This window comes from Calypte anna, chromosome 2 (assembly GCF_003957555.1).
Source record: "Calypte anna isolate BGI_N300 chromosome 2, bCalAnn1_v1.p, whole genome shotgun sequence".
Taxonomy (NCBI): domain Eukaryota; kingdom Metazoa; phylum Chordata; class Aves; order Apodiformes; family Trochilidae; genus Calypte; species Calypte anna.
In genome coordinates this window covers 144,023,971-144,096,059 of record NC_044245.1, presented here as the reverse complement: position 1 = coordinate 144,096,059, position 72,089 = coordinate 144,023,971, and the positions used below count along the sequence as shown (strand labels likewise).

At 42.0% G+C, this 72,089-nt stretch overlaps 1 long non-coding RNA gene across 2 annotated transcripts; it reads left to right on the top strand.

Moving 5' to 3' along the window:
* The first annotated feature begins 48,384 nt into the window (after positions 1 to 48,384).
* Positions 48,385 to 71,596, top strand: LOC115597795. 2 transcript variants are annotated; one of them, XR_003987169.1, is made up of 3 exons: positions 48,385 to 48,580; positions 64,666 to 64,842; positions 64,939 to 68,913. It is a non-coding gene; the product is annotated as an uncharacterized LOC115597795 (long non-coding RNA). The 2 variants fall into 2 exon arrangements; XR_003987168.1 differs by lacking the exon at positions 64,939 to 68,913 and adding an exon at positions 69,570 to 71,596 and having other exon boundaries at positions 48,387 to 48,580.
* Positions 71,597 to 72,089: the final 493 nt, after the last annotated feature.

Here is a 72,089-nt window from a genome sequence, read left to right as displayed (position 1 = left end):
TCATCATAGTTTTTGACAGCAGCGTCTGAGACTCATAGCTAGAAGTCTATTTCCATTTCTTCCTTGCTGTGAAAGTTAGGGATTTGTTTTATACCTTGCTCATTTTCCAGGTCTAAGCACTTCAGTTCTCTATCTCACTTCACTGGTGTAGTGCTATTCTCCTGAAAAGACCTAATCCCAGATTTATTTTAAAAATTCAAGCATCCTGTTGTTGTCTTTGCATTGCCTGTTCCTTTCCTCCAACAAACCATTCTTACTTCTTTAATACAGCCCTGTTTTGTCCCTGTTGCTCAAGGCAGAGCTTCATTTTTCTCTTACAGATCTGAACAACTTGCCACATAGTGAGAGTTTTGCTCTCTGATTAGGGCTAAGCATTGCTTTTATTCTTTTTAAAAATCCTTTAAGATTGCTTATTTAAAAAAAAACTAAACAACACAGTTATTTAATCACTCAGTACTCGGTTATTAATTCTCATACTCTGCTGAGACTGGAAAGTCTGACTGAAAACAGAAGAATAATTCTAAAAATGGGGATTTGGGATTTCAAGAATATCTTTAGCCTCCTACTCTTATCTGCTATTATATTGCCTCAGTTTCTCCTCAATCCTTTTCAGCCACATTATGCTCTCCCAGGTTTTATGTGCTCTGTCAATGAAGATGGATGTCTGCTCATCGATCCAAGCAGCCCTGTTTCTTAGGTTTTGATCATACTTTCTAATGTGCCATTTTTATAATAGCAAATCCTTCTCAGCTAAACATTGAAATGTGGAGAGTGAGAGGGTTCCTATTCTGAGTCTAAAACTCAGCTAGCAAAATCTCAGCACTGGAGCTGAGCCCACGTGCCACCAACCTTCAGCCACCCTTCAGCAGCAAGTAACACATGGCAGAAAGCTCTTCCCTCTTCTAAAGTATCTCAGCAAGAAAACATTGAGGAGTCTGTCCAAGAGTTGGTGACTGTGGCTGTTGTCTCTCTGTGTACATAACAACTGAGAAAGCATCCATCCAGAGAGGTATTATGCATGGTTTCAACAACTGTACCACTGGAATAATCTCCCCTTCTGTGTTCACAGAACTATGGGGGAGTGTTTGAGAAATCAGTAGATGAAATGCATTTTCGTTCTCTTTCTCTTGCCTCTTGATGAGGAAAAGTTAGAAAAACCCTTGTTGTGAAAGTAGAGCTTGTGAATCTGTGTCTTATAACTCCTTAGAGGACCAGAGTGGGTTATTTACAAATGTGAAATAAGGAGTCATTGACTCAACAACACAATAGTCCTACTCTCAGTCAGTTAATGATATAAGAAAGAATTCTTGGTGAAAAATCAATTTGCAGGGGGGCAGATCTGTTTCCATATGATGTTTAGATTCTGTTAAGTTCTTGCTTTTTTACAAAGAAGAAAAGATTTCCTGAGATTTCAAATTTACAGTATAGAAACAAGAATATTTTAAATCTCTCTGATCCAGAGACAAGGTAAAATTTATAGCTCTGCCCCTTTTCTCACTCTGGAGTTACCTGTAAGCAGTCTTGCAGAGAACAAAAAATGAAACATTGAGTGGTTTTGATAGATATTTGTATATAACAGGACCCAGCAGAAATGCTTACATTAACATCCTTGTCAAATTCTATGAATTCAGAAATCCTGCTAAATGCCTAGTATCACAATTAAAGACATGCCTTGATGTGCAAGCTGTCAGTTATTGATAAAAGGCCTCTTATCAAGACAAGCACTGACATATCTGCAAATGTTGAGGGGCTCTCAGCTCTCAAACAAGAAGTCATCCTCCAGCTGTGTGATAAGTGGAACTACCAGGTGCTAAGACTACAAAAAATACAAATAACAGCGACCACCAGGACACCAAGGGTGAGCCTGCCCAGAGAAAAAAATATTTGAGCAAAAGAGTAGGGTTATTGTTAAGCCTGATCCTGTTGTCATTACAGCCCCCACTGCTGACAGAATACCAGCAGATTACCTAAAGGTGTTAGCAGAATTTCTGCTATTTCTGTCTATAAATCATCAGACAGAATGGCCAGTTTTGATTGTGGTAGAACATGAGTAACTGCTTGTAGTCTTAAATGCTACCATTTCAGCTGACACTTTGACACAAATCATGATGGGTAGAAATGTTAGAATTATCAGCATGTGCATAATTTAAATGTACACCAGGATCCAAATTGTCTTCAGTCATGACTGACAGAAATGAGTACAGTAATCTGTATGAGGCCCTTGTCATCTGCAAAATCTCTAGACAGAAAGAAGTATTACAATATGTTTCATTAAACTGTCTTTATGCCTTCTAAAAACCCTGGAAACTTTTAGTAGCCACACTATCCTGTGAGAATGAGTTCCATGGTTTAGGATTTTCTTGACTTGTAAAGCAACTTCCTGAGGGAGGATACTTTTTTTTTCCTAACTGACAGAAGTGGAAGTCGTGTTCCACAGAACATACAAATGTAATGTACAACATCAGAAAAATGTTCTTCATTAGTGAGAACCCCTCTACTGGCTGACAGAAAAGTAGACATTTACTATCAGACCAACCTTTTGTACCCAAAGAGTGTAAATTAGAGCCAAAGTGTAAATTACACAGTAAATGACAAGATTTCCAGAACATTGGTTGCTCCAAGTCAGTCACTCAAGGAATTAATTCTTTCAAGAATGAAAAAACTTCTGGTCTTGATGACATCTGACAGCTGAGTAGATAAAATATCTTGGTAGAATGACAAATAACTGAATCCTCAACCATTTATTGTGGATTTCTGTCAGTGTGTTGGTTCATGTTTGCCATGGCACTCTAAAAATCAGAGAAGGATGCTTCAGAGCCAAAGAACAGGAGGCCTGTGTCCATATGCATCATCTTCACAAATGGCAATAGCATCTGATCTTAATTAAATTAGTTATCACCATTTGCTAAATGGCTCCTAAAACCATAGCAAGCTGGACAGTTCCCAGAAAGTCCCTGCTGTTTAAGTGCTTAACATCACTGAGCAGTTCCAAGAGAGCCTTGGGAGGGCATGGACAGAGACTTTGTGCCTGTATATCCATCAGCAGCTGCTCATGACACTGAAAAAAATCTAAAGTATGTAATTATTTGTGATTATTCAATTACATAAGGTGATCATCACCCCATAGGGATTGTGCACTATAAAGTTTACATAAAACTGTGTGAGAAATAGAACCAATGGTGCAGAGAGTAATGTGAACTATCAGAAAAAGGTACTTGCAGCAATATTTTTAGCATCTGGCAAAATAAGCAACCAATCTATAATCATAAAAAATCTTTTTTCCTGCAGGTGCCTTAGGCATCACTGTCCAAAACTGGTATTTCAGCTGTAGGGACTTTGTGCAAAATCCAAACCATGTAGACCCAAGTAGGTTTTCTGGATCTCTGACTAACACATCCAAAGGCAGCTCTATATGAATTCAGATGAAGTGTATCTGAGTCTCCTCCACCTTTAGGGTGATCCACCCACAGCTAGCACCTGGTCTATCTGGGTATCAGACTAAATTGCAAACTTTTCTGAAGGCCAGAGAAATCAAAATGCAAAGTGAGTGTCTGTAAGAGCTCACTTTCCAAATGGAGGTGAGGGAGAGATGAGGAGATGGATGGCAACCAAGTAATGCTGTTGAGTTGTTGAACTCACACAATACCTCTCAGCACAGGCATCCTATAAGTAGGGTATTTAAAACTAGCATAAAGTATGAAAAAACAAACAAACAAAAACCTTACCTAGTAACTTGAGATGGATTGGGTGACTTAGAGACCTTCTCACACAAGTCGGATGGGAGAAGAAGAACATGCAGAGATGTGATTATTTAAAAAAAACAAAACAAACACTGAGATGTTTAAACATAGAGACTGGTTGAACAGTCCAGTACATCATGGTCTGTGGGATCATTAAACAGTTGTAAAATACTAAGGATAAAGCCTGGGCAGCCTATTTGTCCACCCATCTCTTATGTTCAGTTTCTGAAACTGTACCCAAAGACATGAAAAGAACACCTAAGAGGAAAATGAAGCACAGAGAGAGCTGTGCAGGCAAGAAGGATACACAACTATTTTCTTCCCCTTCTGCAAATCAGAACAAAGGCAAAAGACTGAAAAGCCTTTTTCAAACCCTAACAGTCCTCGATAGGAAAGAGGAAATAATGCTGTAATCACCAAAAATGGCAAGGAGAGAGAAGAGGGCAGAATGTCATGGTTACAATTTGTTTCCAATTCATTCTCTCTCTCCAAGGTTCCTTCTGCCCTTTGAGAAATGTGTACTTAAAAAATAATGGGCTAGACAATTTCCAAACCAGGACCCTGGTATAATTCATTTTAATGCCACTCCAGTTGGCTGGGCAGTACAGTAGATCATCACATTGCCAGAGAACCCTTTGGTCCAGGCTATGTATCAGATTGAACTTCTAGATCTATAGCATATTTATAAGAACTCTGCTGTCACACAAGGTTATCATGCTGGCATGCAGTATTTCTCCATCTGTCCCTTGGTGATTTCAGTTCTTTTAGACACAATGGAGCTACTCAACATTAAAAAAACTTTTGCTGATTTTTACAGAGACAGACACTCTCAGTTAAACACCTACCATGACACACTCAGGGAAGGCATCAGCAGGCCTGTGGCTTCACATCATCTTCAAAAGTGTTTTTCTTAATATGAGGCAGTCTTAAGTCTTGAAAAGATGTGCTGCATTATACTTAAGTTTCCTCCACACCAAATATCCTTCAGTGATTTTCTGTTTAGAATGAGCTCCATGAATAAGAAGAGGATTTATTTTTTCTTAAATATATTTCTGTCAGCATGGAAAAAGAAGAAAATTCTGCATGGTTTTGGGCCACTTTTTTCCAGATTCAATGGCAAAATACTTGGAACATGCTTGGAGTCACTTACTCTTGCAATAAGTGGAACCAACCAAGCTGAAAGGCACCAGACATCACAAGAGACATGACAAAGACCCCGAGATCAGAAAAAATGTCACAACTAACACTTAGTTTTGGAAAACACTGAGTACTTGATATTTCTGCTTCTTCATGGGAAATCAGTGCTCTGAACTTCTGACAAATCAGGTCATTTATTAAAGTTCCTTCTAGTGAGCTAAGTCTCTAAACTTGGCTCTGGCTCCTACTGTGAACTTTGATCTAGGAAGCTAAAAATATATGAGGGTAACAGAAATAAAATCCACTTTTGCTCAACAGTCACTGTCAATATTGTTGAGTTTTTTTCTGGTCTTGTTTTGTCTTCCAGCATACATGTATTTTTGTCTATACCTGACAAGTTTGACCAGACCAATATTGATTAAACAAACTCACAGACTCACTCAATATTTCAATAATTGAGGATTGCTGGAGGAAAATAAATATTTATTTTTGCTTCACCTTCCATTTTCAGCTAGGAGTAAAGACAGCAGTGACAAAATCTGCTGTGCAAAGGTCTTTCTATGTTCTTTCCATCTGGAAAGCTTCATGAACCACCCAGGAAAGCCATGAGTGACCCACCTTGTTCTACTGAGCTTCTAAAGTCTGAAGATCTGAATAAGGTCCCTTCTGTCTGACTTCATTATTGCAAACACTTTGCTGCCCATTTTCCTTCTCTCCTTAACATTCAGAAGATTGCAGCTGAAGCTCCTTATTCATTACTGTTCAGACTGTTTATCTGTTTACTGAGAGTCCTCATTGTCCTTTTACTGACAGTCCTTTTCATTGTACCTCTACTCCTGGCTTTGTGTTGCTCCTTCCTGCCCATATTTATGCACTTTGTCCTTTTCCCCTTGTCCTTACACTTCCCTCAAGCTCATTTTTTCTTCTCATCCATCAGGACCATATCCCCCTCCTGTTCTTGCTTGGACTCCCCCACTTTCTATCCCCTCAATAGAGTTCTCCCTCCACTCTCTGCAAGAGTCACAGCCACAGTCTTGGAGTCCAGTCCCCCAGTTTCCATGAGTTATATTCTGGTAGAGCTTCTCAGCACATCAGCCTTATTGTGGTAACTGCTCACATCCATGCTCCCACCTCCCAACAGCTGTGGGGTGGTGTGTGCCTCTGAGAGAGAGTTACTCCAGAATTATATCCTGCTGGATCTCTAAGAATGTTTAGAAGTAGTAAAGAAAAAGTAGAAAAGAGGCAGGGAGAAATACTAGTTACATGGCTGGAAAAGTGCATGTTTTCTTGCTGTTACTGTGAATAAACAGTAACAGTATTAAGAGTGCTATGCTATTATTACTTTTTTTAAGAAGAAAAGTGATGATTGTAGCATGGAAGGAAAAGATTCTGTGGCCCCCAACATCTGCTTTCCCCATCTGGTGTAGCCCATCCAATCCTGCTGCAGCTTGGAGATCGGAAAATGGCATCAAGGTTGTCTGTCCTGGCACAGACTTACTGACACGATGGAAGAGCTCAAAAAGAGCTGGAAACAGGGAATAAGTCAGAGGTGGGACTTGGTAGCACTTTCACCTCTACATAGCAGGTGGCAGGGATGCTTCTTGCTGAACCATCCTCACGTCCAGCAAAGGAGAAAGATGGATTTATTTCACCTAAGTCTTTTTCCTGGGATACAGGCTGGAAGAATGTAAGCATGGAAAGAGCAAAGACATTGTATGTGGGGAAAGGTGGATGGGAAACTGTTGTCCCAGGGTACTCAAATACTATATTAATCATTGTTGCAAATTTCAGTTTTAGTTCAATGAGAGCAGACTTCAGACAAAGCAAAGCAAAGCCCTATTTCTTGGATTGCATTGATCTGTTCAGGATGAAAAGCCAGACACATCTTGCATGACACTTGCATTTGAAAAGTTCATCTAAGGCAGCATTTCTCTAGCAGAGGTTCCTTAAATGAGCAGCGGTCCCCAAGATTTTCCAGCTCTTGGCTATACCACACCCAGAAAGCCACAGACCAAGTACACAGACTGAAGCTCTTTGAAATTATTTGGCTACTGCAGATCACCCTGCAGGGTGCAGGAATGAGTAAAGTCTCAGGTCAGATGGTCACAGCAGGCAACTGGGATCCAAGAGTTCTTGTATTGGCATGTTATCCTCAAACACCAGCATGAAGCTTCTCCTGTACTTCACTCAACATAAGTATGGCCAGCAATACTTGAAATAATAAATGGTATATTTTCTGAGAAATGCTTTAAAGTTGTGAAAACATCCTCTATTGTAGCACAGTAGAAGATCCCCAGTCTGTTTAAATTGATAGATATAAAAATCAGGGCTCCTGCAGACTCACATTTTCAGGGCAATTGCTAAAAGAGAAAATGAGCTATTTGTCAAGTTGACTCATTAAACAAATTAAGACTTTGAACTACTTGATTTGCATGCAAAGTTAATCAGGGAGTGAAGGGGTGAATTGACATGGAACACACTTCCTATCTTCTGCCCTAGGGCCATTTTAGTTATTACTGTAAACCACTATTCTTACTGTTATTTTTTAAGAAATGCTGAAAATCAGCATGACTCTATGTGCTTCGTTTCCACAGTGAGCAGAGTAAGTGCTTATTCATACACCTGTAGTTAAAATTAATTTTAAAAAATAAACAGAGACTGGAAGGGGCTTAAATGTCTCTAATCTGGAGTAATTCTGGTGGTAGGAGGACCAGGAGCATGTTGCAGACTTGCTGATATAGTCACTCTGGGGCTCAGTACCCATCTGACTTTTAGATAAAGAGGCGAAAGTGGGAAGGACTGAGACCTCTCAGCTCCCTTCTCTCTTCCTGCTGCCATGGTTCATACTCCTGCACTGCCTGAAGTGGTCTTGGCTCCACAAGTGAACCCCAACAAACTTTCACCAGGCCTCTCAAGTTGAACCTTGAGCTTGTCCAAGGCTTCATTTCAGTATTGTGAACAAAATCAATCCTACTCGTTCCAATTAGGCAGCCAGTAAATAAATCTTGTGTCCTGTCATTGCAGGCTTTTCTGTCATGTTGCAGACTGCCTGGAAATTTTCTCAAAGCACCTGCAGTGCTCCAATTGTTTCTTTCTGACAGTTAAAACTTTTTTTAACTTTTGTGTAACCACGGCATGTTTGTTCATCTGTGCTGAGCAGAATCTGTGCTGTGTTTACAAAGTAAAAGCCAATACAAAGAGCTCTCACTGTAATGAACAGTGTTTGGAGCAAAGAAGTCTAATGAGTATAGATGCTCTCAAAGCTGTTCTCTTGCTCACAAGTGAATGTTAATGCCAATTACTCATGTTTCTTGATTAAACTCTCTCCGAACATTAAGTACTGCAGAATAAAAAATCCTCCATCATAAAATATGCACATTGCAGTTGAGTCAGAAGCTGGTACCAAGAAGCCAGGGGAAAAAAAAAGTAGATTTAGGTTGGGTATTAGGAAGAAATTCTTCACTTTGAGGGTGTTGGGACACTGGCACAGGTTGCCCAGAGAAGTTGCAGATGCCCCCTCCCTGGAAGTACTCAAGGTCAGGTTGGGCTGGGCTTTGAGAAACCTGGGGTTGGATCTACATGATCATTAAGGTCTCTTCCAACCCAAACCATTCTATGATTCCATAAAAGTGCAGTCTGTGTTGTGGTCCTGTAAGGGACACTACCATGACTGTGCCCTAGATGTGATTTATAAAAGATACCTGTGTGTAGTATTCCACTGTACTGAAAGCAAATAAATGGACACTTCCAGGGCAAGGAAAGTTCTTGCACGAGTATGTGACTGAATGACATTTTACATGGACAAATAGAAAGCTCCACTAAAGATGTGTCAGTTCTCAAGATGTGCAGCTGGGAATCATATAAATGAGGAGTCAGCTAAAGATCTCTCATAGTTGGAGTTCAGGCCACTCCCTCAGTTTGACTGGGCCCATGTCCACTACTCTGTGTGATAAACAGCTTTGGGGTATATCTGCAGCAATTTTTTCTGACAGTTTTTTGATATGATAGAAAAGGCACCCTGCTATATATATCTGTATACTTGAGCTCTAATAAACAAGAACTGTACCAAAAAGGAGGAAAAGTCAACATCAGATTTATTCTAGAAGGTGAAAAGGCCACCTTAAAAGGTGTCAGAGCTACAAGAATGTGTGATGGTTTCGTATCCATCAAATTAGAATTTAAAAGCAGATGGATTTTTAAATAGCCTGTTCCCCAGCCATCTTGTCTGTCTCAGGCCATTGGATTTCATGCATCTATCACTGCCTCGAGCCAGTTGTTTCCTAGACCTGTGACACAGTGACATCCAAACCCAGCCATGGCATAGAGAGCTACACAGCAGAAGTTATATTAGAAACAGATAATGACAGGAATGTTTTGAGTTGAAATAAAACTGAAGGGGGTCGGTGGAAGACCTGCTCTTCCTTTCCATCCCTGGATTCAGTCTGGGCTGAAATCTTCCAACTAAAGCCTCGAGGGCCTCATGACCATCCAGGACCCACTGTACCTTTCAGGCAGCACCTGTCAGAGCAGAGCTCACCAGAATAGTTCACAGATAAATAGACGTATTTTTTAAAAGCTGTAGGGATGGAGAAGTATCTTGTCTGGAGACAGGCAGGAAGCCATTAGCAAAGACAGAAAAGGCCACGGATGTCCAACTTCCAAAGACTTTGCTTTAAATATTTAACTATCCATTGTTTGTTCCAATTGTTCTTGATAGATCACAGCACCTGGCATAAGTAATGCCTCTCACTTTGAAAATATCACTTGATAAATCTTCATGGCAGGCATGTGGAGTGGGTGGGTAATCAGCATCATCCCCACTCCACCAGACTGGGACACTCAGACATCACCACAGGTAGAGGCAGAACTGCTGAAAGAGGCACCAGCAGCCATCAGGTTAGGGGGAGCCCAAAGGCCAACAAATGCCTGCAGAAATCTCACCAGGAAGCTTGAAAATAGGAGAACACAGGGATTTAAAGTTAAAGCTCAAGCTGCTTGAGGATCATTTGCAAGAAGCACAGGAGTGGCTCCGGCTGAAGGACTTCCAAGAGGAGGAGGTGACCCAGGTGGTTGGGCTGTTCTAAGGCTGGGAGAGCAAAGTCCCAGCACTCCATGGATGCTTGGCTGCCCAGCTTGCCCATGCCCAACTTGCCCATGCTCTGACCAGCACAATTGCTCCTGACAGCATGACAATTCCATACAAACCCAAGTAAGCAGGAGAAAAAAAAATGCATGGGAAGTAAAGGGGAGCATAGGAATCACATCTGCAAGTCTTTGGATTTGAAATTTAAGATTTAAACTAATGAATTCCTCAGTCAAAAGTTATTCTAACTTCTCTAGGCAGGTAGTAATAGAAAGAAATGTGATCTTTTTGATTAAGCCAGAACATTTACTGCCACTGGGAAGTGCTGCACATAATGTACCGTGGGGACATGGTGCTTTCTCCAATTTCTGCTACAACTGCAATATCTTACAGTAAACCTTCAAAAATACAGTGTATAGGAAGTCTCAAATCTTCCTCATTAATTGCATTTATACAACAGAGAACCTTTCTGTTAAGGTATTAGAAGTGCTTCCAGTAAAATAAATTAAGATCAAGTACTGATTCTGGTTTGAAATACCCAGTATAAATCTAGAGAACTTGCCTTACTTCTGTAGCATTATTCCAGATTTAAATCTGCTCAAAAAAGCTCTTAAATTTATGCCTTACTTGGGGACTTGAGTGCTTGTAACAGTGTCATTGGGGCTGCTCTTTAAATCCTCCAGTATATTTGAAAATCTAAGCATGTGCCAGGGACTAAAAACTGACCTCCAAGGCTAAAAACAACAGATTGACAGGAGGCTGAAAGTGAATACAAAACTATTAATGAAAATCAAAAGGCACAAAAGCTTCAGGAGATTAAAAAAAAAAAAAAAAAAAAAAAAGAGAGAGAGAGAGAAAAGAAGAATAAAACAAAAAGAAAACCCCCTAACAATATTGTGAAAAACAGTCCTGGGAGGAACAAGGAGAGTTGAAGTCTGTGAACATGAATGAAATTAATGCCTTCATTTCAAATCCTCCACTATTTAGTCCTGCCTCAGGATCCCATTGTACTGATGCTGATAGAGAGAGGCTGGGTCTCTGCCTCCCCAAAAGCTTACACTTCAAATTTCCACACTGAAGACTTCCACTTACCTGTATCTACTTAAACACCCCACGAAGTCCACCATTATCTGTTATCTACTACTAGGGAAAGCAAGGTGCAAAAAGAGAAATAACTTTTTAAGGCCTTATCACACCCCCGGACACTAGGAAATGAGACCTGAGCACCCATCCATTCTCGTGCCAGAAATAGGGAAAAAATCTAGATATGCTTGGCAATATTTTGGGGGTTTTGCTTGCCATTCAGGCTCCTGCAGGAAAATTTGCTGATCCTGTCAGCCTGACATGCCTCTGAGATCACAACTGCTCATCTGGGAGACAGTAAATACCATAGCCCCATTTTCTTAATGTGCACTAACTAGAAAGAGCTAAACTCAGTCTAATCTCATAAATTTACTTTGGGATTATCTTTATGGTCCAGGTAACTCCCAGCTCAGCCCGTGAAGGCTGCTTAAGTGATATTGTAATATGAATGATAAATCTGATCTTGATACCAGGTGGGATGCTACTGAATGCTGATAAATTGTACTCAAAGAAGCTCCTTTGGAGATCTGTGTGAGCACAAGGGAAAGCCCTGCAGGCTGTGGGGATGGTCAGGCACATGGACGCTTGCCTACAGGCAGCTTTTTGCCCACTTTGTTCTGAACCAAATGTTGGACTCTGTACCTGGTGTACACAGTGATTTCTTCCCTAGATAATCATCCCCCTAATTAAGCTGAACGCTGCTGAATTCAGCCAGACTCTTAAAACCACATTCATTATTCAGAGTTCTGCAGATCTGAGGGAAAGGAAAGGAAAGGAAAGGAAAGGAAAGGAAAGGAAAGGAAAGGAAAGGAAAGGAAAGGAAAGGAAAGGAAAGGAAAGGAAAGGAAAGGAAGGAAAGGAAAGGAAAGGAAAGGAAAGGAAAGGAAAGGAAAGGAAAGGAAAGGAAAGGAAAGGAAAGGAAAGGAAAGGAAAGGAAAGGAAAGGAAAGGAAAGGAAAGGAAAGGAAAGGAAAGGAAAGGAAAGGAAACCTCCTTACAGGATTTAACATCCACCCCACTGTTCTGCTGAGACCCAACTCGAGGTGCAGTGCAGCACCATCATTATTTGTCATGTCCAAACAGATATGGGAAGAGACAGAGGCCAAACACCCACCAGGAAGAGCAGGAGCTCTTCCTTTCGAGGAGCCAGAGCCAAGGGACATGGGAACAATGCTTGAAAGGGACTTGGAGAAGCAGAAATAGGTACAGCCCCTCCAGCTGGTTGGTGCTGATTCTCCCACCTACTTCTTTGATGCTGCCCACAGAGCAGCTGCCAGTCCCCAGCTGTTGTGCCACTGAGCTCCATCATGCCCATGGTGCTGATATGCTGGAGCACAAGGTTTGGCTTCCTGGCTTCTGGCTGCCCAATGGACTGGAGAATTGGAAGGAAACACTATACTCCCTGTCCCACCTCCCTGTGCATTAGTCACAAGCCAAAGCAGCATCCAAGGCTTTGTGTTTGAATCATCCCACTCTCTAAGAAAGGGATGGGATCTGGTTGAAGCTCAGAAGAAAAAGGCCACCCAGGCATTTGGCCAGGCTACACTCAAAGAGGCTGCTTCAGGGATGGATAAGAGTGGGTGTCTCAAAAAGCTCCATCTTTATCCTCTTTTTCTTCAGAGGCTGCCAGAAAGGTTACCAATAGGTTAGTGCAAAAAAACAGAAGATGGGAACAGGCAAACATAAGCACTTACTGGAGTGAGAGAGAGAAAAGACAAGTGTGCAGTTGGACACATGTTTTCAGAGACAGCTCCAATTCGATGCAGAAGCATTTAGAAATTTGAGTTGAAAGCAATGAGTCAGAACAAGCCAAAATCTGAGCTACTGTCATACTTTCACCTGCAGGAGTGATGTTTTATTTCAGATTTCCCGAGAATTTCGACTCTTCCCCCACTGGACCAGGCAAAATAAATGGAAGATGCTGTGGGAGCACTTACTGTCTCTCCCTGCCTTTGGCTGCCCTCCCTGCCTTGCTCAAAACAGGCTCCACAGATGCATTTCCCTGCTCCCAGAGGACTCACACCCAACTTCACTCCTCTGAGTGCATCTCTGCATCTCAGCTCTCGGCAGCCGTGTTGGCTGGAAGAAATCCCAGGGGATAAATTTCACCCTCTCACCCACCAAAGGGAACTGACTACCATGATTTCCTCTGTAACCCACTCTTTGGGCTGGTTTTGAATTTCTCTGATCTCTGAGAGGAGAGATCTGAAGGCGGCTGCCTGAGATCGGCTCCAATTTGGTCTGTTTTCACCTCCTTGTTTTTATGTATCTGGGTTTCTATCTGTTTTTATGTATCTAGGCCTCAGAGCAAAATCCTCTGTTTCAGGCTGAGCAAAACACCTATTTAGATCTAAGGAAATTATTTGAATATACAGAAAAAATAATCCAGCTTAATTTATATTGACCAAAAAAAACCCCAAAACAGGACACTACCCTAATCATACATAAGTAAATACACTGGCAGGAGTTTTTATCACCAAGCACTGTAACCAGACAGCAAAGTTTCTGCTTGTACAAACATGATTTCCTCCATGCCTTCCCAAATTTTTCTCAATTAATTGTTTTTTTTTCATTCCATAAGCATCCATAAGGAAGGGTTTTTTGAGAGCCCACAAGGATTATTCACTGAAAATATTTTTAATATATGTGATATAATCAGCAATTACACTTTGACATGCATGCATTCATGCATATTCTATTATTTTTTTAAAAAATAACTTAAGTTTTTAAAAAAACTTACTAACTTACCAAGACCAAACCCCAAAATCAAGGTTGTTTGGGAATCACTCATATGTTCTTTATTCAGTCTATGACTGGATGGTTGGAACATCTTTTTTCATATGGAGAAATAACAAATATTAAAAAAAAACAAATCCAAGCATCACCATTCAGTCCACTATTCATATGGATAAAGTAGTTTTCATGAATCACTGGCAATAGTTTGTACATTTGTAATCCACATAATAAAATCCCCTAAATTATATTAAGTAGAATTTAGTCTTCAGAGTCTGAACGCCTAAATTAGGCTTTCCAATCATGTCACTCTCTCCTCAGCAGCTTGGATTCACTTGCTGAGCAGTAATGCTGGATAGGAGATAGGATATCAGCAATGGGATTATCAGGCACATTGTTTTCATTATTCCTACATGGAAAAATCCACATTCCTTCATATTAGATTTTTCCAAGCTTAACATTATGACTCTTAGCTTCATTTGTCTTAAAAAAACCCAAACCCAAACAACACTATTGCAAAGTGATGGCAGATCTAAGCAAAACCCTGGTTTACAAAGATCAAAAAACTTCCAGAGGGTTTCAGGTATAAGAATAGTAGTAACTTGATACAGCAGACATAGCATGGTGCAAAGATGGTGTAAACAGATAAGCAACTTAAAGTAATAGAAGAAACTCAGCCCATAATGTGTGCTTACACACAGGAAAAGAAATTAATACAAAATAGATCAAAGCTCTCAGAACAGATAGATAAATTTGGAGAGATACCAAAACGATCCAGGCACAGTAAGGTAGAGAAAACCAACAGCAAATGCAAAGAAACAGAGTCCTTCAGGCTACAAGATAAACTGTGAAAAAACCACCCTGAGTTCCCATTTCAGAAGTACATAAGCTGCTTAGTCTGTGTCCTTTGCAAAAGTAAAAGAAGCAGCTGGCCAGGTTTGTGAAGGTGCAGAGGATGATAGGAGAGGACTGGAATAGTGCCTGGCACACTAATGGGCACCTGCATTTCCAACACTAATCACATGCATCATCAGTGGCAAATACTGCTTCTCCCTTCCAACAGAACCAAAGAATCACATTTGTAGAAACACTGGATTTAGAGTTTTAACCCTTAAGCTCCAGAACTTGAAACACAGGGTTTTTCATAGTGTGTAACACTCTCAAATGCCTTAGCGGGTGTAGAAGAAGATTTAGCAGAGACACCACATGGGCAGGACTGGGGAAAGCTGTCTTCCCTGTAACTGACGGGAGCTGAAGTCTTTGTGTTTTCCAAGGGCTCCTATGTCACAATCATAGTGGGAAGAGAGAAACAGTGCAAGAAGGAGGCACACAATGTTTTCTTTATAATGGAGCATCAGAAGTTGCTTTTTCCCCCAGTTGCCACAGGGCTTCTGCACAGGCACTATGCTTAACACACAAAACATCTGGAGCAAGTATGTGATCAGGATCCCCCGTGTTTCCCCACAATTTATCCTCCTGCATGAATATCCAAGGAGAACGTGACAAAATGCAAATATTCAACTGCAAAATGCCCACAGCAAAACTTACTTGCTGTTTCCAGGCTGGTAACTAAGCCCAAGGACATGCTGTAACCTGGTCTCCATTTCACCTGCGGCCTTCTAGATCTCCTTTCATGAGAGCACAGCCTCCAGCTGCATGCTTGCACAGAGATGCTGTATTGCTGCTCTGGGAGGATGAGCTTACATCCTTTTAGAGCAATGACAGGAGACACAACAGCTTGCAACACAAACATACAGCTCCTGTCACAGCAGGAAGGCAGCAAGGCCAAACCCATCAGTGAGCAGCAGCAGCACCCAGAAGCACCGGTGATGCTGGGTCCCTGGGGCCACCTCTGCTCATGTGCGGCCACCTCTGCACTGAGGACACTCAGAGCTGGGATGAACAGCTCAGTGAACCCACACAGACACACACAGACACCCAGACACACACACACACAACCCCCCCAGCCGTCAGTCGCTGCCCGCAGGCACTTGCAGCCTGTGAGCACCGCAGCCCTGCCCTGGGAACTTCACAGCCCTCAGTGCTGTGTCACATGGACTGAACCCAATTGGTACCACAGGAAAAATGGTTTCAAAGAATGCATCTTGTCTGTTAAATTGCAAATTCCTGCAGCAGGAGGGTGGGTAGGGGGGGGAGAAACAAGCGACTGTGATTTTTAAGGGCTCGGAAAACATCCTTTGGATGGCAGGTGCTCCTGTGAAGAAATGACAGGCTCCCTCAGGCAGAGTGACTTACAGGTTCTTCCTGCCTGGTGGCTAATGAGTTGGAGGCCTCTGTAGCCCATCACCTGCCCCAGAGCCAGCTGCTCCCCACATCTGCAAAATCTGAGCAGAAAAGAGTCCTGTTAGAGATTTCACCTCTGGCTGGGATGGGGTGACTGCTGCTTCTGCTGTCCTGAAGGAAACTACACCTGACAGGAGCTGAGACTCTGAAGTAGGTTTCCCAACTCTGTGCAGTGGCTTTTGTCACCCCCAGAAAAGTTAAACTTTGCACACTTTGAAATCAGCTCTTGGAGAAGATGGCAACAGCTGAAGGAGTTCAGCTTGAAATTGTGTTACCTCTTGATCCACCAGCTCTGCATAGCAGCTGTGAGTGCCGACTCCTGAGTTGTTTGAAGGTGGCTGGGATGGCTTCAGGCTTTTGGCTTTTTTATGCAAGCAGATTTTCAAGCTTTGATATCTTCTCTGACATGACTTTTGATCCAGCAGAGGTGATGCTGACACTTTTTTTTCGCTGGGAATATTTTATTTGTGTACAGTGATGCTGAAGGTTTGCAGTTGCCTGAGTTATTTTGAGGGAGCTCTTTCACTAAGATACTGCCTAATAAATGTGATGAAAAGCAAAGGCTCTGCTAGCTGCACACAGGGTACCTGTCATGGCCCAGACCAAGGTAACATGGGTTAGCAGGATGTGTTGACTACCAAATGTGATCCAGAAAGGCCAGGAGAGAAGGGGAAAGACTGGTCTGTAGATCTCTGCAATGAAAAGGGGCATTTTGGAATAGTCAGATTATTCCTCCCAAAAACAGGGAATGATGTTTCAAACTGGCAGACTGGTAAGTTTTTGGAAAACCAAAGAAACTCTGGTGGAAAGTCTGCATTTTGCTATCCCTGCTAGGGTAAAGCAGCACAGAGAATGAGGGTCACCAGCCAAGGAACTCTATGTGCCTCAAGGAAACTCCTGCTGAAGGACTTTCAGCTAATTGAGAAAGTCAAACATCCATATTCCTGCTAAAAAAGAGGCTGCACTACCTTCATCAAGCATTTTAGCTACAAAGTGAATTGTTCATTAAGGCAGAAGGAATTAAAGGACGTGATATGTAATGGGCCAGATTGATGTGCACACTGATGAGATATGCTTCAAACTGATTAAATGTCTGGTTTGGCTGAAATGGTCTTTTTGGTTTTATTTGTATTTTTCCTTGGCCCATGTTATTTGTGATTTTTCTCGTTTGTAAGCCATGTCCTTTGCTGTCACCCCAAGCCAGAATTGACACCAGCCAAATTTAAGGTACACACAAAACAAAACAAAAACAAAGGAAAAGACAAAAGCACTCTATGCCCTAATTTAGACCATTCTAAGACCCATAGGAGCAAATTAATTCTGTGCTAATGCAATTGTCATCCTACCTAAAATAAATCCCAACCTGATTGCAGCCTGCCTGCTTACAGTGTAAGGACTCATCATGGCACAATGCAAATTATACCAACAAATTACCAACAGAGCCAACCTCTGCACTAGCTGAAGGGGAGAAATGGGACTGCACACCAGCATTTGTTCTTCCCTTCTGAGGTGGCATTTTTGCTTTTTTGGTGTTTTTTTGGGGGGGGGGTTGTTTTGGTTTTCTTATTTTTGGTTTGGCTTTTTTTTAATGTATATACTGGCAGGAAAGCATGGCAGGGTAGAGCTGGCAGGCATTACAAAGAGCTAAGCTGCTCTGGATTTATACAATTTTTCCAATTGAGGTAATAACCCAAGTGCAAGGCTCTGCAGTGGGACTTCCACCAGAGAAAATCTTGTACAGATTTACTTTATGAAGGAAAACTATCCAACCAAGCTAAATCATTTCAGTGAAAAGTGGTTGTAAGAGCTTGTTTACATGAAGCTGCTCAGAAAAGTTGATCTGAAAGTGGATTAAACTGCATTAATTAAAGCTCTTTGTGGGAACTGTCAGAATTAAAGTGGCTTTTATTTGATTTGGTTTACTTCCCTTACAAGGCTAAGTCATATTAAGGTTGCTTTAATTGTGAAATAGGAAGTTTAATGCAATTTAGCTAATTCACTTTACACTCCTGTCTTTAGTTAATTTTAATCAACCTTCTGGTTCATATATAGGCACAAACAAGAAAAAATAAAGACCGCTTAAACAGAGACACCTAAGAGTAACTTTGAGAAAAATCCGAATATTTCACTAGCACATCCAGGACATTGTTATCTTCATCACCAGCAAGCTTTGGGAATTGCAGGTAACCATGTCATGGCCCAAGGAGACACACTAAGAAACAGATCTTCAGTGGTGAGCTCATCAGAGACAGGATGGTCAGTCCTGCATAAAAACTTTATTCCAGACTAAAATAAAAGATGACAAATTAAGAAAATGCCCCTCAGCACTCAGGAAAAAAATGAGGGTTTGGGCCATAGGCTGTGGAGGGAGAAGAGAGCTGCCTGAATATGTGAAAGAAGAAGGAAATTTCATTTAAAGCTGTGTTGACAATTTCTTCATCCTTTCTCCCTCCTGAGCCAGATGGTACAAACTATAATGGTAAAATACTTCTGGAGGAGATCTGCTCTTCTTTGCCCTGGAAGCATCACGCAGACCTGTTTCAGGCACTGGTACAAGGTAATAACCATGCAGCAGCCTGAAGCTTGGAGATTTGGTACACGAGGGCATTCATCTGGCTGTGTGGCACCAGCCCTGGCTCTGCAGGGCCAGCACCGAGCCAGGAGACATCTGCCAGCCTATGCCAAAAGGTTACCTGGGAATCTAAGAATTTAAGGTGAATCTTTGAAAACTGTCTATCCCTGCCCATGCAAGGGATATACTTCCCCTTATGATGACACTTTCATAAGACACATCACAGAATCATAGAATCGTCTGGGTTGGAAAGGACCTCTGAGATCATCAAGTCCAACCCTTGATCCACTGCCACTGTGGTTACCAGACCATGGCACTGAAGTGCCACATCCAGTCTCTTTTTAATATCTCCAGGGATGGAGAATCCACTACTTCCCTGGGCAGCCCATTCCAATGTCTGATCATCCTCACTGTAAAGAAATTCTTTCTAATATCCAACCTAAACCTCCTCCGGCACAACTTGAGACCATTCCCTCTTGTCTTACTGGGAGCTACTTGGGAGAAGAGACCGATCCCCCCTGACTCCAACCTCCTTTCAGGGAGTTGTAGAGAGTGATGAGGTCTCCTCTGAGCCTCCTCTTCTCCAGACTGAACACCCGCAGCTCCCTCAGCCCTTCCTCATAGGACTTGTGCTGGATCCCTTCACCAGCCTAGTTGCCCTCCTTTGGACCCACTCCAGGACTTCAATCTCCTTCCTGAACTGAGGTGCCCAGAACTGGACACAGGAATCAAGGTGTGGCCTCACCTTCTGTATCCTCTTTTTCAAGCTGCCTCCTTCAGGCAGGCAGTGCCACGGTGAGAGGTGTGTGCAGGGACAGGGTCATTCCCTGCACCAGGTGAATGATTGGAGCTGGGAACTGCCACAGTAAATGAGAGGGAGCACAAGATAGGCTCCTCGTGCTGCCGAGACCCATTTTAGTATTGAATCACACTCCAAATGGCAGCTTAAGTGAGAGTAGAGGTGGTGATTAGGAGGACTGTGTCTATTTGGAGCTGACTGTGTGCATGACTGAGCATGAAGGGCCTGATTATGAGTGGGTGTTAACTCCTCTCTAAGGGACTGAGAGGGCAGAGCTGAGGTGGCAATGATTACCTGCCACCCAAGGAAAGATATTGACTCCTGTGATGCTAAAGATATACTGTACTTAATAGTTCATTGGCTAAATGCATTCAAATGGTAGATATTGCTGCAGCCAGAGACATTCATTCACGTAATTAGTTTACCTTGCTAGTTTAATCCAAATAGGAAATCCCCCTGTAAAGCACTCTTATGCTGGCTGTTGTGCCAGTGTTGATCAGCACAGTTGTTCAGACTTTACGAAGTTCCCTGCTTTTCCCCAAGGTGGATGAAAGGACCTTTAATACCCTACCTTGTCACCGAGACTTGCCACAGCTGTGATAGGGATTCTCAGCAATCTCCCCTGGATAATCTGACCCCCAGATTTGTAACCGCAGCCACTGAAATCGATGGAAAAATGTGCCCTCTTGTGATAGGGTTTTTACTTTTCAGTGAGCTTAATTCCAGGTGTGTGCCAGGGAGAACAGGAGATGTTCACCCCTTGTCAGGAATCTTCTGTGTCACAGATTTGCAGTTTTACCTTTTTTCCAGAGGAACCTCAGCTACTTGCCTGTAACAAATATCTTCAGGTCACTTCCTCTCCCTTCTCTGCGAGTCATGAACATTTGACTTAACAAATCAATCCTTTCACTGCCCTTCATAGGAAGCCAAGTATGTGGAGTATGTGAGACAGAGAATAACAATAATCAAAAAAATAGACCACAAAGGAAAGCATCTGATTTTCAATTAACCGTTCATTTATCAGAGAGGTTTGGCTGAACCCTCGACTGCAGCCGAGTAACATTTCTAAAATCACTGTTGTACCGTCTACATGTCTTTTCTGTCCCCACTAGTCCTGTTTTCAGGCAACAACATTCAGAGCCTAGGCCTGGGTCTAAAATCAGCACTGACCCACCACAGTTTCAGAAATTCTGTCCTCCATCCTCCAGTGGTGCTTAGGAGGGAAACTGAACTATTTATCCCTGCAGCTGAAGAAATCAAACTGAATTTCTTTCTCTTCATTAAGCAACCTGAAGTTTCAGGGCTGGGAAGGAGAAGAATCCTCTGAGGTCCTTAACATCAGCAAAACCACATCATCAAACTTAAGAATAATTTACTGTCTGACAAGGTAATGCTCAAGAAGGCATAGAAGTGTTGAATGTTTTGGGTTGGAAGGGGCCTTTACAAGTTATCTAGTCAAACTCACCCCCCTGCAGTGAGCAGGGACAGCTTCCTGACAGACCTCGAATGTTTCCAGGGGTGGGGCATCTACCACCTGTTCTGGGCAACTTATGCCAGTCTTTCACCACCCCTAATTGTAAAAATTTTCTCCTAATATCTAGTCTAAATCTACACTTCTAGTGACTCTGTTTCACAGTTTGCATTTGGATTAGCATTCTTAATGCACAGGCACATGGCTTTAGTGGAAAGGACCCTGGCATGAATGTTTGATGCTAATATTATGCTCCATCACCTACACAGCAAGGAAGTTTAACAGCAGTCCGGGGTCATGCCAGCATTTTGCAATTGCTGTGTTATTCTGTTTGTTCTTTTGTCTTTTTGTTAAGCCTTCAACAGCAGGGCTGAGTTCTGGAAAGGGTTGCTTGGATGCCCACAGTCCTCCTTGAGCAGTATGACATCCTGTGAAGAACTCACTAAATACAGGCAGTTACTTAAATTTCCACACACCATTTACAGTCATCCCCGGAAGGGTAATCTGCTGCAGTCCACAGCAGGGCACCAGGGTTCTCAAGCCTTGTCCTTCTGTTCCCCTGTATTTGCTTCTGCATTCTTTGCTATTGACCTATCAGATGCGTTATGGAAGCCCTGCAATTATTTTTCCATTCATCATCTTTTTTCCTGACTCATTTAGCAAGCAAATACTTCTTGACCTCGCTATGCATTGAGATGCATTGTCTGGCTCAGTTGTGGTGGAAAGTGTGAATCTTCTGCCTTTGGAAACCCAGCAAGCCAAGTGCAGAGAGCAGTTATCCCCAGGATATTTCGTTCCAGTTCCACTCCAGTGCCTGCTCACATAAGAAAGTAATTTGGGGTGGGGCTGGATGTCATTGCAGAACAAAAAAATCAGTCTTCTATTTCCTACCTCCAGGCAGGCTTCCCAACAGGTATAGGATCAGTGAGGAGCCAAGTGCTTCCTGGCAGTGGGTGATCAGAGCATCGTTTGAACAAGATCCCTGGTACAGTCAGGTGGTTTCAGTGCCTCAGAGCAAACCAAAACCCCTGAGAGCCAGAGCCTCCCTGAAGTCCTTCCCTCGATGAACTGAGTCATAACTGGGTCTACCCCTGCAGTGCAAACCAAGAAGGTTTGCATTCAGTCCCTGCATCCTCTCCCCTCAAGGTCTCACTGCTGTGTTGCTGTTCCTTTGCATTTTCTATGGAGGTATGAGAAAACTGATGCAATAAGAGATTTCTACAAACTGGGGTGTACTGCTTGCACCAAATGTCTGGGATGAAATGATACACCTCAAAACCTCCGTGCTTCAGCTGCCAGGGTGTCCTCAAAAGCATATTGCATCCCCACTGGCTATATGTGATTGCAAGGTGGCTAATTTAATCCCTGAGAGGCCAACCTTTCCTTTTTTTTTTTTTTTTCAGCATTTCTAGTGCAGAACAACACTGTTCAGGTGTCCTTCTTCAGCTGAAGGGCTTCAGTTTTGGGAGAGATGGAGGGATGAGGTTTCTGTAATGTTCTTTTGACGTTTCATGGGAAAGGCAGGACAGAGGCATGGGTAGTTTTGCTACCAGGTAACAAAAGCTGCTACCCAAGAGAACTGGAATGAGGGTGAAAGATTGGAGAATGTTTCCAAAAGGAGGTACTTGTAGCACCTCTTTAAAGGACAGGATCTCAGTGAAGGTTAGAAAAGAATTAAAAGAAGCAAGTCCTACCCACTGCCCAGTTTTAAAGATCTGTGTGTTACTTGCTGATGAGATTTGTGGGTTGGAGGCTAAATTCTGGAGGAAAAATGCTCAAGTTGACTGAAGGCAATCCTGTGTACCTTTAGAATAAAGACATGTGCAGAGCCAAACCCTGCATCCACAAGTGGCTGACATGGTTCAGGGTCAGCTGTAAGACTCACATCTTTCATACCCTGAACCAAACCAAAGATTTTTGCCAGGGATCGCCTGTACCACTTCAGTTGGGCCCTAGAATGAAATCCATGAATTAGCTTCCATCTGCTGACAATTACATACAATCTCTTTAACTGACAGCACCAGAGGCAGTGGGTACAATCCAAAACACAAGAGATTCCCTCTGAAACATCAGAAAACATTTTGTTTTACTGTGAGGGTGACTGGGCACAGGCACAAGTTGCCCAGGGATGTTGTGGAATCTCCATCCCTGGATATACTCAAAAGTCATCTGGACACAGACCTGGGCAACTGGCTATAGGTGGCCCTGTCTGAGCAGTGGGGTTGGATCAAATTACTTCCAGAAGTCCTTTCCAACCTCAACTATTCTGTCATTCAGGCACATGGAGACTTACTGCAAATCAGCTCTGTGGTAAATGGTCACCATTAACCTTCTTTCAAGTTTGGCCAAAAGACTGACACTCCAGTCAGTGACTGATCCAGTCAGTCTGAGTGATGCCACAGCCAGGGTGCCCATGATGTGCACTCAGAGACCACATCATTGGTATGTAAACTCAGGTCTTTGTTTGGAGACCGTCAAGATGGCAGATAATTTAGTTATTAGATTATAATTTTCTAGGCTGTGGACCTGTAAGCTGTGCAGACTTCAGCTGGGAGAAATTAAGATCCCAAAAGAATCAGTCCTACATAAATCTGGCACAGCTGGGAGTTGAGTGAGGGGCTCTTTGGCTCCCTATTTGGCTGCTCCATAATGAAATGTAAAGTTAGATAAAAAAAGTAACTGCATAAAAATGGCACCTAGGTGCTGTCAGTATGTGTTCTCTGTGGGTCTCCTGAGGCATATGTGCTGAGTTTAAGGACCGTGTGGTTTTTTGCTCTCTCTTTCCTGTAGCCAGGGATGTGCTAGCCATGTTGTGCTCAGCTCTTCTGCCTCTCTCACAGTATTGCCAGTTAATGTCTGATTCCAGAAGCTTTGCAGTTGGCAATGTTTTAATAAGCAGAAAGAACACAGCTTGATTCTCAGGTAACAGGCTGAGCTAGCTGTGCTGGCAGTCAGAGAAAAAAACATGGTATTGACTTGTGCACTGAGTGAATTTGGAATAGAAATTGTGGGGGAGGAATAAATGTGGCATACCAGGATGTCACTTTTACACTTTCCAGATGATAACTGCACTTTAATGTGGAGAATCTCCAACAGTGACGTCCTCTTTTAAGCATCCAGCATCCATGCTTGTACTTGGACCTCCTGCAAGCCCCCTGCCTTTCCAGCTCTGCCTGACTCACATGGTGTATTCTTCACAACAGGCACTGACACAGGCTTTGTTTATGAGAGTTACTCGTGTTTGTTTCCAAGTTAGAACCATCATTTCATCAGGAGATGGCTGGATTAAGAGAGAAGTTTGCATTTTTGGAGCAAGGATATCAAAAAGCACTCACAAAAAATAAAAGTTGCAAGCTAAGTAGCACACATCTGGCTGTGCTGCATAAAAAGAAGTGCCCAGAAACTCTCCTTGCCCCTCACTGCCATATGCTTCTGAGCACCCATGAAACCAGAATCCAAGAGAAATGTATTCCATCTTCTGCTTTACTACTGACCAGGGTATTTATTCCTAGGAAATTAGTAGATCAGCTGGAATCTCAGCTGGCTCAGATATTTGGGATGTCACCAAGTGGTACTGTAGAGGAAACAGATGCAGGGCATGGCCACATCTGAGTGTGTGACAGTGTGCCCACAGTGCCCTGGTACAGGGGAAAGGGGGGGCTGTGGCAAACAAGCAATCCAAAGGCTGAAAGCAGCTTATGCCCTTCTGAGTGGAAGGATCAGTCCTTGCTGCAAGAGCCCGTGGCACTGAAATATCTAATTTTACTTTCAGGAAAGGGTGAAAAAGGATTAAAAGCAAGAAATCAGGCTTTTTATTTTTCTGGAAGAGAGAGGCAGTTTGATAATAAGCCACTCTCCCGTCGGCAGCTCAGAGTGATGAACTTCCAAGAGCCACATCCCTCGGGATAACACTCTTGGCGAGTGAGGTTGACCCTCTGGAAATCTTGTTAGAGTGTGAAAGCAAATGTCTGTGTGTGAAAGGATGCTGAAGCTTCTTCAGAGCGTGAGGAGCTGACCCCTTGCAGGGAAGGATGTTTCACTAACTGACCTGCACGGGGATACTTCCATCCCCAGGGAGAAAAACACCCTCCCCTCCCTTCACTGCTCCTGCTCCCAGAGGCTCCAAAGACATGTCAAAACAAGTGTTCCTAAAAGACATCAAATCACTATTTTATGAGGCCACATTTGACACCAAGGATCAAAACCAAGCCTACGTAAAAATCATTAGCAATATATAATTCAGGGAAAAATCAAAAGGGCAGTAAAAGCAGTTATTTGTTTGTTTGCAGTATGTTTGCAGCCTGATTGTAATAGTCCTGCAGAACCAGAATATGAAAATAACCAGAAAGAAATCTCTGAATGCAATACTTCACCATCCAGACTTTGCATAATGTAAACAGAGAATAAATGTTTCTCATGGAAAAGAGGTAAATGAGTTATTTTTAAAATTTATTTTAATGGGTACTCTGTTATTAATAATATATTTAGAGAATTATTTTCAGCTATGTCCCTAGATTGTAAAATAATTACATGCTCCAGGACAGCAGTAAAAAGATGAGGAACTACATATATCTTAGTGACCAGTTCTATAAATATTCTACTAAAAATTAGTAATCATTGTCATAGCTGGCTCAAGAGAGACTTGTTAACTGATTATAGATCAAGCTTTGCATTAAAATTAAAGCCATTTGCAAGATATTACACCAAATGTAATGTTCCTGAGAGATAATAGATTGACAGTCTTGGAACCTCAAGTGGCTCTGTAACCCCTGCAGCTCGATCAGTGCAAAAACAAGTTTTCAAACATAGTCTCAAACTGGACAAGGTAGAAATAGTACCTAACCTCAGCTGGGTCATTCTTTGGCCATGGAGTCTGTGACCTCTCAAGAAAACCCAGCTGGGGTGAGCAGGTGAGGTCTGGTCTGAGATTACAACACACACTGCAGAGACCACCAGGACATTTTCACACTTTGAGCAGCCCTGCCATACTGAAAAAGCATTTACACATTTTTTTCCAGCCCATCCTATTTGGGACATCACTCAAAATAATGCTGATCCCATTGAATTTCTTGGTCTGCAGACCCTGCAGCAGATGTGCTCATCACAACACAGATTGCCCCAGTAAACTCCTCAGATATTGAAAGATCTTGGCCATTTCTGTCTGGTTTTGTGCTTTACAGTACTTTGTGTGATGGGACCTCAATCCATGATTAGTAGCCTTGCCACAATATAAAAAACACAGAGCAATCAATATGCTCCTCAAAGCTGTATTGCAAGAATGTGAAACTTATTTCCTGTTTTAATGCTGCCACAGTCAAGCAGATTTAGTGCATTACATGGGCTTACCAAAAAGACTTCATATGTATTTTAAAATTGTGGATAACATGAGAAAATGAGAGAGAATACTCACAAATCCATCATACTTTCTTATAAATCAAAGACAGAATTCTTAGGATTTTAACCTGGAACAAAATCTGGGGCTGAGTGGATGAAAAACGTTAAGTTCAGTGAGCACAGACAGGAATCTTTACCACCTTGCACTACAGCTCAGTCACTGAAAATAAAATAATAAAAACAGCAACAATAATAGCAATAACAATAACAATAATAATAATAATAACAATAATAATAATAATAATAAAGCAATGCACGGTGCAACCTTGAACATCAAAAGGACCAAGCAGGCTGCCAGAGAGGGGTGGATTACTTCCACTTGGTTGATGTTTTTGCTCCAGCTAAAATATTATTAATATTTTATTATATTGACTGTTGCATATTTTTTCTGGAGCAACACCTTTAAAAACCAAGCCCATGCAATACAGATATGAGCCTGGTTGCTCACTGATTGAGATCAATTGCTAGAGAGAAAGCTGTGAAGAAAATGGACAAAAACATGAAGTCAAGATATGCCCTTTTTTTTTTTTTCATTAATTTGCATTGAGTTTTCCATTTACCTATAGAAAACAGAGCATCTGATTGCAAAGAAGCTGGGAGCTAGACTGTAGCATCCAATTACAAGTAATCTGCATCACTGGATACTTCTTTATGTGCCTGAAAACTATTTTGAAACAACAGAAATTAGTTTACTGTGTGCATTTATAGGTACACAAAGAAAACAAGAATTATGACTGAGCTTGAATTCAGCTCATTATTTGCTATTGTGGCATTAATTATTGACCAGATTCTTATGATACTGTACAATTTCAATCTGCCACTGGCAGTAGTCATTCTTCTGAAGTGAAACCTTAAAATGTAGAGAAATAGCACAGCCCAGTGGCTTACCAAAGAATAAACCACCACATAGAGATCAAGTGTTACAGAGTTTGTGTTTTATTAGAAAGTCTGGCAAATGTGAGGATGGCAAATTATTCTAGGGTCAGTTAGAAGTAAGAGATCTTTATTCAAAACTCTCTCCTTTTTCCAAAATCACTCTAAAAATCTGCTTCTAATTATGCTAGCTGTAAAGCCCAGCTGTCACTCCCACGGTATTTTTGTAGAATTATTTAGGATTGTTACTCAAAAATACATTTTGAATAACACTTTTATTTTGAATAATTTATGTTCTAAATTGTTATTACTATAATTCTATTGCTGTCAAGAACTATTCTGTGTTTCATTCTTCCCTTACATATTTGCTTGGATCTGCTTTTATTCTCTTGTATAATTTGCATATATCCCAGCAAACATCTGAAATCTAGCTACTGGCTTACATCCACCTATTTATTCCAAGAAATAGTTGGTGTCTGACAAAACCATACACCCCTACCATCACCATTCCCAAATTAATCCTGTGTGTCTTACACTGTGCCAGAGCAGCACAGGAGAGGAAAGCAGCAACTGCATGGGCCCCAGCCTGTACATGGGGAGGGATAATTTTTGGGGGGCATCTTGTAGCACCCACTGCAGTTCTGGTCCTCAGCTGTGCAACCTGAGGGTCTTGTTGGTGTGAGCCTTTCTGGCTCACAGGTGCAGATCTCCTCACCTGGGTAGGAGGGATGATGGTGGGGTGAAGTCTCATCCCATTCAGGAAGATGGGATGCATTTAGGAGTGCCCTGGGACACAGGACAGGGAAAGGCTCTCCCATGCTTCACAAACATTGGTACTTGTCTGCACCCGTCCATGGGAGAAGTATCCAAATAAGGCTGCTGGACACCTAAAAATGGAGCCCATGCAAGTTAGCACATGGGGAAGGCAAACACTTGACCAAGTCACTGGGGAAATACAGTGGAAAACACTGTGCCTTGGTTTTGGCTCCCCAAGGCAAACACCATTTCTTAATTCAGGAAGCACTGCCCTTTTTCCTGGGATGAAGTGCTGACCCCATCCCTTCACAGATGATACAGGTCAGGTGTTCAAATCACAGCAAAACCTGCACAGAGTCCAGAACTGGAGTGTGGACATGCCAGCTGGGAGGAAGGGAATGGGAATCCACTATTGTCAGTGAAAACTTTTGAAAGGAAAAAAAAAACAAAACCAAAACAAAAAAACAACAACAACAAAAAAAAAAACAAACAAAAAAACAACAAAAAAAAAAAAAAAAAAAAGGTGATGGTGTGATCAAACATAATAAAAAAATCCCTGGTGGAGAAGTGGCAAATGAAAAACAATGGGAAAAAGCCCTTGAGGTATGCCCCTTGTACCAGAAGTCAGGTCAAAAAGCCTTTGTTGATAGTGTAGCAAACACAGGTCCCCCAAAGCTAGAGAGGCATAGATTTCCCTCTATTGATTAGAGGAAACAATATACCTGTCCTAGATAATTTCCTAAATTAATTCTACCAGAAGATGTTAGAGATAAGAGGTGACCTTGCATGCTGAGTCAGGGGCAGCTGACATTGCCAAGTCCTCTACACCTCAAGTCTCTGAATCTGAATTTTAGCACTGTGTGTGGTTTAGCCACATCAGTTTCCCATCACTGCTAGTCACATGGGTAGCAAAAAATCGGAATAAAATAACAATAATTAAGTTTTTAAAAATTGTGAGTCAGACTCTGAGCTGTATTTAGTGCTTTTAAACTTTGGTATAGCCCCAGAGAAAAATAAATGTAATCTGTTGGGATTTTGTCCTGGAAAAAAGCAAAGGTGATAAAGTCATTGGGGATTTAGGGATGCCTTTAGACACAAATACATACATATAGCCAAAGAAAAAGCTCAACAGCACTCTGGGCTCCAGATGCTGATGGTTGCAAGAAGCATTGCTTTCATGAGATGTAATGTAAAGGCCACATAATACTAACTCTGGAAGAGTGACAGATGTCATTCTCAGTTGTATGGTACCAGCAAAGAGAGTCTCAGCTGGCATTATGCATGAGAAAGTCCCAGACAGTGACCCAGCAGCTGGAGAAATGAATACCTCAGAAATTATGACACCTCTGATGGTGACATACTCAGAGAGAGCTTTAGAAGGAGGGAAATGTCAGAAATCAGCTGGACATTGAACCATGGATGGTTTCTAGCTGGTACATTGGATGTGCTCCTCTGTTTTGAAGGTGTGTTGGGATGTTTATCTTTGTCAGTGTTGCTGTGACATTCACTGTCAGGACTGAAGAGTGTTTCTTGGATGTTAGAACAGAGGGAATAGACAATCTTAAAGCAGTAACATGGTGCATTGCCTCTGCACAGAGGTGAAGCAGTGCAGAACAGGAGTCCTTGCAGAAGGTTGCTTAGAAATCCCTCAAGATTGAAAGGCAACCAAGGATGGAATTGCTTACTGTTGGGTTTCAAGCTGAATGTAACCACCTAAAATCAGGACAAAAGAAAAGGGAAGGAGCTCTTCTCACACACAAGACCTTGGCAGCTCCAGTTTCAGACTGTGTGAAGCAGACATGCCACTCAATTCCTTGCACTCCTCTAAAGCCTGAATGTTGCCTTACCCAAAATCCAAAGGTTGGTTCCCAGTAGTCCTGCTCAGTTAATGTCAGAGATGCCTCAATTTGATGGGCCTTGCTGCTTGAGTTTACAAAACTTCAGTATTAAACACACATGAGTCTATGGGACCAGATGGAATCCACCCACAGGTAGAGAGGGAGCTGGCAGAAGTTCTCCCCAAGGTACTTTCCATCATTTACCAGCAGTCCTGGCTAACTGGAAAGGTCCCAGATGACTGAGAGTTAGCAAATACAATGCTCATCTACAAGGGCTGGAAGGATGACCCAGGGAACTACTGTCAGCCTGACTCTGGTGCTGGGGAAGGTTATGGAGCACATCATCTTGAGTGCCATTATGCAGAATGTGCAGGATAACCAGGTGGTCAGGCCCAGTCAGAATGGGTTCAGGAAAGGCAGGTCCTGCTTGACCAACTTGATCTCCTCCTATGACAATGTGACCCACTTAGAGGATGAAGGAAAGGCTGAGGATGTTGTTTACCTGGACCTTAGTAAAGCTTTCAGCAGAGTTTCACACAGCATTCTCCTGGAGGAACTGGGATGCTCGTGGCTTGGACTGGTGGATACTCTTTGCTGGGTAAAAAACTGGCTCAGTGGCCAGGGCCAAAGAGTTGTGGGGAATGGAGCTGAATCCAGTTGGTGGCTAGTCACAAGAGGTGTATCTCAGGACATTGCATTTTGGGTGGTTTTGCTTATTATCTTTATCAGTGACCTGGACCAGGGGATCGAGTGCACCCTCAGTGTCACTTGTCACTAAATCATTGCCATATCTTGTCCTTTGGCCTGGGAGGACTGTTACCTGAAGTCCTTATTACCTACAAAGTAATATATCTATGCTCCTCCAGACTAGTTGTAGCATTTGCTTGAAGTTGCTGCATTTCTTGAAGAATGAAGTGATTCTGAGGATGAGTGTGTGGTGCTGAAAGTTGCAGATTCTAGAAGCCTTTTCTGCACAGGAAAAACTGCAGGATGTCCTTCAAAATACAGTTCAGCTTCTCAGAGCCCTAACCCAAACCCTTGGATTTTACTCCTTCTCCCTTTTCCAAATCATTTATTACAGGGAGGAAGATTATTTCATTCTATTCCTTGCCTCATCCTTCATGAACTTTGTCTTTTCCATGTGTATATTACATTCGATTTTTGCCTTCCTCTCACAGCATCTGAATTTATAAAATTTAGGGCTTGTAATGGCTTCAGGCAGATAAAATATGTCATTTACAAATGCTCTGGACTGTGTTTGATATGTTTCCCTTTCTCACTCAGAAGGTGAAGAGTTTCAATAAAATTATGTCCTTTTTCTCTAATTTCCTTCCTTGACTCAGTCTTTTCACTCTCCTTGAAAGCAGAGTGAGTAAGTACTTGGGGACTGTGTAATTCACTTATAATTGAAACAATAGACCATAAAGGCTCCTTGAGAGCAATTACATCTATCGAGCCAACGAGTCAGTTGTGCATTTGCACTAAGTCCAAGTAGTAAAATATATTTATGATTTTTTTTTTAAATGAAAGTTACTGCTCACTTAGTCTTTAGAGGCAGCACAATGCATCATGAGACAGGGAAGCTCAAATGTGAATCTACATGAGCAGTGTTCATGACTTGTCATGAAAAAAGAGCACAATATGGTTTGTCTGGGCATGCTGCATCCAACCAAAGAGATGGTATGTGTGTAATTAGAACCAGTCAGAGACATAATGGCTAATCTATAAAAACTAAAGTAAAAATTAAAGTAAATTTGAGACAATGTTTCACAAGCCTAGACAGTGAAAAGAGGATAAACTCCATATTACTAAAATTAGAAGAGCTTCAGTTCCTTTGTTTGCTTTTATCTTCAGCTAAATCACAGCCTGACACTGCTGACATGTTTAGTTGAGGGCAGAATAAAGCAATTAGACTGCATTAAGCCATCCACCCAAGAGGGATTCTGGCCAAATAAAATCCTATGCAAGGTGCTGGACTACAAATGCATGAGCCTGGGATCAGCCCCTGTGTCAGAAACATGAGTGTGTGCATGATCCAGCTGTGTCTGTGTCCTGTGTAACCTCTAACCCCAAGCAAGCCATTTAGCAGAATCCAATACCCAAATGATACACATAAAAAGGAGAACAAAGTGCTCTTTTTTTTTTTTTTCCCCTCTGCATCTCTGGGGCCATCAGAAGGACACCTGCTCCTTCATTAGGCAGTACAGAGGCTGCAAACTCCACAGGGGCTTTGCAGAGGTGTAGCAGCCCAATACACCTGCAGCATGTAGGAATTTAGCCTTAGGCTGAGTCAATCCTCCTTGGCCAAGTTCCAAATATATTCAGGGCCTTACTGAGTTGGAGCCTAGAAATCATATGGCCTCAGAGGCTTGGTGTTCCACCCAAGCTAGGTAGCTCCATGGAGTACCTGCAAATCAGTGCAGGAAAGGCTTCCCACTAACCTGGCTGAGCTGCTTCCAGAATCTGGACCCAGAGCCTACATCTCCCTGGAGGCTGCTGAGATATCTCTGCTGCACCTCTACAGTGTGGCTTTGTAAGGAATCTGTGCTTGATGTGCTTCACATGATGAGGCTTGTTCTTTGCTCTGCCAATATGCTCTTTTCCATGGTGAGTGTTTCAGGTCCCTTTTAAAAGGAAGCATGCATTAAAGTGCTTTTCACAACAGAGATAATTGAATACATGTACAACATCTATCACAATAAAAGCCAAATCTCAGACAGATACTAGGGCACCATCAAAGTAAAAAAAATAATAAATAAGAGATCATAAAGCTTTCAAGTCCAACCCTTTATGCCAGCACTAAATCCATTAAAAATATTCAAGTGTTTGCACAGCACCTAGTCCTACAGGGTATGGGCACTGCTGCAGCACAAATAAAACTTCCAGCTATTACTCCTAAAAATAATTATCAGTGCTGCCATTTGTAGCTCAGTCTCTCTCTTTAAAAACTGCCTTTCTTATTTTTTTTCCTTTCTGAAACCCTTTATATTTATCTATTTTTAAAATTATCAAATAATTGAAAAGAAAATTGAATGTTTTTATAACAAATACGAAGTAACAGCAAATGAGCACATCCCATCCAGGCTATAAAGATGAGGTTTATAATGGCAATGCTGATAGATCATTCCTGTTACCACCTCAGCAGGGCACCACCAGAACATAGTGCTCCACAAAAATGACAGACCGAGCAGTACTGAAAATAACAAGAAATTTCTCAGTAGGCCTGATTGTTTTTACTGTTACATCAATGAGCCAGCCATCCTGGTTTTCTTAGTTTGCTTTTTCATTTGGGTTGGTTTGTTTGGGGGTTTTTCAGAGATGGGGAGGATTTTGCAAGAAAATGTGGGTGCTTTTATCTGCACCATTTTAATTTTAATAATTCCCCTGAATTTTTGGTGAGAAAATACTATTTAAATGCCAGCTTTACAACACAAAGAGAAGAGACAATATAACATTCATTAAATCATATATTCTTTAGGAGAAATATAGGCTTTTTACAATCTTTTAAGGTTTCTTTCTACTTTTTCATAGCAGCAAATTCTCTAAAGGACAGGTCACCTGCAACTCTGGATCCATTGAGGAAGGGATGGAGCCTCTTAGCACTTTGATGGATCCAGGCCAGATTCTGTATTTACAGTGATTCAAAACTGATTAGTGGGTTTGTGCTGACAGAGTTAATGCTCAGGAAGAAAACCACCAGTCACCAATCTGGGGACCTCATCCAAGCTTGTGTGTCAGGTGGTCAACCCCATTGACCATCAGTTTCTGAATCCTACAAGCTCTTCCTTCCATGAGCATCCCTGGCATGAGCATCCCTGGCTTCTCCAAATTTCAGAATCCCTTCCTGTACTGGCTGCTCCTTTACAGGCATTGCCAGAAGTTTATGAACTTCTTGCAAACACATTGATCTACTGAATTTAAAAAACAAAACAAAACAAACAAACAAACAAAACACAGAAACCGCCTTAGAGCTCAAAATTTCTTGATTTGGAGTATGTGGAAGTGGTCCCTCTCAAGTTTCTGAATGACACAATATTTAAGACAACTCACACAGGGTGCCTCAAAGACACCAAATGGCTCCACCTCTGCACCTGAAGAGCTCTGTTCATAAATAAGCTAAAGTTTACAAAACAACTTGGCTGCAAGAAGAGTGCAGTGCAGTGCAGTACAGACATTCCACAGACACCAGGAAGAAAAGCACAGGTAAAATGGTTTTCATAAGCTTTCTAAACGAGACAAATTCGGGGTACACTGCAAGAAGCAGGAGTCTTGAGGATCTTGAGCTCCTGTTGCCCAGCATTTCAATCCATTAATTGATGAAAATGAATCTGTGAAACCTGCAGGTGTGATGCATCTGTCTGTGCTTCTATGTGTCTTCTGCACTCCTGCACACAGCTTGCAGACACCCAGAGTGCATGGCATGCTGTGACTGACCAACAAATTGGGGTTAGGACAACTGAGGTAAATTATAAAGCCAACTGCAAGATGCCTTAAGTGTCTTTCAAAGGTCACATTCCCTTCTCTTCAAGCTTAAACAAAGCTTTGGTCAGGAATGTCATGTGCCTGCTGACCACAGCCCCACTTCTGCTTTCCTGCAGGGCACAGTGGAAACAAACACAAAAATGGGCAGATTGAGGCAGTTCAGAAAATAGCAATGTTTGTTTTGACAACTCCTGACTTCTTCGGCATGAGTTGGTAGGATTTTGCTTGGCTTTAGAACCAGAGTTTCAAAACTCATAATACCCAAAACAAACGTGCCAACAAATTAACATCATTTCAGATGTGGAAAGAAGAAAACCAGAGTAGGAGGGTGGAGGACCTGAGAGATTTTGAAGAACATCCCTAAGGAAGAAATTGCTGCCCTTTCTTCAGGATACTGTTTTGATTCCTTTGTGGTCGTTACTGTTGCATGTTCTCCACAGTCACTGGATGTAAGATAATAAAAAACATTAACACAGTGAGAATGGGCAAACAATTAAAACACAATTTATCTGCAGAGGGGGTCTAAAATTATGGAGAGAGATTCTGTGCTTTCACATTTTACTGCCTTTTCTTCAGGCTGAGGAAATGCTGTGAGCTGCACCTGCCCTTCAGACTTTCTCTTGCATCTCTGACTCACCAACTTGCTCTGTGCTTCTGATCCTTCCTCACAGAAACTGCTGCTGACCTGGCAGCTCCTACCTGAGAGCACAGAACTGCAGAAAAAAACCACTTTTTCTGTTCCCTTACTCTGCCTGATCCCCTTGACCTTTGGCTGTGAATCTGGCTGGCTTCCAGAGAACGAACCTGGTGATAAGGGAAGGCGGAAAGGATTTGGAATGCAAAGATACAGTGTGACACTGGGCACCAACAAGGAAGGTAATGTCACTGCTGTGATGCTGCCATGTAACCAAATGGCAACGAAGTAGTACAGACTCAACCATACAGTTGCACTTTATCTCAATTTTTGGAAATGGTCACACTAAATATTCGGTTAAAAAAAAATAGTAATAGTGCTAACTGAAGAAAAAGTAGAAATTATTGCTTTAAAAACATTATTAATGCAAATACAGTGGGAAGTTTAAAAATACCATATAGGATCAGAACAGAGTAGACATTAAAAAAAAAAAATAAAAATAAAGCCACTTTCTGTTTCTTGCTGCTGGAAATGTCTCCTGCCCTGCTGGGGGGGACTGACAGAAGGCAGGGAATTGGGTAGACTCCCTTCTTGGGATCCACAGTGCAGGAGGGGAACTCAAACCACAGCACTTACTCCAAGGTGTGATAAGAGGTAACTTTGCCCTTCAAAAATGCCTGCTGCCCTCATCCTGAGTTTTCATAGCCTTACCAGTAACATGCCCCAATATACATAGGTATCTTCCTAATTGCTAATTGTTTCCTAATGCCTAAGCAAGGTTGCACTTAATGTAAACACACTCCTATGTAGTCCTCCTGTCCTTGGCCTGGGGAACAAATGTTAAGTATCCCTTGTGTAGCACTGTTCTCTGTTTGGAGCCTGTCTCCCCATCCAGATTTGATGTTCTCTTTGGAAAACTGACCAACTCTAATTCAGTCACCCTTTCTAGATGCTGCTGTCTTAAATCTCTTAGCACTCCTGTCAACCTCACTGAGCTCTCTCCAATATACACAGATGTATGCATGCACATATGGACATTACTTAAAAGTATGTGTACTCAAAATGGGACACATTCCCTAGGAAAGGTTTTGCCCCTGCTAAATAGAGTGGAATAACAGCCTTTCATCTCTTACATGTGACATAAATGAGAATGGCTCAAAAGCATCTTACCTGTTGGCTTACATTCAGCCTCTGATCTAATACAGCCCTGTGCTCTTTTTCTTAACTATATTGAGGTTACACCAATATTCACTATTTTTAAAAAAATATTATTGTTTCATTTTTTTTTCAGAGGTGAAACACTTTGCAATCACTGTTACTGAGTTTTAGTTTCTCAGTTACAGGCTCTTTCTCAATGTTATCACAGTTACTTGAATTCTAACACTGTCTTCCAAAACACTTGCATCCCTACCCAGGATGTTATTTTCTGCAAAATGTGTAGTCGAATGCTCTGTATCACTAGGAAATTTAGCAACAAGAACATCCAGCCTTTTGAAACTGGGACAGACCTGTCAGCCCCGAATGACCTTGATGGTGGAAAGTTAATAATTTATAAGTTCTCTTTCAGCATGCCTTTTACAGGCAGTGACGCTCCCAGCCTTGTAGCAATTTGCTCTGAACAAAGATGTTCCTCCTTCTCAGATATTTAGCTCATGCTTTTCTCCAGCTGGAAGAGGCCTCCTCATGTCTGATCACAGAAAGTGGCCTCAGGGACTTGATGTGCTGGATTTTGTCTGCTGATCCAGATGATGCTGGGGTATCATCTGGATTAAGCAGTACTCATCTAGACCAGTTTTCTTTGTCAGGAAGGACATTACACAGGGTTATGCCAATATTTTTACTACAGCCAAGGCAAAATTGTTTTGCCTTTATCCACTGGGCTAAAGAACTAAGCTGAATTCATATGATATGCCTCTTTCTTAACAAATCCATGTTGGCTGCTTCTCATAGGCTTATAATCCCCTAGGGATAAGTAAATAATTAGTTTCAATATCTTCCCAAGTATCGGAGCTGCAATGTTTGACTTACAGTTGTGGGTTCTCCCTTCCCCTGTTTTTTTAAAGACATAATTTAAAACAAATCAGCAGAGCTGCCATGCAGGTTACACCCATACAAATGGATGGAACAATGCAGGTAAAGTTCCTGGGCCTTGAGGCTGAATCCTCCCTATCTCACCCTTTAGGAAGAGTCATGGCTTTCTCCTGCCAGCTTGTGTTTTCCCAGATAATGCCTGCACACCATGCAAGAGCTACTGCAGTCTGGATGAGGCCATCCTGGTTTGGACAGTAGAAGTTTAAAACTATACTGTAGCCAACCACGCAGTCAGCCCTGAGCAAGAAAATGTTCCCAATGTTCTTTAATCTGTAGATTTTACCAGTGGTGTTTATTTTGTAGATTTTGCCTCACTGCAGAGGAAAAAAAAAAAGAACAGCAGAATACTTAGAGATCTGAAATAATTAACCAAGTAGGTAAATGTAGGAATATGAACCACTTCACCCCCCAGTCATTTTGGGAAATTATGGATGCAAAAGGTTTTTGTGTCTTTCATATCCCCATCAGCAGGTATAACAGAGCAACACACAAAGCCCTTCAGGACAACAGCTCTGTGGCTGGGACTAGATCACTGCTCTCCATCCAGTTTGTCTTCTACACCTGAGGGTTTTGAGAAGAAATTTGGATGGGGTACAGCTAACTGCAGCGATTAATTCACAGCCAGTCTCTGGAGCTACATTAAGCAATGTTTCCCACAATGTTTCCAATTAATTTTTAGGTAATAGTGGTGCATGGCATTCTGCAGAGAATGCTGAAGGTTGGTAGAGGCCCATCCATCAAAAAATTATGGGAACCATGGCCTCCATGGTGTTCACAGATGTTGTTCTCATCTAGGGAAACATTACAGAGAAAAGTTAACATAGCAAGACAAAAGATACATCAGAGTAAAGATTTCTAGCCTTATAAACAAAAAGCATATCTATTCAGCAGAGACAGCTAAGCAATAACTAAAGATAATATAATTACAGTCTAAAACCAGAGGTTTTTTTATTATTTTTCATTTTTCAGTGAGACTGCTGACTGTATTGCAGAGGACTCAGAAAGTGAGCAGAGACAATGATCTCCAGCAAAATCCTTCTGACACGTGTAGTAGCAGAGCAGAAGTGTGACAAGAGTGAGATGTGATGGAAGGTTTGACTCTCTAGGATGGGATAAGAGCAGAGGCACCTAGTGCAGATACTCACATAAAAAGGCAGCTGACAATAAAGTTTAGAATAAGACAAATTAGAACAATCAGTTGTTAAAATAGAGAAAATTTGGTGTTCTGAGTAAGGGACTTAAGTATCAAAGATTTTTCTAAGTAAGTTTTCTTCCACGTGCTCCCCATTTGTGAAACAGTCAATGAAAACTTCTCAAGGGCAGATCTTGCCTGACCAGCCCCGTGTGATGAGCTGAGGGGCAGCTTGAGAGAAAGCTGAACTTCCCAGTTCGAGTCTGACACACAAGGCACTGACCGGGGCTGCTGGGGGTTGTGTATGGAGAGGTCTGGGCTGCCCATGCCGGTCCCAACAGGTCCCAGCCAGTCCCAGACAGTTCCAGCTGGTCGCAGCCGGTTCCAGCATCCCCACTGCAGGACACAGCTGAGCCCCTCAACCAAGCTGGGGGCACTGGGAGAAGTAAGGGGGGAAAGAGGTTTCCGAAAGGGCCAAAGGCGGCTGAGGCAGAGGAGGAGGAAGCCAAGGAGGGAGCAGCAGCAGCAGAGGGAGCCCGAGGGAGGGAGGAGGATGAGGAGGGCAGGAGGTGCTGCAGTCCCGGAGCAGGGATCCCCTGCAGCCCTGGAGAGCCCCCGCTGGAGCAGAGACCCACCCTGCAGCCCGGGGAGGGCCCCAGGCCGCAGCAGGGGATATTTCCTGCAGGAGCTGCGGCCGTGGAGAGCCCAGGCGGGAGCAGGCTGTCCCTGAAGGACTGCAGCCCGGGAAGGGCCGGCGCTGGAGCAGCAGGGTGTGAGGAGGGAGGAGCGGCCGAGAGGGGCTGGGATGGACTGAGCGCCCTGCGCCCTGGGGGAGAGGAGCCGGGAGGGAAGGGTCAGGGTGGGAATGGGGAAACGTATGGGAGGAAAGGGGGGACTGTTTGTTTGTTTGAGGAGCGGCCGAGAGCGGATGGGATGCTCTGACTTGGTTGAAGAGCCCTCAAGGAGGGGCAGCAGAGGGCAGGTGCGGATCTGTCGCTGGCGACCAAGTGATGGGACACATGGGAATGGAATAAAGCTGTATCCAGGGAAGTTCGGGTTGGACACTGGGAAAAGGTTCAGTGAGAGGGTGGTGAGTCGCTGGAACGGACTCCCCAGGGAAGTGGTTATGGCACCAAGTCTGTGGAGTTCAAGAGGTCTGTGATTCCATGAGTGTCTGGACAATGCTGTTAGTGATATGGGTAAGATTCAGGTAGCCCCAGGAGAAATAGGCAGCTGAATCCCCTTCCACTAAGGATGTTCTGTGATTCAGTGACCATAAACTCCATTCCCACTCCCTATGCCACTTGGGGGAGAGTAAAGAGTGAAGCTGGGCTTCAGAAAGGTGAGAGTGGGAAAGAATAATTTTCTTTTTTTCTCTTTGTTTCTGACTACCTGAGTCTATTTTAATTACCTACAGCTGAAATTAATTTACCACAAGTCGAGTCTGTTTTTCTTGTGATGATAGTTGGTAAATAATCTCCCTGTCCTTACTTTACACTTTTTCATCTTTTTCTCTCCACTGTCCTGTTGAGGGAGAGAGTGAGAGAACAGCTGAAGGGTGCTGGCTGCTGGCCAAGGTTAACCCACCACACCAGATCAGATTGACTTCAGAACAACTTTCATGTCAGCCTCCCACTGCAGTTTCACCCAGGAGCTGAGGAAGCCTGAGCTCACCAGCAAGAGGGAAGCTGAGATGGAAGACTAACTCTGGATCATGGGGATGCAACCAACACCTCAATGTCCAGCTGCAAGCTGGCAAGGGAGAACCCCAAACAAACAACACAGGGCTCCAAGCACAACCATCAGCAACCAGAAGGTGACACAAAGTGCACCCTCTGCAAACTGGCAGGGGATTGTAAAGTGGAGGGGGCAGACAGGAAGAGGGGACTGACACAATGAATGGCTGCACTTCTACCAACAGAGACAGACCATGAGAAACCTGAGGATGGGGCCAAACCTCATCAGGTTCAAGAAGGAAAAGCACAAAGCTCTGCACAGGCAGAAGAACCCCTGCATCAGCACAGGCTGGGGAGAGCTGGCTGAGGAACAGCCCTGCTGGAAGGGGCCCAGTGCTGTGGCTGAAGCCATCTGAAACAAGAACCAGCATCTCACTGCAGAGAAGGCAAAGTGCAGAGAGACTGCAGGTAAGGGATGGGATCCCTTCTCTGCCTGCCACTGGCAAGGCCACTCTGCAGATGCTGAGTGCTCAGGGGAGGATTCTCACTTCAAGGAGGATGCTGAGGAACCAAGCATTGTCCAGCCCTGGGCTACCATGGTGGTGAAAGGCCTCAGGATCATCAACCACAGGGAAAGGCTGAGGGACATGGGTCTCTTTTCTCTGGAAAAAAAGCTAGGAAGCATCTAAGAGCTGCCTACAACTACCAAGATGGGAGCTATAAATACAGTCAAGAAAAACTGTATCAGTATTAGGGGACAATATAAGAAAGAGTGAAGGCCACAAAAAGCAGCATGGAAAATTCTACCTAGACACAATGGTGAACTTTTTCACAGGAGAATGGTGAAGCCATCTGACCATGACTGACAGACTCCATGGATGCTTTAAGTGTGTAATGACTGGCAAGGCTGAAGGGACATCTCAGAGAGAAAAACTGTGATCACATCTGACTGACCAAGTTCCAAAATTCAGTACGGACTAGGTGAAAGGAAGGGTTTTTTGAAGGACCATGGGAATGGAGCACCTATTTTATAATGTCCCGTTTCATAACAAGTCTTGTTTAGTCTGGCAGAAGTGTGGCTGCAAGGGAACATGAGTGCTTTCCATAAATACAGCATGGAGGGAAACACTGGGGAGAACTATTTAAGTGAAAAGCCAGTTCTGGTGCAAAAACAAGTGGTGTAAAGTGACCTGAAGAAAATTAGTCCAAAATATGTCTAACCAGGGATGTCCTAAGGCTGCCTAATAGCTGCAGTGTGTTAAGGGGGGGGACATCCAAACTTCTGACAGAGTTTGACAGGTTTTGAACTCGATCATGTGGCTGTTTTTAACAGCAGATGATGGGCCTCCGTCACCCAGGAGCAGCTCTGCCTCTGGCCCCGCAGGACTGGTGTGTTGGAGGGCAGAGATGCTGCACCTCCCCATGCTGTTCTGCCATCAGGACAAAATTACACTGCTTTTAAAATTGCTTTAGTAAACACAGTCGACTGTTTTCTTTTGCTTTCACAAATTTCTTGGTAATCTCAGCACTGTTCTTCCTTCTTTGTTTCCCTGGTGTCCTGGGGAGAGACTGCAGTCCAGCCAAAGGACCAACGCCTTCTGTGCTTTATCCTCTATTTTTTTTCCAGCACCATCTGACAATGTGTACAACATTCCCTTGTCTTTATCTCCTTGTTCTTTCATCCTTAATTCCTTATTTTCTGCCTCTGGTGCTACACCTGCTTCATCTTTTTCTATCATCCCCAGATTTCTAACTTCAACTCCCAGCTCTTTTTCCACCACCATTTACCACTTGCCTCCCAACTCTTCCTGAAGAGGGTTTGATATTCCTTACCTGCAAATTGATACTACATAGGAATCTATACCTACCCAGATTTCTGTGTGGGAGTGTGTGCCTAACAAGAGTATCATATGATGGAGAACATGAATTAAACAAGAGCAGATGTACATTGATATATAAAGTGTGGCTCAGGGACCACAACTGCTCATTTCTATGAATGGGACCATCAAAGACTCCAGGAGAATTGCAAGGTGTGTGTTGAGGGGCCATAGAATCAGCAAAGCTGAATTTGCCTTCCTTTTTGAGTTGTCAACCTTCTAGCTGGAAACAAAGTCCTGGATTCACTGTCCCTTGCTACTTGGCTCCTTCTATGTGTGACTGTTGTCTGGTGTGTTGAGTGTTCAAAGTAGTTGCCAGTGTGCTCACTAAAGCACAAAACACATCCTGCTCTGAAAAGCATGTCAGCTAAAAGTCAAGCAGAGAAACACAATGATTATGTGCCCTAAAGAGAACACTTAAGGTCTGGTCAAGTGGATGCTCTCCAGGCTCTACCTGACTGGATCTGTGTTGATTCTAGTGAGACTGACCTCCTGAAGTCACAGGCAGCTTGAAGTTAAGCAGTCACCTAACCCTATGACATGGCACTGAAGTTCTATGAAGCCACTGAATCCAGCTCTGTGTGTCTTAATCTGACACAGGATTGCCTCTGAGCAGACCTAGAGCTAAAATACTTTCATATGCGGCTGAAGAAACCAAACAATCTGGTTTTGCAGGCTCCAGAGTTTCAGTGAAACACTGGCAACTTGATATTGATTATCCACTAAATACAATACAGGCCCAGAGCAAAAGAAAACACTTATGTCTCCAGAGAGGAGCAAAAGCAAAGTCTGAGTGAAACAATTATAAGGCAGGTGACTGTTAATTGACTTATAATCACAGGATACAGGGGCTGGAGACTTTTGATGCTGTAAGAAACAGTGCTAGAAATGACCTGAAACTGAAACAGGACCAACTTTGAATGAAAACAAAGTGTTCACTGGCTCAGAGATGTGATATTAACTTGGCTGCTGATTCAATGGATCAAAAATTGCATTGATCTAATGCCTCTGACTTTCCACGTTATGTCCAGGCAATCTAACCTAAGTACAGCTAGACTGGCAAGATTGCTGCCTGACAAATGCTTTTTTTTTTTTTCTCTTAATGGAAAATTTCCCTCCCATTTTTCCAATGGTCCAAAACATCCTCTGTGTCCCACATTGTGAGAAGAAAACAATGCTCAGCCTGTCTTTGGCCCCGAGATTATGGCACCATGCCAGAAAGTTTCTCAAGTTGTGAAATGTCTAAATCAACACATTCTACCACTGAAGAGAGAGGAAAAACACTTCTGAAACATATGAAATATTCATGGCAAGCATCTTGTGAGATACCATCTGGCTAGATCAAACCAGAGCAGAGCTGATAGTGACATGGAACATACTGGACAGAAAGCAGGATGATGTCACTTCAAGTTTCATTTTTTCATGACCTACAAAATCACCACTGCAAACCCAGGAAGCATTACTTCAGGAACAATTATCTTTTCAAACAAAGAATATTCCTGAAGAGAAATGTTGATCCTTTGGGTCTGTTAATTAGGAAAATCATAATGTGCTTCAGATAAGATCACACCTCTCATGAAGGCATTGACAATTTAATTGCAATTTAATATTTGCAAAGTGCCTAAAAAAAGAGAAAACAACCCCAAAACTACTAGACAAGCATTTCTACAGCAAGAATAAACAAAGGGCAAACCCTGGTGCAGACATTGTGATCTCTCAGCATTTTGCATTTATATTTGTAGAAATAAATATGTCCTCTTTCCCGTAAAAGCCATTGTTTCACGGGGCACAGCACTGGCCACTTGGAAGACCTGAGAGAGCTACTTTAGTGATATATTGACTTGAGACAAACATTTTGGTTCTGTTACTGCTTCCCCTCCCCCTTTCAGCCTATTGCAACAGAGAACAGTTTACTGTGCCTTATACCATGGGGCCTTTAGGTGCTATTGCAATGTAAATAGTGGCAGCAACAGGTGCCAATTGCAAGTGGAATATGGCTTTTATTATCCAGTTACAAGGTCACTGTTGGGTAAAAGGATTGCTGCATAAAACATCACTGAGCCACCAGCCTTTGGCTGCCTCACAGTTATATAATAATGTTGTTTTCAAAGGCAGGGAAAGTATTTGAGGCTTTTCCCCAAACTGCCAAGTTTTCAGAGCGTCAGAAGTAAAATGGCTTCGTGCAGGTGAGTAGGAACACAAAGGTGCTTAAACTGCTGGGGCCTTCCCTGTCACTACGGTTTGCAATTTACCCATTCCTTTTCTGAAGGTTAACTAAGCTTTGTGACACCTTGGAGGATAAGAAAATATTGTACCCAGTTCTGCAGAGGGGGAAGATGAAGGAGGCAGACGTGAAATGGCTGTCTTGGAATGGCAGAGCTGGGATCAGGACCAGGGTAAATCTCCATTCACTCACTACCCTGTGTACTTGTGATAAAATTAAAATGCTACCACTTTAAACAGCTGTGTCAGTCACACAGTATGAGCTCTGCATTGGCTTTGAAAACCAGGGAAGAGAGCATCAAATGTTCCAGCCCACTTAATTTGAAAGCTGCCTATAATAACCCTTGGGAACATGTAAAACAGACAGGTCAAATTACATAGTTACACAAATATCACTGGATTTCTGGCATTTAGGAATAAAAGGCTTTCGTCTGTTTAAATTAAAAGGGCCAAAAACATGCATGCAGTATGTTAATATCTAACATTAAATGCTTTTCTTTTTATATTTTCCAAAAGCTTAACTAGAGAGAATTTATACACAGCACGACAAAACTTTCCCTTAATAACATAAATATCTATGCATAAGTAATTTGGCACAATGTGCCATTGCAAAACATTTTATATTGAGTAAAATGACAGTTCTTATCTGGCCCTTATATAGAAACCCTTAAAGAAACAATCTATCAGCCTTTAAAAGCCCTCTCTATTCCTCACTTTTCCCATCTGTCTTATTTATAGCTCTCCTTTGTGAAGCCCTACAAGATCTAAGAATAAAAAGTACTCATAAAAACCTCTTGTGAGCCAGGATTTGAAGTCAGCTGTGCTTGTGGATGTTATGCATATGAAGGAAAGGCTTCCATGCAAATTAAAAATCAACCCTATGTCAGTATCCCTGTCAACAATTCTGCTTTAAAACCAGCACTCACACAAACTCTGGATAACGCATGAAAACGTCTTTTAGCCTTCCTCCACTTCCCATTTTCGGCAGGCAATTCAGTGCATCTGTGAGCAAGGATTCTCTCTCCCTGTTTCCCTTACTGGCACAATTGACTTTCATGGGCCTCTTTGGCAGCTCCAGCCCTTTTGGAAAGCAGAGTTTATTCCTCCCCTCCTCTTTCAGCCTGGCGTTTAGGAGGAGGTCTGTGGCAGGGTCTGATGCTGAAGAATGTCCGTGCCCAGAAGTGGTCTTTCTCATGGAAATCAGGCACGGTATCCGCATTGTCCCTACAAAGGGAGAGACTTGCTTTTTTGTTACCTCTCCTTTCTTCGAGGTTTCATTTGAACGGATGGGCTCTGGCTCTCTAATGCCTCCTGAGTGCCAGATCCATCCTCAGGACTGATTTCTCCATCTCCTCCCTCACCTACGTTTGTTGTCATTACAGCCTTATCTTGTCATTTTTAAGATTTTGTGGATGAAAATGCCAAATAAAAGTATTTTATATAAACTTACTCAAGGCAAGGAATGTACCTACACCAGTGTATGGCATACAAGCATTGATAACACCATTTATCCTGGGAGGAAAGGAAGTACTGTCCCTGCCAAACTGGAGGGCAACAAGAGGTGCAGGAAGGAAACAACTTCCCTGGGGATATGCTGGTGTCATAGTGATATATATACCCCTGGTAGCATGTTTATTTATACCCTTCCCAAGAGTTTGCAGTTCAAAGTCTTCCTCTTGATTTGACTCAACAGGGAATTTGTGGGGGCACCACTAACAGAGATGTTGCAGTTTTCCATCACTACAAGTATGAAAGCCCAAGTTCTGGTGTCTTAATATGCAGCAGCTCATGTCTGAGAGTCACACTGGCCCCAGGTGGCTGCTCAGATTGCTGCTGACTGGTCAAGCTCATCCCTTGCACAGAGCTGGTTACACTCAGCCTTGTCCTTTGGAGATTGGAAGAAAAGAGACCCATCAGAAAGCAAGCTCCAGCAGAGCTGGTACCAACCATAACTGCTGTGCAAGGCCACATGTGGTCTCACCAGGATGAACTGGCACTACCCTCACCAGAATATGCAGGCATTACCCTCACCAGGATGAAATGGCACTACCCTCACCAGGATGTGCAGGCATTACTCTCACCAGGATGAACTGGCACTACCCTCACCAGGATGTGCAGGCACTACCCTCACCAGGATGAACTGGCATTACCCTCACCAGGATGAACTGGCACTACTCTCACCAGGTGGTTCAGCACCAACCGCTGTGCACACCGTGCTGCACCTGTGCAAGAGGTGCCTTCCACCCCAACACGCTGCTCTGAGCATCACCAAATTTGAGCATTTTCTCAGCATTTGGAAATACTAAATCCAGGTGGGTGATGGAAATGAGCCACATCATAAATTCAGTGATAATTAAGTTCTCTTTAGAATTATTTATTTATTTATTACATCTCTGCCTTCAAATGAGCAAGACCCAGACCATGTATGAGTTTTCCCTGCAGATCCTGGTCTTGTGGTAGGATTTAAACTGTTTTTTTAATGCTCTGAGAGAAAGGTATAATGAGCTTCAAAGGCAGGGGAACTGCATCCATGACTTTTTATCCACCTTCAGGAAGGGTTTGGCGAGTCCATTTCTGTATGTATTTCTGATAAACACTGAACTATATTTCTGAATATTTGTTTAAAAAAAACATTTGAAACTTGTTCTGGAGTTCTGACAGATAACGTGGCATATATATAGTACACTGTGTGTAGGGTAGATGAAAGACAGCCTGAGTTCTAATTGATGGTGTATTTAAACACCATGCCCTCACACTTATCTCAGAGTACACCCTGCAGTACACACCGTGCTGTTCGTGCACACACCTTTCACAAAACAAGGTACAAACCCAAAGGCATCTGCTGCACCGGCCTTGCACAGAAGGTTGCGTGCTGCACGTGCATAACCTGTCCATGGCTGACAGTGGTTAAAGGATTTGCACATTAAAAATTTATGCACATCGTGCACCGGGGCACTGAGATGTGCAGCTTTCCCTATGCAGTATACAGGACATGCATGGTATCCGTGCCAAGTATTTTTTTGAAAGTAAATGCCCATATGCTCCCCAGACAACAGGAACATGTTGGAAGTTGTTTGACTGGGAGAGCAGCTTGGTCCTCAGGGAATGTTGAAGCTCAGTGAGGTAACACAAACGATGGAAGGGTGCAGGGGAACTGCGAGGGCAGCAGCATGGCCTGTGCATGCGTGTGCAGAGAAAAGGCAGCATTTCATGTGTTGAGATTTTATTTCCCGTGACGGAGAGAAGGAACGAACTTGCTCCACTGAGGAGTATGAACGCACATGTCCTCCCTCCCTCTTTCCCACCCAGGGGCTGGCAGCCTGGCGTGGCCTCTCCCCTCCCCTCCTCTCTCCTCTTCCTCTCTTCTCTTCTCCTATCCTCTCTCCCTCCCCTCCCCTCTTCCTCTCCCCCTGTCTCCCTCTCCCTCCCCTCTCCTCTTCCTCCCCTCTCCTTTTCTTTTCCTCTCCTTCCCTCCCCTCTCCCTCTCCTCCGCTCCCCCCCTCCACAGCAGGCCCGTGCAGGGTCCCTCCCGCTCTGCTCCCACCGCCTCAGCTCCCTCGCACCCACCTCCTCCGTCCACCTGCACGTTCCAACACCACCCACCCCGCCCTCCCTTCCGCATCGCCCGACAGCCTTCCCAGGGCTGGCGGGGGGAACTGGGGAGGTGAAAGCCGCGACCCGCACACTGCCGTTGGCCACCAGCACACGAAGCACACAGGGTGTGCAGATGGACATGCACCACGCACGCATAGCCCACACCCCACGCAGCATCCGCCACGCACCCCCTGCGTACCGCGCACCCCTCATCGGGCACCCCCTGCACACCGAGCACCCCGCACTTCCTGCGGACTGGGTACCCTACACCGGGCACCCACCGCGCATCGGGCACCTCCCGCGCACCGGGCACTCCGCACCGGGCACCCCCTGCGGACCGGGCACCCCGCACCGGGCACCTCCTGCGCACCGGACACTCCGCACCGGGCACCCCGATCGGGCACCCCCTGCACACCGGGCAGCCGACACCCCCTGCGGACCGGGCACCCCGCATCAGGCACCCCCCTGCGCACCGGGCACCCCCTGCACCCACTCCCCTGCCCTTCCCCCCCCGCACGTCCCGGCACCACGCGCTCGGCTAACCCCTCGCGCTACTGATGACGTTGCTCCCCGCGCACGCGCCGCGCCCCTCCCACCCGCACGCACCCCGCGCTCATTGGTGGAGGCGGAGCCGAGAGGGGCGGGGCGGGGAGGAGCGGGGGGAGGGGCGAAGCGGAACGGCCCCGCCTCTCCTGATGGCGCGTGCGTGAGTGCGTGATGCGTGCGGGAAAGGGGCGGGGCGGGGGGGGCGGGAAGCGCGCGCGCGGGGTGTAAGGGGGCGGGGATTGGTTGCCATGGGAGTGACGTCAAAGTGTGTCGGGGACAGGGAGCGGAGACACGGAAAAGGTCAAACTAAAGGCGAGGAGGAGACGCGGGCGCAGCCCGGGCCAGGCCGGGGCCGAGCCGAGGCCGAGCCGGTCCTGGGCGGCTCCGCGGGACCCGCCGGACAAGCGAAGGCGGCTGTGGCGGCGGCCGCGGGCAGAGTGCCCCAGGCGGGCCGGCCGGGTGAGGCAGCCCCGTCCGGGAAGCCCCTGCGGTCCGGGCGGCGGAGCCGGCCGCCTCCCCCCTCCCCGCAGCCTCCCCTCACAGGTACGGGCGAGCAGCGCCCAGGCGGGGCCGCCCCGCTGGGGAGGCGGGCTGGGAAGGAGGGACAGGCCGCGGCCTCGGGGCGGTGAGAGGGGCGCGGGGAGGGGGCCTTGGGTCAGGGGTGTTGGAGCCGGGGGCCGGAGGGGTGTCCTGGACGGAGCGGTGTCCATCCTGCAGCCCCCGCCGTGTGGGGGGAGCCTGGGGAGGGAGCTCCGCATCCCCGGGGCTCTGGGGAGTGGGACGGGATTCTTGCGGGGAGGGAGAGGAGCCCCGCACCCTTCCCGGCCCACGGGTCCCTTTGCACCGCACAAGCCATGTCCTTCCCCTCACCTCACTGCGCTTTGACCCTTTTGACCTGGGAACAGAAGTTGGGCTTCTTTTTTTTATTTTTTTTTTTCGTGTGTGTGGGCTGCAGGAACTCCTGCCCCCCGGCCCGGCCCCTGGCTTTGCATAACTTGTCTCCCCAGCTGACTGTCCCTTCTTCCCTGCACTTTGCCCTTGCCCGGTGGTCTGTAGCACGAGGGAGTGAAACTATTCAAGGACTGCCTTTTCTTTAGTGAGAAAGCTGAATCACAAACGAGGCAGACGTACTAATAATATACGTATATAAATACACACACATATATATGTATATAATTACACACGCAGTCCTTTTTCCCCCACAGTAGCCCAGTGCTGAAGTAGGATTCTGTGACAGCAAAGAACAAGGCCCTTGGGTGTGATTTTTTCTTTTTTAAGAAACCCCTGGAGTGAAGCTGTTATTAGCATGTGGAGTTTTGAATGCCACAGGCAGTCTGCTCATGTTCAAAGAATAATTTAGAGGAGCAGCTATGACTCATTAATAGAAAGTATTAGTTGCGTGAAGGCAAAACCAGGTGAAGTTTCTCACTTTACCATGGACTTATTCTGTGACCTTGGATCAGCCTTTCTGTATCAGTCCTCTGCTTACGGATTTGGAATAGAGGTGCTCTCCAAAAACATATTGTGAATAAATATGCTAATGACTGTGAAATCCTCTATAGTACTAACTAGTTGATAGTGTTATTTCTATTGTAGAAGCATAGGAGATGTAGGCAGGCTGCAAGTGTTCTGCTTGCTGAATTTTTGTGTAGTAGGTACTTGCTTAAAGCAGTTTAATAACCTGTGATACTGCACAGTGTGCAGTGTGGTCATCATGAACTCCATATTTTTATGAAGAGTTCATTGTCATTTGCTTTTACAGGGCTGCCATTCCATGATTCAGGTAGTTCATGTTTTTTTTTCCCCCCCCCTGTTTGCCTAGAGCAAAACTGATGTCCCTTTCTGCTGCCAAGGAAACCTTTTAAATTTCTAATGTAGCTGATTTGATAGTTGGCATCTGTCAGATATATGGTTCTAGATTTGGTGGTTTTGTGGGTAAATCAGAGATAGTCTGATGTGAAATGATGAAGAAACTACTTCTAGTTTGTAACTGACTGTCATGCCATGCAGCTGTACTTGCCAGGGTTGGGTAGTTGCATTAACTCGATGCTATCTCAGGGGTCCTCTTTATTTGCAAGAAGGTACCAAAAAGGTTGACAGAAAGTTTTTTACTTGTGTAATGAGAGAATAATAAAATGGAGTAGTTCAGTTTTAGGAACAGTATTTCCCCTATCACCTTATGTGATGCTCTCCATAGAAAATCAAACGCCTTTTAGGCAAAAACTTCAATACAGGGGTCCTAAAGCTGTGAAGGAGTTGCCTGTCCTGGTTCACAGGCTGCTTTGAAGTGCAGTGAGGCCACTGCATTAAGAGGTGAAAGCAGCCAAGTGCAGAGCTGGGAGCTGCTGCTCTGAGTACTCAGTTCAGGGAGCTAAGTTTTCCCTCCATACAGTTTTACTTTATGCTAACTTCTTTTTTTCTTAACAAAACTGAAAGCTGCTCGGGTAAAATGGCAATTCTTTGTTAATTCAGAATATGTAGGTGCCCTGGAAAAGTCAAATACCCAGTTTCATAGCTACCCTTAGGCATCTTTAATTTATGCAAGCAGGACTCACCGGTAGCTGCTCGAAGTGTCATTGACCTTAGTAGGTTTGCAGAGGTCATACTTTAAAATGGGTAAGTTGTGCTTGAACTATTTTTTTTTTCAGTAAGTATTAGGAGCAAGTATGTGTGTACCCACTTGCATGCTTTTTCCAGTTCCACACTGCATTTTCTGCTTTTCTTTAGAGTCTTGCTTTTAAGTACTACAGTAGACATAGAGTCTAATTGGAACTTGTTTTTATCTCTCATTTTAGGAAGAAACATAAGGTTTTGAAAGCAAGTTGTTTGTTATCTTGGTAAAGCAGAGAAAACTGTGAGGTTTTACCAGCAGCTAGGAAGGGCAGTTTTAGGATCAGAGAAACTTGGCCAGCACAACCCAAATGTATGCGGGTGACATCAGCATTTTCCTGAGCCATTTATGCTGTTCACTTCTGTTGGTTCCCAGCAGTGACTTGTGTCTTATGTAAGCTTGCACTGTACATCCTGTCCTGCTGGTCTCACGCATGGAAATTCATTGGTGTTATCTTACTGTAGGTTTTGAGAGCTGGATAGTTACTGGCTGCTTGTTGTCTCAAATGTCTACATGCAAATTTCTCAGGAGCTGAAGAGATCTATGCCAGGAGCATAATGCTGTCTTCCTAAGAGACATCAGAGGAATAACTGGGGAGAGAGACACAGCTGGTCCCCCTGCTCTCTTAGGTAATGGGAACTGCCTGTAACCACTGTGAAGTAATGTGGTGATGGAGACCATAGTGAGAGAGGGGTTTTAGTGGGCAGAAGCCTTGATCCCTACCATGCGTGGCTGGACCACTAGTGCAGTTTTGATGGCTTGTGCTAAAACATAGGACCAAAGTTGCAGAAAAGCTTTGATAATATTAAGACTGTAAAATAAAGGCTTTTATATACTATTACTGCATACGTCTTGTTAGAAGGTCTTCAAGAGGAGTTGTGCCTTCATATACTGGTGCTTTAAACTTGTAGTTAGCATTTAGTGATCTATAATGAAGATGCTGGCACTTGATGGATGAAATTGAGACAAAGCTTTCCTTGTAAGCTCTCGAACCCCAACACTTCTGTTTTTCTTGCTTACTAAATCTAACTTGAACTTGCTTGTGTAAAATCCTGTAGTAATGAAATGTTTATACGGAAATTGGGCACCTTCTTTGAATGGTATCTAATGTTTTAATTTCAAAAATAAAACCTGTTTAAAATCTACTTTAGTCTCTTGTTAGTGCTCTAGCAGTCTGGGGGTGCCAAATTCCTGCTTACCTGTTTTGGTGAATGTGGTTGGTTTTCTTTGGCACTATGGCTTGTTGTGAACAGCTGGAAATTTCCCTTACAAGCAGTTGTGAACACGAGTGTACAGGGTGTACAGCTCTGCACTGGAGTTATACACAGAAGAGAAGAGGGGTTGATGTGGAGGAGAAGCACATGTGGAGAGGAGTGCTGGTGTGGCCTGTGGAAGTAATGAAGAAATCTTTTCTGTGCCTTGCCACAAGTGGTCTGTTTCACACTGCACAAAAAAATCTTAGTGTAATGGAGAGATGAGGAATGTAAGACTGGACAAGGAGGCTGGTTATCTGAAAAGGACCAGGTACAGTGCTTTGACACTTAAAAACTAAACACATTCCTGCAAGTAAGCCATCCTTGCAGAGTTTACTGTTAATAATAATGGGCAAAATATTTAAGAGAGACTTGAATTTTCATTTTGCTTAGGGAATTGAATTATCAGCGTTACTTTTATCACACAAACTGGGAATGCATGGTCTTTTTCTAATTTATTAATTTTTTAGGTATATGTAAATATGTTTTAAAACCATGTGCAGGAAAATGTACAGGAGTGTAGTTTTGTGCATTCTAGAGACTAGCAGCTGTAAGAATAAACCTCTTAAAAAAATTGTACTTCAGAAGCACCTGCTTGTAGCACATTCATGATTCCATTAAATTGTATTTTATTGCTTTAGAGATACTTACATGAATATGAAGGTCCACTTATATTATTCAATAGCCTTTTCTATCTGTAGATGTAAGCAAATAAAATGTAGTCTGCATGCTTAGATCTTCTAAAATATTTATAAGAAAGTTGGCTCTTGGAAAAAATTTCTCACAGGATGCAGTGGGTGTCAGGTCTAAAGGTCAGTGGCAGACAAAGTCAAATGAAGGCTCTTTTGGATTGTTTTTTCTACTTTTTATTTTAACAATTACTCCTTGTCTAAAGAAGCACAGAATCTTTCTTTGTTACTTTCTAAACTTCAAAATGCTATTGGGCATTTGCAAGTCCATTTGAACTTAGGTGTTTTGTTGAAAACTTTTTTTTTCTGTAGGAAAGGAAGGAAAAAAATTAGTGCAGTTAATATATTCATGAACTCTTAGCATGGAACTTCCTGGTGTAAAGCAGAAAAGCCAGATGGGGATTTAAGCAACTGTCTTATACAACTTAGGAAACAAACATTCCTGATACTAATAAAAGGGCCAGATTTGAACTGCAAAATTGATCCCAGAGTTTTTTTCAACACATGATAAAATTTGACTATAACAGCCATAGAGTTAATGGAGGCAACTGTCAAGTTCTGTGAAGCAGTGGATTGTTTGCCTAAAATAAAAATACCTGTAGGCTCACACTTGTATGTACCCACTGGTGGTTAATGCTCATGCTGCAGTTTAAATGGCAAAATAAGCATAAGCAATGGCTGACTTGGTCTCAAATCTATTTCCTGTCTTGTATGTTAAGTATATATACATGCTTAATATGTATAACTTATCTGTATTTTATATATATAAATATATTTAAAGATGGGAGATAATAGTGGGATTTTTTAAAGTGCTTTATGCCAAACCTTCTCTCGATTGGAGTTGATTTGAAGTGTAATGACTGGGGAGTCCTAGGAAATAATCCTGCACTTAATATTCACTGTATGTGTCAGTGACCTGGAAAAAGTATACGGGAAGGTGCTGAAGAAAAAAAAAAAAAAAAAAAAAGGCTAAAAAACCCAATATGTCAGAGACAGGAGGAGGAGTGGGCAGATGGCAGTCAGTGCAAAACAGGTGAATAATGAGTTTGAGAACAAGCTAAATAGACTGGGCAAGTGAGTATGCTTTCTGCATGCTTGTTGCATTGTTAACATGATGGGAACTTTCCCTGTTGTGATCTGTAGAACAGAGATGTAAAAATCCTGTATCATGTATGGTGAAAGCATGCCTGTCTTTCTCAGGGGGAAGTTCTGGGATGAGTAGGAAGGTCAGTGCTTCCAGAACCTGACTTCTAGTTTATTCAGATTTATCATTGGCATATATAACATGGACTAATAATGTTGAAATGATCTAAAATCTTAGCAGTGCCCGGACAAAACAGATGTGCTATGTGACAATAGTTTTTTTTTTTTAACCTCTGAAATGGCCTAGAAGGCAGCAAGACATTTTTGATAATGTGTCTACTTAATTTATTTTATCTAATTTGGCTGGAAACTTTTTGGGTAGTTGTCTAGCCTCACTTCACCTAGCTTAGTGATCTTTTCCAGATTGTTGCTTGGAGGCAGTGTTGGAGTGATGAAGTTAAACAACAAAGGCATAGTTGTATAGTTGAATCATTAATCCTGTAACACAATGCTAAGGATTATTAAAAAACAAAAGCCAATAAGCAATAAGCCTAATCTGTTTCTTTCCTAAAAAAGGTTAAAATACCAATTTGTAATAATGATAAGGCACACACATGGAAAAGAGTGTATTGAGGTTCTGTTGATCAGCTTATTGGTCAGTCCATTAACAATCCCAGTCTTTCCTGTTTTTATTTGTTTCAAACTGCATTTTTTTAGAGGGTTTCGTAAATTAAAATAGCAGTGAACTGATCTAAGAAGAATGCCCTGCTCCCCAGTACAGAGGCTTTGCTTTCTCAGAGCTGGCACTGAGAGGAAGGAGAAGCCACCTTGCAGTTTAAAATGTATTTAGTACAGATAAGTTTTCTGTGCCTGAAGTTACCCTTTAGTAACACCAGTTTGCTGCTTCTTTTACATCATGTTGGGGTGTCTCAGTCTGAACACCACCAGTGAAGAGTTTTAATAGCCCAAGAAGCTTGCAAGAATTAACTCTAAATTTCTGCAGAAAAGGTTAGAAAGATAAAAGAAAAAAGATTAAAATATTCACTAGAAGTGCCCTAGGTAAGACTGTTTTGTGTCTGAGGGCATGTTGAATCCTGGGGAAAGAGAAAGCTAAGCCGAAAAACTGCTAAATTCTTGTGTTTAGCACTGAATCAACATGAGAGGTATCAAAGTGGTATTAGCAGAATTTGTAAGATTGTGGGCATTTCATATAAAGAATATAGAAATAAAATAAGTTGGTCCAAAACAAATCTCTTTCTGTGTCAGAGTTGTGTGGAGAATAAATGTTGGAAGCTTAACAGGAGTATAATAAATCAAACTGCCAGATGAGCCTCAGAGGACTTTCTTAATTCACTTCATTGTTTTCTCTGCAGATACAGCAGGGCTGAGCTAAATGCAGGGCTGTCACTCTTCTGAAGTTCAAAGTGTTTCTGAGTGTTCCAGAAGACTGAGCTCTTCTCTCTGCCTTATCTTAAACTGCTCGTTTTATCGTTTGGAGTGTTCAGTGCACTGAGTACTTGTATAGGCAGAAATCACAGTTGAGTTTGCCTTTTGGGTGAGTGGTGAGGTATTTTGTGTACTGTTAACACAGAAAAAGCTTAAACTTCTGGAAAGTACCATTTCCAACAGAAGATGCCCTGCTGACCCCTTGCAGCTTCGCAGAAAATGCTCCTTAGTGTGAGCTTCCTAAGCAGATATCCTAGGATACAAACTGCTCAGGACTGCTGGCACAAAGTAATTTTTTTCTGTTAACTTTCACCAGATTTTCTCCTTGCCCCATATTCTCAGTACCAGACAAACAGAGGAGTAAAATAGGGGGCAGAGTTCTTTAGTAAGAGAAATTGGAAGCAAAAGGGTGTAACTCTGAAACTCAGACTGAAAACTCTGTTCTGGTTTAAGCAAATGCTAACCACCTGCTTAGCTGCTGGTACCTGGAACTTCTAAGGCACATCACAGCTGTTGGACCTGTGGAGTCAGTATTGTCACATCAGTGTTAGCTTTGATTAAGATAAGTTACATTTGCTGTGAGTTTTCTATCACTTCTTCCTTTCTTTTGCCTCATTCTTACTGGCTGGGACTGTGAAAACTTGTTTGTGGCTCTTCTTGGATATGGGCACCTTTGTGTGTAAAGAATGTTGTTTATTCTTCCTGCCCATATTCATTCTGCTGGCTGACTCGTCCATACTTGATAGATACCATTACTTTAGCATACAATTTTTCAACATATTCATACACTTAGTATCATGTGCAATGCTAACCTGGTGTTTTCTGGGAGTATCTTCAGCTTTTATGGAGACCACAAGTGATATTATTGGCACTGGTGATAAATTTGTAACTAAATTATCTGATTATATATGGATTATGCTTGTAAATAGATATTATTTCTCATCACTGTCCCCCAGTCTACTTCTTTTGGAGTTTTGCTTCACTTAAATTATTGCTTGGTAAATTTTAATCTGTAAAACTTTAACTTAAGACTAATCAATATTGCACTAACTTCTTAAAGGATAAATAAAAAACTTTCTTCTGTCAAGTTATGTTAAGACAAGAAATACTATAGGTAACTATTTTTTTAATATTAATTGGACAGGTGTATACTTTATCCCAATAAGACAAAGGCTGTATTTTAAAGAATGTTTTCCTTGGTGGCTGTTCTATGATTCCCTCTAAGGACACCTTAATTTTCACATAGCCCTTTGCTGGGGGAACTGAGCTGTCTGCTGACAGGATCAGGCACTTTCAGGTCACCAGAACACTGGGAATGTTCTCGTATCAGGGAAGTCAGGGCTTCTGCAACCTGTCCCCAGTCTGTTCTGATTATATCAAGGGAGTATTTCAAGAAAATAGCAAGCAAAGTTAAGGTGATTTCCGGAGCTTTATCAAGATTAGTGTGCTGTATCTCTTGGCTTTATAGCAGAAAACTATAGCAGTTAGTTTTGTCATGTTCAAAAACTTGAATCAGCTGTGATAAGACAGATTTCCTTTAACAAGGAAACTTGTGATATTTTCTTTGCTTGGAATACATCTGTTTTGACTCTTCCCTCTCATCTGACTTTTTTTAATTTGAATTATTCTGTAACTTGAAAAATCAGTTATTGCGTCTGATTGAATGCTTTTAACATTATTAGTTACAAAATAAATGTAGTAGTTGATATGCTCATACATTATGTGATTATGCATGTTTTTTTCATTTGATTTTAGGCTGTATAACTTCTTTGAGTTCAAAAACCTAATAAAAATTTTACAATTACTTTTTTCACTTTGAATATGGTGACTAAATGACTTGTCTTGGTAAATACACCAGTTGGATCAGGACCTGCTAAGCTGGTGGTTCAGTTAAAAGTCAGGTTATGCCAAATATTAACCAGAAGCAGTAAAATCTTGGGAAAGCAACATGAGTCTATGTACTTAAACATTCCTTGGTTTTAAAAAAAACAAAGCTGTGATCCTGTATGTTAATGTGAAGTTGCATACTGCAGTGTTGGGGAAAAGTACTGGTTTATTTGTTGGGTTTTCTTACACAACACAAATTTCAGTGTGAAGTTCCTTGTTGTTGTAGTAAATGATACCCAACTTTTTGCTTTTTTTTAAAATTAAGATACAAGACCTTTTATTTACACAGATGAATCACTGTTGTGGGTAGTATTACTTCTAAATTTCTCTTAGGAATACCAGGAATGTTAATCATTAATAATTTTTCTTTTTGTGACAAGGGGAGTATTTTCCTAGGTCACCTGCTTTAAATAAAAAGGACAATACTGGTTTTCTGTCAGTTTACTGGTGCACTACAAATGGTGAGGCCACACCTCGAGTACTGTGTCCAGTTCTGGGCCCCTCAGTTCAGGAAGGATATTGAGGCCCTGGAGCAGGTCCAAAGGAGGGCAACCAGGCTGGTGAAGGGACTTGAGCACAGATCCTATGAGGAGAGGCTGAGGGAGCTGGGGGTGTTGAGGCTGGAGAAGAGGAGGCTCAGGAGAGACCTCATCACTCTCTACAACTCCCTGAAAGGAGGTTGGAGCCAGGGGGGGGGTTGGGCTCTTTTGCCAGATGACTTTCAACAAGACAAGAGGGCACGGTCTTAAGTTGTGCCAGGGGAAGTTTAAGTTAGATATTACAAAGAATTTCTTTACGGAGAGAGTGATCAAGCATTGGAATGGGCTGCCCAGGGAAGTAGTGGATTCTCCTTCCCTGGAGATATTTAAAAAGAGACTGGATGTGGCACTCAGTGCCATAGTCTAGCAACCGCAACGGTGGTTCAAGGGTTGGACTCGACTCGATGATCTATGAGGTCCCTTCCAACCCAGACAATTCTATGATTCTATGATTCTATTGCATAATTTTCCTGGATAGTATAGATAGTGTGTAATACTCTGATAACTTGAACTCTGTGGATCTCTCCTTCAGTTATTTCCTCACCCCATTGATTGTAGAACAACTTGATGGTAGTATCAAGAAGTTATTTTAGTTGTCTGGTTCATCTTTGCTCAGGTAGGGCTTTTAGATCATTGAAGACTGAAGCACCGCACTGTACAGATTGTTGGTAACTTTGTGATGTTTTCTGTTTAAGCTACCGCTTTTAAGTTAGAAAATATAATTAGTCTGAGGAGCTCTACTTTTTTGTAGTTATGCTGGAATTTGAATGATTGTGAGATTTCATTGGCATATGGAACTTGACAGATACTGCCAACTATGGTATTTTCCTGCATTTAGCTATGCTAAGGCAGCTGACTTTTTGTGGCTTCGTGGAAGGGCAGTGAGTTTTGCTCTGTTATTGGTACTTTATTTTATAGAATTATTGGAAGGCTGTATTTGCAGCATTTCTTTAAGTGTGCCTTTATTGGTCCAGTTGCACAGGTTAACTTTTATTTAACTGTTTTCAGAGAACATACTTGTCCTAGAAATGCTATGGATGATGCTTATTACTCTAGTATCAGGTACGTTTTTAATTCTTTACACTGAAAGAAAATTACAAACTGCACATGAAATTTGATTTTTTTTTTCTTTAATAGATTTGATTCCTTAGAGGAATTTCATGTTATTACAACATTTTTGTTGAGCTAATATGGTCTCCACAGACTTCTGCTTAAGACAGAACAGTTCTGCAAAACTGACAGAGAATTTGCAGCTGGTCACTCAGATAAAGAATAGAAGTAAGTGGCTGTCTAAAAAGTAACTTCCAGTAACTTGTCCCAGACTTGCAGGTAAGCAGCATAGAAGAGGTTGAGGAAAAGAGATGATTTACAATCTCCAAACACTTTGAGAGTTTTCTTCAGTTACGTATCCTCATATATAAAAAAGCCTTTGAAACAGGTGACAACTGTTGTGGAAAGATCTGTGAAGGTACTTTTTAGGTTTTTCAACAGGTGAAATAAATCTTAAGGGCTGTAGCATCCTTGATCTTCAAACCTCCTTCAGAGAACATCACTTGGTTTATGAACTGAGTGTGATAGGATTCCTGTAAAGAGCCATGTGTTTGCTTATTTCTTATTTTTCATATATAAATGTGGTGAAATGAGTTGGGTGACTTGAAGTATGGGCCTTTTTTTGGCTCATTCATTTTGGGGACGTGCCTGCCTTTAAGGTTTTATTTTGCGCTCCAGTGAAGTTTGCTGAATAAATTTTATTTTACCAGGTTTTTAATTTAGAAACTTCAGATTCAGTGATGATTTTGTATAGAAGCTTCACTCAGAGGTTTGGCTTGCATCTCTGATGCAAACTTTTCTGCAGAGCTGATGAAGTAACCAATGCTCATGTGGTAGCAGCTGGCCACCAAAGCAATCATCAAAGGAACCACATCCTTAATTAGAGGCTTTCACAAATGTTTATCAGGAATATTAGTATTCAGAACTGTTTTATACTGCCATGTTATTCAGGGGAGAAGTTTTGCCTTAGGTGCTTTAGATGCCTTTGACTTAGTGATGCCTCAGTGACTTAGAGGCACTTTAGTTTATTCTTGCAGTCTTTTGGTTGGTCTTTGTTTCATCAAGGTCAGGATGCTTTCTGGACTTATCTGTACTGTCCACATGCCAGCAGGTGGTGTGTTGGTTAATGTAAGGGCAGACTCCTAATTTTCTCCAGCATTTCAGAAAAGTGTTTTTCATTTAAGTCCTGCTCAGTTGATTTCTGTACAGGTGGAGTCTGCTGCTCGTTTGGCATAGAAGTCTGTGGAGACAGCACATGAACATACAATCTTAACAAAAGATGCCTTGGGACAGTTTTCAGACTTGCAGCTGGGGTGAGCTCTGACCAAACGTACTCAAAAGGCAAGATAATGGTACCAGATAGTGACCTAGGATTCCCCTTCACCAAGCTGTTTTGTTCAGTGCATTGAATGACTGCTTAGTCTGCTGGTCCTAAGTGTGAGTCCTTCTACTCCTAAACTACTCCCAGACTGTTTAGTGGAGTTGGCTCTTCCACTAAAACTCTGCATTTTTAATGTGACAAGATAACACTTCCATGGGCCGTACTGTCCATTGTCTTTAGTTTACTATAATTTGAAAAGATATATTTAATACTAGAAGGAAACAAAATTGAGACTTGCTAGGGAAAAATAGTCTTAAAATCTGTAGTCTATCCCTAAATACAAGGTGTGCTTTTAAATTGATTAAGAGTGACATTTTAAAAATTTAATGTTTAGAATTGCCTCATGAGAAACATTCTACTGCAAAAAGAACTTTGAGTGATCTACAGAGGTGACCATGGGATAATGTTTGGCAGCATAATTACAGTAGGCATAGGTATAAAATTCTATATTTTTTCTGTATTTTTTAAAATACTTGGCATCAGTTGTTTAAAATAGTTTTAACATTAAATATTTGTGATTTGAGGTGCTAGCTATTTATAGGGAAGTCTGTACTGATGTCATCTGTGGATAATTCTTTCTCCAAAGACTTTATTGACTTCATCATGTCTGAGGATAATTATATAAGCAAGGCTATTGTTGATGGAAGGGTATCACAGGAATTAATGAGGTCATGGTGTTTCCAGTACAGTGACAAACTTCTGGAGGTCTGGCCCAACAACAGGCTGAACAGGGGAGCTGTGGGTGCCTTATCTCTGGAAGTGTTCAAGAAGAAATTGGATGATGGGACTTGGAGGAACCTGGTCTAGTGGGAGTTGTCTCTGTCTAGGGCGTGGGGTTTGGAACTAGGTGATCTTTAAGGTCCCTTCAAACTGAAACCATTCTATGATGGTTGGATGTGGTGATCTTAGGGGTCTTTTCCAACTGTGACAGTTCTATGATGATTCTATGAACTTACTCAAAGCAGGGCTTTAATTAGCACTTGGTGGGATCTGCTCTGGCTTTGCCATACAAAGCCGTGAAAAGCCCTGAGGACAGAGAATCCACAACCTCTCAGGGAAGTCTGGTGTAGGGTGTTACCACCCTCCTGGTGAAAATGGCATCCTGGCCTGTATCATGAACAGTGTGGCCAACAGGTCCAGGAAAGGGATTCTGCCCCTGTACTCAGCCCTGGTGAGGCCACAGCTTGAGTCCTGTGTCCAGTTCTGGGCCCCTCAGTTCAGGAAGGAGATTGAGATGCTGGAGCAGGTCAAGAGAAGAGCAAGGAGGCTGTGAAGGGATCCAGCACAAGTCCTGTGAGGAAGGGCTGAGGGAGCTGGGGGTGTTCAGTCTGGAGAAGAGGAGGCTCAGGGGAGACCTCATTACTCTCTACAACTCCCTGAAAGGAGGTTGGAGCCAGGGGGGAGTCGGGCTCTTCTCCCAAGTAGCTCCCAGTAAGACAAGAGGGCATGGACTTAAGCTCTGCCAGGGGAGGCTGGATATTAGGAAGAAATTCTTTCCCGAGAGGGTGATCAGACATTGGAATGAGCTGCCCAGGGAAGTGGTGGATTTTGTATCCCTGAAGGTTTTTAAGAGGGGACTGAATGTGGCACTCAGTGCCATGGTCTGGTAGCCACGGCAGTTGTGGATCAAGGTTTGAACTTGATGATCTCAGAGGTCCTTTCCAACCTGGATGATTCTGTGGTTCTGTGAAAAAGTTTGTCATTATGTTCAGCTAGAATTTTCCATGCTGCCTTTTATAGCCATACTGCTTTATCCTGTCTTGTAGTGCTGAGGGTTCTGGTTGACTTGGTGTCACAGTTTAACACTAGACAGCTCTTAGTTGGTCCCTAGCCTGTTTTCCAGAGAAAAGACACCCATGTCCCTCAGCCTTTCCCTGTGGTTGATGATCCTGAGGCCTTTTACCACCATGGTAGCCCAGGGCTGGACAATGTTTGGTTCCTCAGCATCCTCCTTGAAGTGAGAATCCTCCCCTGAGCACTCAGCATCTGCAGAGTGGCCTTGCCAGTGGCAGGCAGAGAAGGGATCCCATCCCTTACCTGCAGTCTCTCTGCACTTTGCCTTCTCTGCAGTGAGATGTGGTTCTTGTTTCAGATGGCTTCAGCCACAGCACCTGGGCCCCTTCCAGCAGGGCTGTTCCTCAGCCAGCTCTCCCCAGCCTGTGCTGATGCAGGGGGTTCTTCTGCCTTGGGTGCAGAGTTTTGTGCTTTTCTTTCTTGAACCTGATGAGGTTTGGCCCCATCCTCAGGTTTCTCATGGTCTGTCTCTGTTGGTAGAAGTGCAGCCATTCATTGTGTCAGTCCCCTCTTCTTGTCTGCCCCCTCCACTTTACAATCCCCTGCCAGTTTGCAGAGGGTGCACTTTGTGTCACCTTCTTGGTTGCTGATGGCTGTGCTTGGAGCCCTGTGTTGTTTGTTTGGGGTTCTCCCTTGCCAGCTTGCAGCTGGACATTGAGGTGTTGGTTGCATCCCCATGATCCAGAGTTCCAGTTTTCCATCTCAGCTTCCCTCCTGTTGGTGAGCTCAGGCTTCCTCAGCTCCTGGGTGAAACTGCAGTGGGAGACTCTTGAAAGTTGTCCTAAAGTCATGTTCTGTGCACCATTCAACTGTTATCAAAGTAGCCCTCCAGCTCTTCATGTGAGGTTGGTTTGGTACATTCTGCTTTTGAATCATTAACTATTCATGGTTACCTTTTTGTCTGCATTTATGAAAATTAATTCCAATTGGTGTATTCCATGTGCCTTCCACAAGCTGGTGGTACTCTCTAAATCCTCTTCTGACTTTCTCGTATGTGTTGGGTTTTGTGCTTGTCTGGAACCTTCTGTGAATGCCTTGATGATCCAGATGATTCTAGATGATCCTGGTAATTATGTATAGAATATAGCAAAAGAAAAAGGAAAAATCTTTTAATGGTCAGTATGAAAATCAAATATTATTTTAATGACTTAGAGAAAAGAAAAAAAAAAAAAGAATTCCTCTTCTTATTCTAGTGTAGTAGCTAAATGTTAAGTTTTTGTTACAGTGCTCCAAGTAGGAAACATGATGACTCGGATATGTCAGTTATACTCCTGGCATATTTACAGACTAGGAAAGTCTGTTTTAATTCCTGTGGTGTTATAAATTATTGAAAGAGGTTGATTATAGAGGAAGTACTGTTTGAGAGAGGCCATGAAAGCATTAATTCTCCAAATCTGTTTGTTAGATCCTTAAGATAGAGAATATGGAATAAGTTTTTCAAAATGAGGTGCTTTGTCAATGAATTGTCTCTGTTTCCAGTTACTCTGGAAGTAAATCCTGAAAATTTTTTTCTTTGTGGAACTTACATTTTTAAATAAGTGATAATTGTTCTGAAAGTAGTTGAGAGATGTTTATTTGGGGGGGAAGGGGGGAGGTTGTTGGTTTTTGTTTGGTTTTTTTTTGTTTTGTTTTGTTATGTAGATTTTTTTTGTTAGTATATTTTGAGGCTGTGTTGTTTGGTCTTTCTGTTCTGGAGGCAACCTGGATGTAATTATTTATATGTTAAAGGTGCAGGTCTTTTGGGTACTATTGCAAAACAAATAGTTAACTTTTTTTTTTTTACTGTTTCACAAGGACAAAGATTCTTTGTAAAACCAAGTGCCCTCCACTTATCTGATCTTCATGACTTGCATTCTTCCTGGGTTGATCTTTTTTTCTTTGAAGAAAAAATGTAAATGCTCTGGGAGCAAGGTTAGGATTGACAGGTACTGATGGCTTCTCAGTCTGATATTCTTCAGGATTTAATTGCAGTGAAGGAGTTGGGCTCACTTTATATAACAGGGGAAATAACCTTGTTCCTCTCACCAAGTCTATAGGCTGCAGTAACAATCTCCAGACTTCGTGCCAAAACTGAAAGTGTGAGAGCCAGAATTTGCTGTATTTACAACTGTACTTGTTTACAAGGATTGAAATATGTTCACACAGGGTAACACTTTAAATGGGAAAATTGTCTTTTACTGACTGTAGATCTCAGTGCTCTGGCCCATACCATTTTTCCAGCAGTGTAGTACTATGATGTAGATTTAATTGTTGGACTGCTGCTGCTAACTTACTATCCAAATGTGTCCTTTTTCAGCAGAGGTAAGCAAAGGGACCTTGTAGTATTAATGTCTCCTCACAGTTCTCAAGTTGTTTCCATCACAGTGTTACAGGGAGCTATTGCTGGCAGCTGCTATTACCAGAGAATTATAATTGCAAATGTGAGTGAAAAGTCATTAAGTGAAGGATTGTGCTAAGTGTGTTATTGATCTGGAGTCTGCTATGCCAGACTCAACTGATAATCCATCAAACAAAACCCTCATAAAAACCAGAACTCAATGAACCCCAAAAACCTCCTACCTAGCCTAAGTATGTACTTCTGTAGCTTTTCAGGGAGGTTTCTACATTCATGCTTGGCCATGTTACCATCAACAGGAATGAAAAACTTCAACATTTTAGAAAACTTGCTACTGGAAACAGTAAAGACTGATTAATTTGTTATTTAGGTTATTTTTTTATGGGTGGAGCTCTTGAATAACTACTCAAATACATGTACTAAATGTATTACTTGTTTCTATTTCTTGTCAAGTTTGAGGGTTTTTTCCCTCCTCCTGCTGTCTTCTGCTCTCTTTAATTAGAGGTAATCAGATCAGTTATTGTATATTCAGTAATGTGAACTTTCTTTATATTTTCCAGATTGGGTCATCCGAATCTTAAAGATGTCTTTAAAAAGAAGAATCTAATTTTCTACAGACAGCTTTGTTATGCTGGACTGGAGATGTTGGTTACCTTGAAAGAAGAAATGGCAGACTGTGAGCCCAAATTAGGAATTTGAAGACTTTTCAGGATAACGTGGAGACATGACATGTAGAGGTAGCTGTAAAATATATAAAGTGATTTAATTTTATAGTTTCTAATTAAGTATCTCCAAGAATCAATCTGGGATTAAACAATCTACTTTCATTGTAGCTCTTTACCATGAATGAGGCAAAAATACCTTTCCTGTAAGAGGGACCAAAGGGGAAAGGTAAATAGCTGAAACTATGAAATCAGAACTGTTCCATGGATAGCATATTTAAGTTGTATGCTAAACCCATTGAGAATGTAAATTCAGAATTTCTGAGTAAATCTGAAGATGGAAGACTTTTGTGGGACCATAAAGAAAAGGAACAAATCTTCATGCAAAAGCTGGCATAGTGCATTCACAGAGTATTCACATTTCTCCTATGTCTGTAATTCTAGTTGTTCAGGCTTCTGTCACAGTCAGTGCATTGTTATGTAGCTGCCCTCCTAGAAATGTTTAAATCTTAAAAATCAGCAAAAATGGCAGTGCATGTCACTGTATACCACAGAGTGATTCAAACTGCCTCGTGTCTGTACTCTGAGGAAAGGAAATACAAGTAAGGATGCTATACTTTTTTGTTTTCCTTTTTCTGTTAATTGCAGGTTAGCCTTTTGGTTGAGATTTTTATGAGAGTAATTCATTATGCTAAGTTCTTACTGTGGTAGATAAGTTCTTAGATTTTTTTTAGCTTATCTTTAAAGCACAGTGGTCTTGGATCAGCCACTCCCTGCCCTCTGTGGAGGTGAACTGATTATTGCAGAACTTAACAAATCACCTGGAATAGACTTGGCTTTATTTAAAAAGTTTATTAAAGTTGGTCTGAATAAGTTCTTGCAGATGTTACTCCACTCAGTGGACAGCCAAGATAGTTTTTTGTAAATAAAGATGCAGTTTTCCAGCCTGAGCTATGTTGTGCTTAGCCTGAGGAGTATGAAACTGAAGGTCTCCAATTGCTGGCATCATTCTTAACCACAGCAAAATGAATTTATAATTTTGTTCTTTATTCAGACTTAAATGTCGGGCAATTGGGGAGAGGCCCTTTTGAATCTGTATCTGAGCTTTATTTTGGCTCACACCATGATCTTTTTTCTGTAGCTATTGGAGATGATGTGATTTGGATTACGTATGAGAAGTTGGCTATGCACCTTAAAATGTAATGCTGATTCACACACATTGTTTGACCCAGGGCAAAAGTGGAATAAAAATATTTATGTATTATAATGATAATTAAAAATATATATAAATAGTGAGAAAATGAATCACTTAATACTTCAGTTGGATAAATTTATTTGAGCATTTAATTTGGAAATAAACTTTCTAGTAAAATGAAGTTGCTCTCTATTCCCTGACTACTGACCCCAAACATCTGAATAAAAGTAAAAATAGGGACTTGAAGTATAAAGCTTCTGGCTACTTAACTGTAGTATCAGAGGAACGGGCTTGTATTTACATAGACTTGGTATAAATACATGGCTATAAGGTACCAAGGGAAAGAATCTTTTAAAAACAAGTGTTTGGGTTCATGTTATTTTCTTTCCTTAATTTAGACTTAGGAGGAGTTTGGGGGGGAGGCAGAAAAGAGCATTATGAGGACATACCAATTCATGAAGCATTAGTCTTGAAACATTATGCTATAGTACTATAGAGTTTTAAAATACTATAGAGTTCTAAAATCCAGAGCTAACTACTAGAAATTTGTGAATGCTGGCTATTGACTTCCACTGCAAAGCTTTCCTACTACTTTCTAAATTTGTGCACAGTTCAAGAGTTCTTTTTACATTTAGGATTGCTTAATTCTCAACTCTGCTCTGGTCAGTAAGTGCGACTTAACAAAATCAGAGCAATAGTGAATATTTGTCTTCCTGTGCCAGTTCCAGTCACTTTTTGCTTGCATCAGACATCTGTGGTTAATCTGATGTGAGTGGCAGATGGATGGATTGACAAGACCTGGACTCCAAAACACACACTTGAGTGTGCATGCATAGGCATAGACTCCTTTGACCCCAATTATATTTAACTGTTTCTCTGTGACAACTGAGGCTTCAAATTCAATGAGTTATAGTGGTCATGCTAGTTGCAGAATGAGGACATCTTAAGATGGGGAGGAAAAGAGAAAGAAACTTTCCTTGGCTGCTTGCCTCCTCACCCTTCCTTCCCTCTTTCCTTTCCTTCTGTCTTGTTGAGCTCGTTGCTTATGGTGCTTATGTAAAGCAGAGTTCAGTGGGAGTGGTAAAATAAGGCTTGAGAAAATTACAGTAAATCTCTGTGGCCTGCATAGATGTGATTTAGAAATCGTGAATAAACATGAACTTTAAGTATCTTAATGGTGTCCCTTTTTTAGTATTAAACCTTTTTTTGTTAAACTGGAATACTGGCAGTTGAAGCACAGCTCCTAGGCAGGTGATCATACATTGCTATTGGAAAATGTCAAATAGGTAAATTTTCTGTGCCGAAAGGACTTTGTGTTGTTCTCTACCTGTGGATTTAGGGGGGTATTTCACACTTCAATGAATGCTATCTTTATTGCTGCTCTTAAGAAAAACATTAACTACTGTTAAAGGCATTAACAGTAGTCAGCAGTCAAGATTCTTCAGTTTGTGATGACTTAAGAATAAACCCTTTTTATTCCAGGGCTTTTAAGCTTTATGAAAATGAGAGGGCAGTTCCTTTAGTGAAATCTTGAGTATGTTGTCTACTTAGATTTGTTTAAAAATAGAAAGTGTTTGGGATAATAGCTGAAGTCCCATAATAAAAACACAGCTTCAGTTTTGATTGAGCTTCTATAGAAGTCATATCTTTCAAGCATGTAGTCATACAAAGGGATCTGTAATGCCTCTGCCTTTTCTAGCACTACATTTGGAAATGAAAATTTTGACTCCTATATAAATACAAAAACTTTGTAGGATGCTATATATAGTTCACAGTGAGTTTGATAAAGCAGTGAAAGACTTCATTGCCACGTATATGGACTGTTTTGTCATGATTAATGCATTGAAACAAAGAGAGGCTGTGGGGAGTTTGTTCTCTTTGGGCAGGTAACATTGTAGTAACCTTCATTATTCCTTAAGAAGTAAGTGTTAAAGGAAAGCAGTGTAAGAAATGGTTCACTGCAACTTAATGCTTAGGAGCCTAATTAGTTGAATACCATGTGCCTACCTCTGCATGAAATAGCCTGTTTCTTTCCAATGTAAAATAGGAATTTTCAGGTTTGGAACAGCTTAAAGGGGCCTTTGTTGCAAGTGACCACTGTTTTTTTTAACTATTCTCAAATATAATGAAGGTCAGCATGGTATCCATAGTGACTGCATGCAGCTTCCTCATTAATCTTGGCATACTGATGTAATAACAGAATTCACTTAACTACAACAAGTTTTCAGGTTTCAGGAGTAAACCTTTACTTGAAAATGTGATGTGATTGGGTTTCTGTAATAGAAATCTTGATTATTGTAGCTTTTCTTCAATTTGAAAGTTATGATAGTCTTTGTGTTACTATCAAGGCCTAAACAGAACCCACCAGAATAAGCAACCTTTAATTGCTGAAGTCTACTTATAATCTGGTAGTAGAAAACTTCTTACTTACAAAATTGATTTTTGAAGGCATAAGAGCTGCTAAATGGGAATGTTTTCAGCTCTGCTACTAAAAGGAAGACATTCTACTACAAACTACAAAATCAAACCATATGAGTGGCATGTGAATATGATCAAGCCAGAATTACATGGTGAAAATTTCCTGCTGATACCAGTTCCAGGCCCTCTGTGCCCAATGAAAAAATGGGGAAAACTTGCAGCAGCAGGAGCCTCACAGGAGTCCTTTGAATGTTGACTTTTGGGTTACTTCTGTGCACAACAGTGGGGAATCAGAGTATTAGGATATGCAACAACTCAGTGCAATACACTAAATAATTTACTTTATTTTTTTCCCTTTAAGTGTATGCATTGTAAATATTAATTTTTAATATTATAAAGGTGCTTTTACCTTAAAGGAAATTGATTGTTGCACAATAGAATGCAGTCTTGTGGGAGTTTTGATACTTATTGAAGAAGGGAAGTAAAATGGATCCATCCTTAGGTTAATTGTTTTCACTCTCACCCTTGCCTTATCCTTTAATGCCTAGCCAAAGATTTTTTTATTTGGTTTTTGTTTGTTGTTTGGTTTTTTGTTTTTCAATTAGTTTTAAGCCAAGTGGGTAGGATTGTGACACTGAAAGTAAATGTTTTCACAATTTTCTTAAGTTTCTGTTTCTGATATTTTCTTTGTTATGAATGTGGTTTGTTATGCTACTGTCTTTAATTCTGCATACAGCTTTATTTTAAAGTAAAAGTAATTATACAAGGATAGCTATCTGCAAAATTAACTGGATATTCAAAATGGAAGTGCCTTCATTTTTGAGAGCTCCAGGAACTGAGGGTATAGGGGAGTAAAGTCAAGGGATCTTTAAAAAAAAATGTCTATTTCATTTAAATATATTTTAATGTATAAGTACAATATATACTCATAAATAAATTCTAGTTATATAAAATCAATTTATATGAACCTAAAGAGGCCCTTAAATGTATATTAAAAGTTGAGAATTTGTATTCCACTATGTTGCATTTTAAAACTTGTTAGTTTAATGAAAGTTGGGAATCTAGAACTGTATTTGTGCTACAGAATATGCAAGTAAAGTTTTCCTCAGAAGTATCTGAACAGTAATTGATTGGAATAGTATAGAATTGTGTCTTAAAGCTTTTCTTTTTCATTTCCCCTTCCCTAAAGGTGACTGGCTGTTTCACACAGTGATGCAGTGATGTGTAGTAGTCTGTTGCTGTAAACATCCCCGACTGGAAGCTGTACCAGTTCTAGCTTTCAGTCAGATGTTTGCTGCACCTGGCTATTCCTGGACAACATCAGAAGGAAAAGCTGCCATAAACATAGATGTGCTTATATAAATATATATGTATATAATGCTCTTTCTGTGGACACAGTTGAATTGCCTTGTTATTAATAGTGTAGGTATGGTTTCTGGAAATTTAGTGTAAAACAGAGATACAAAATTGATGCACGTTTATCACTCAGAACACATCTTCACTGCTTTGTGGTATGAGCTATGGAGTTGTGCTTCACTGGAACACAGCAGCAAGTGGTAGTTAATTTCTTGTTGTGCAGTTATCTTTAAACCAAACTTCTCTCATGAATTGTCTGTTTTAGCAGCTTCTGTTTACTTATAACTCTTAGGAAAAATTATAAATGCTGTCAAATACTTACCAGACATTTTATCTTATATTCTTTGCTTTTTGTTGTTTTGGTTTGGTTTGTTTTTTTTCTGAAATTCTGCCTTCAGTCTCCTATGAGTGGGTGGAGCTCTTGTTGTTTGTTAGCTGGATATAACCCAAGACCAAAATTAAAGTTTAAAAAAAATGACAGAGAATGTATTTTTGCACTAACAATGCATAGCTCATACCCTGGTTTGTGCTTTTGTCACCTTTGGTTTATGTTCCTTCCCCCCATGGCACTACAAAGGTTTATTTCTGGTGTAAAATGTTGTTTCTGAAAGGGCCTCTTTGGATAAAAATCTTCACTAACTCAGTTCCAAAAACTCCTAAAAGCAATCATGTCAGCAGGAACAGCTATCTGCAGAAAAGCTTCAGCACTTCCCACTTTTCTCAGGGTGGGATCTGCACATGCTGATTCCTGGATCTTGTATGGGATTTCTTTTTTCCTTTGTTTCTCTCTAGTCTCTGTTTTTAAAGGAATGGCCTATGCAAGTAATCTCTGCTGCTGCTAAGACAGAAAATACTCTTGCACTGTTTTGCCTCTCCATTCTGTCCTGTCCCAAAATGTTCTTTTTATTCCATAACACTTAAAACTGTTTAATTTATTTTGCTAGTATAGTAAGCCTATTATTTAACTTTAGTGATTCTGTAAAAGGTTTATGTCCAAAGATACAAATTCTTGAAAAATGAAAGATTTTGTCTTTGATTTATCAGAATCAAAGCTACTAGGATTTCTTTGTCGTATGAAAGCCAGACTAGCAAGCACTGGAAAGGTGGTGACTTTTATGCCAGCAGCAAATGACCAAATGTGACCCAAGGACAGGCATTCTTCTGTGATGCCCCATCAGGGTAATTGCTTTGTTTCTGTTACCTGGGTGTTCTGCCTGGTTACACAGTAACATGCACAGCAGTGAAAGGTGCTGAGCTTATTAATGGATTCAATTCAATGCCCGTGTCTCTACAAAGATGTGTTTTTAAAGCAACTTGCCCATTTCATCCAATCTCATCTAAAATCAAAGTTTTTAAATATTATCTGCTTGACTTGATCATTCATGTGTGTTTATTTATAAAAAAGAATTTGAAACCAAATCTACAGATCTTCATGTATTTAAAGAATATGGTACTGGTAGTTGCTTTCCAAGCTGTGTTTGCTGTATATATTTAGCATTTTCTTGTTTTAAAAAGTATTTGGACTTAGAAGAAAGGAAGTGTTCTGCTATCAAATTTCTGTCAATCATCAAAGTAAATGTCTTTTCTCATAACTAATCTGGTAGACATTTTTGGTCAGTGCTGTTTCAGCCGTTCCACATGCCAGATAAAAACAGTGAGGTTTTTTAAAGCTTAATTCTTGTGCAATTTGTCAGGCCTATGGAATTGTCAGTCTTATGGAATTTTAATTATGCATACAATTATACTGTACTAGTATCTAATACATGTGTTCAAACACAGCTGTCCTATGTCTTACCATGAAGACAAATTGAAGTGGCTTGTAACTGCAGGAAATAAATAAATTTTAAAAAGCATATTTCATTTTTGTTTGTTTCAAGTTTTTTTTTTCTTAGTGCCTAAAATACAAGGATCTCCTTTTTTCATGTATAGAAATACAAAGTCCCAAACATATTAACATATCTCAAAGATATCCCTGTTGTCTGCCTCAGAAGATGGTGGTATTTTTTTTAAGTGTATATATATCTATGCAGTGATTCCATCACTCGGATTACTTGGAAAGGGTGATGGAGTTCAGGCACGCTGCCTCTGTAGTTCTGGTGGGGAGGAGGAGTTGAAGCCACTGCTGCAGATTTAGGCAGCACAGTGCCAAAACTATAACAATGAATTCTGGGAATGGAAGAAGCAGATTTGACACATCAGGATGGTGATCAACAAGCAAGTTGCCCCACCTGGTTAATGGGAAGCCTGAGACTGTTGCTTACATCATATTGAGTCATGGAACAGCTGCTGATGTTTTGCAGTGCACTCGTTTTGAAGTGGAGGAAAATACCTGAATGAAAAGCAGGTTGAGGGG